Source organism: Chelon labrosus, assembly GCF_963514085.1.
Source record: "Chelon labrosus genome assembly, chromosome: 17".
Classification (NCBI taxonomy): Eukaryota; Metazoa; Chordata; class Actinopteri; order Mugiliformes; family Mugilidae; genus Chelon; species Chelon labrosus.
In genome coordinates, this window is record NC_140350.1 from 14,604,475 (window position 1) to 14,674,511 (window position 70,037).

At 40.9% G+C, this 70,037-nt stretch overlaps 8 protein-coding genes across 10 annotated transcripts in view; 6 read left to right on the forward strand and 2 right to left on the reverse strand.

Annotated features, from left to right (window-relative positions):
* Window positions 1-3,520: 3,520 nt before the first annotated feature.
* On the forward strand, window positions 3,521-7,760 carry LOC311502741 (UDP-glucuronosyltransferase 2C1-like). The gene is made up of 3 exons (XM_084565099.1): window positions 3,521-4,324; window positions 4,814-5,527; window positions 5,780-7,760. Exons 1-3 carry the CDS (start codon window positions 3,974-3,976, stop codon window positions 6,362-6,364), a joined length of 1,650 nt encoding a protein of 549 aa, XP_084421225.1. The 5' UTR covers window positions 3,521-3,973; the 3' UTR covers window positions 6,365-7,760.
* A 350-nt stretch (window positions 7,761-8,110) lies between these two features.
* On the forward strand, window positions 8,111-11,507 carry LOC311502742 (UDP-glucuronosyltransferase 2C1-like). Its single transcript, XM_084565100.1, has 3 exons — window positions 8,111-9,164; window positions 9,275-9,988; window positions 10,510-11,507. Exons 1-3 carry the CDS (start codon window positions 8,814-8,816, stop codon window positions 11,092-11,094), a joined length of 1,650 nt encoding a protein of 549 aa, XP_084421226.1. The 5' UTR covers window positions 8,111-8,813; the 3' UTR covers window positions 11,095-11,507.
* Window positions 11,508-13,013: 1,506 nt separating this feature from the next.
* Window positions 13,014-16,023, forward strand: LOC311502745 (UDP-glucuronosyltransferase 2C1-like). The gene is made up of 3 exons (XM_084565103.1): window positions 13,014-13,419; window positions 13,851-14,564; window positions 14,707-16,023. Exons 1-3 carry the CDS (start codon window positions 13,069-13,071, stop codon window positions 15,289-15,291), a joined length of 1,650 nt encoding a protein of 549 aa, XP_084421229.1. The 5' UTR covers window positions 13,014-13,068; the 3' UTR covers window positions 15,292-16,023.
* Window positions 16,024-16,912: 889 nt separating this feature from the next.
* On the forward strand, window positions 16,913-19,945 carry LOC311502743 (UDP-glucuronosyltransferase 2C1-like). The gene is made up of 4 exons (XM_084565101.1): window positions 16,913-17,070; window positions 17,229-17,527; window positions 18,004-18,717; window positions 18,861-19,945. Exons 1-4 carry the CDS (start codon window positions 17,067-17,069, stop codon window positions 19,443-19,445), a joined length of 1,602 nt encoding a protein of 533 aa, XP_084421227.1. The 5' UTR covers window positions 16,913-17,066; the 3' UTR covers window positions 19,446-19,945.
* Window positions 19,946-21,226: 1,281 nt separating this feature from the next.
* On the forward strand, window positions 21,227-23,881 carry LOC311502173 (UDP-glucuronosyltransferase 2C1-like; the record flags this gene model as incomplete). The annotated part of the gene is made up of 4 exons (XM_084564300.1): window positions 21,227-21,230; window positions 21,398-21,696; window positions 22,133-22,846; window positions 23,013-23,881. The coding sequence occupies 4 exons, from the start codon at window positions 21,227-21,229 to the stop codon at window positions 23,595-23,597; spliced, it is 1,602 nt and encodes a 533-aa protein (XP_084420426.1). The 3' UTR covers window positions 23,598-23,881.
* Window positions 23,882-25,289: 1,408 nt separating this feature from the next.
* LOC311502744 (UDP-glucuronosyltransferase 2C1-like) lies at window positions 25,290-28,585 on the forward strand. Its single transcript, XM_084565102.1, has 4 exons — window positions 25,290-25,377; window positions 25,536-25,834; window positions 26,315-27,028; window positions 27,165-28,585. The coding sequence occupies exons 1-4, from the start codon at window positions 25,374-25,376 to the stop codon at window positions 27,741-27,743; spliced, it is 1,596 nt and encodes a 531-aa protein (XP_084421228.1). The 5' UTR covers window positions 25,290-25,373; the 3' UTR covers window positions 27,744-28,585.
* Window positions 28,586-37,502: 8,917 nt separating this feature from the next.
* On the reverse strand, window positions 37,503-55,435 carry postna (periostin, osteoblast specific factor a). Of its 2 annotated transcripts, XM_084564217.1 has the most exons (23): window positions 55,177-55,435; window positions 54,380-54,478; window positions 49,621-49,685; window positions 49,361-49,518; window positions 49,099-49,263; window positions 48,853-48,999; window positions 48,581-48,722; window positions 47,331-47,543; window positions 47,089-47,223; window positions 46,829-46,977; window positions 46,331-46,467; window positions 44,403-44,533; window positions 44,149-44,279; window positions 43,131-43,233; window positions 42,968-43,035; window positions 42,832-42,877; window positions 42,708-42,740; window positions 40,497-40,847; window positions 40,335-40,364; window positions 38,714-38,758; window positions 38,424-38,510; window positions 38,292-38,327; window positions 37,503-38,098 (listed from the first exon to the last, which is right to left on the reverse strand). In XM_084564217.1, the coding sequence occupies exons 1-23, from the start codon at window positions 55,293-55,295 to the stop codon at window positions 38,043-38,045; spliced, it is 2,646 nt and encodes an 881-aa protein (XP_084420343.1). In that variant the 5' UTR covers window positions 55,296-55,435; the 3' UTR covers window positions 37,503-38,042. The 2 variants fall into 2 exon arrangements, with proteins under 2 accessions (XP_084420343.1, XP_084420344.1); XM_084564218.1 differs by lacking the exon at window positions 38,714-38,758.
* A 3,306-nt stretch (window positions 55,436-58,741) lies between these two features.
* Window positions 58,742-70,037, reverse strand: part of LOC311502309 (short transient receptor potential channel 4-like) — a 20,096-nt gene continuing 8,800 nt past the window's right edge. The window contains exons 6-14 of one of the 2 annotated variants that reach the window (XM_084564480.1): window positions 65,266-65,611; window positions 64,442-64,581; window positions 64,148-64,348; window positions 63,932-64,053; window positions 63,433-63,628; window positions 63,128-63,322; window positions 61,528-61,569; window positions 61,084-61,173; window positions 58,742-60,188 (exon numbers count right to left, since the gene is read on the reverse strand). In XM_084564480.1, the coding sequence (XP_084420606.1) occupies window positions 59,481-60,188; window positions 61,084-61,173; window positions 61,528-61,569; window positions 63,128-63,322; window positions 63,433-63,628; window positions 63,932-64,053; window positions 64,148-64,348; window positions 64,442-64,581; window positions 65,266-65,611 (2,040 nt within the window). In that variant the 3' untranslated portion in view covers window positions 58,742-59,480. The remainder of the gene's footprint in view (window positions 60,189-61,083; window positions 61,174-61,527; window positions 61,570-63,127; window positions 63,323-63,432; window positions 63,629-63,931; window positions 64,054-64,147; window positions 64,349-64,441; window positions 64,582-65,265; window positions 65,612-70,037) is intronic. The other variant, XM_084564481.1, reaches the window with a different exon arrangement.

The following is a 70,037-nucleotide window of genomic DNA, read 5'->3' on the forward strand; positions in this document are numbered from 1 at the left end:
ATGTCTAAGTAACATCCACATGAATGCCAGGTCCAAAAGTTTCCCAGCAGAACATTGAATTGTTACAAGATGGTCAATGTTATTCACTTCTCAGTGGTTTTAATGTTATGCCTGATCGATGTATCTGTTGTCTGTTCTATGTTCTATGTTGAAAACATATCTAAAGTATCTTATGCAGCTTTCCCCCTCTGGGACGGTTATGTATCACATTAGTCTAATGAAACATTTAATATTAAGCCTTAACCTAGCTATTACTTACTTTACTTGTCTCTGGACAAAAATCTGTTACATCACTTCAATATTTTTTCAACACAGTTTATACAACTTGATTCAGAATGCTCATTTTAAAATGCTGCTCCAAGACATAAAGCAGAATAAACTAGAGTGAATGACTGAAGGTGACAGAGCAACCGAACGAATCGCAGGTCTGCTTTTAAACTCTGAGTGCTCGCATGGTTTCAAGATTTTCACATTTATCATACACAGGGCTGCAGAGACCCCTCAGTGATGCATGAGTCAGACATCCCTGGGTTTCCACATGGTCATTATCCTGTCCAGAATCCTGCTGAAAAATGAAAATCACTTGTGCAGACTGTAACAAAAATAACCTTCAGATCAGTCAGGGCAGCTTTTATTTATTAAGATTTAAGCTGCTACAGTCTATAAGAGAGCACAGGCCAGTGAGCATGGCTGAGTAGGTTGGTGCTTTAAGGTTATTCTCATTGTTTACATTTCGTCGTTAATCATCTCAAATGTGTTATTTCATGTGAGTTATTTGACAGATGGTGTAGTCTATCAAACCTGCTAATACATTACCATCCTTGATATTGCCGGGGAGAGAATCAACATCCAAATTACAGGAAACACCTGGAAAAATAAGGAACACGAACTATAAAAAGCTGACGAGGAGCAGTTTCCTGTAACGTCTCCTCAGTGCCTTAGGGGGTAAGTTAAACACCAGTGTACACAAAGTGATTCTGAGCTATCATTTGATTTGTAATTACAGAGGTGTCTGTGACATCTGTCCATTTAGCCTTGAACATCATGTTCGGAAGTGTCTCTGGACGCAATCATATTTACATTATTCCCGTTGCTAAATTCAATTAATTTCCATTACACATCTTTACCCTTTCTAACTCCTGCTGTAATGGAGATCTTGGAGCACTGCCTGACACAGCCAGTGTTACCTCCATCCACCAGGAAGGGATTTGTCATGGAAGGAATTCTCACCGGGTTTCATCCTCCTCCAGCTGACTTCTGAACACTTTTTATTCCTTACATGGGGTCGGCCTTTAGTTTCAGTGAGCTGTGGTCAATCTGATTTGCTATGGAGACTTGAAAAAGCCTCATGCAACTGGAATTGAAGAGCGATGGGGGATAAGCAGTTCCATATGTGCTGCAAACCTCTTTCTGTTGGACCCATTGTAAACAATTCAAAGCTTTAAAGGCGGCTTAGACCTGGTTGTTTGTGTTTGCTTTGTTTCCGATGGCGCCTTATGCATGTGGTGCAGAAGAGGAGATGTTCAGGCGCCACCTTATGTGGAGATATGCTGTTCAAATTTGTCCCCCCATCCCCAAGTCAAACCACCCCAGACTAAACCGTCGTTTGCTGCTTTGATTTTACCATGAAGAGTGTGATGGATTTTTAACCAGACTGTGAATGTTCCCTCCAAAACAATACCTTCCTGTCATAAAATTCTTAAAACTATTAGATGCTTCAGTAGCTTTCTTTGCGGTGGGGTTTTCTTGAATTTCCGTAGAAACATGAACATGAACATGGCAGTTAATAGGACCCAGCGTGAACCACTTTTCTTTTTTTTTTCTCCTGTACAGAGCTTGGATGGCCTGTTTTTCTCCAGCCTGTGTTTTGGTTTTGTGAAGCAAGAGCAGGAGTCAAGAAGAAAACGAAACGGTATTACGAAATCTGATTCACAAGTTTAGCAGGCTGTCAAAATATATCAGCACATTGTATAGACGCCCTTGATTGCCTGAATATAAGCATGATCTGTACTATTATTAATTATGACTGTGTAGTTTTAAAGTGCTTCCTTGCTGTTTTCGCTATTCTTGTTATGCAAAACGCTAACTTTCACTATGTTTTGAAGGTTTAGCAGCTTGGTTGCACTAAAAACCCAATCCTTGTAGAGACACGTACTTAAACAATCCCATAAACATTTCAAAGATGTTAATCCTGGAGAGTCAGGTGACAAAGAACTCACTGCTAAGCCTTCCCCTTTCTCATAAAAATAGGTGGCACATTTCTTGCAAGTCATCCACAACAAGAAGTAAACTAAAATACACGTGTTGATCATTATACTACAATAGTTTTGTTCCTTTCTCTTTCTTGCTTTAAGTGTAAAACTAAATAATAAAAGTAAAAATGACAAACAAATGTAAACAACATGTTAAATTATCTAAACAGTAAATCATTTTTTTGGGGGGAGGGGGGCAAAAGTGCTGATACTGAGCAAACGACTTCCGATTTTAGTTGATGGCGTGACACATAAAAACACAGAAAGTAGAAAGTAATGCTACTAAATCTGTGTTCTTGGCCTGAATACATACCGTGGCGTCTCACACAAAAGAAGCAATGGAGGCTTTTTTACAAAGTAATTGAAGCTTGAACACGGACAACTGTCGGTCGTAGTCCAACCCTAACCCTAACCCTAACCTTAACCAACGTCTAATAACTTTAGACAATGAAATTCACCAACAAGTTGTTGATTTGCAGCCACCTTCTCTCTTTTACCACAGGGCGTTTGGTGAAGTTGTTTATTGACTGCTGTTGAGAGTATTTGGATCGTTTCTCTGCTAGCGTTAGTTTCAGATGAGTGTGCATTGGAGTAGTACTTTTGTTGTATTTCAGGACTAACTTACATATTTTGCATGTCACGGTAAAATGGACTTCATCTTTAGTAAAGTATTTCCACACACTTGATGAACCGTTGCTAGTTTGCTGCAATGACCCACTGGGCTCTCACCTGTCTTCTCGTCTTCCGTGTTGTTATTTACACGTGACTAGTCGACTTCCTGCTTAAAGCGTCATGGCATAGCAGTAAAGACGACTAGTCAATTAGTCGGTACAACCCCTGCTGAGTTTTGTTCATTGTTCGCAGGTGAACTTGCAACCTTAAACCCAAAATTGGAGTTGGGAGACTCTAATTTTACGTCCATATAGTTTACCCTCACTTCATGGTTTGAAACCACTGCAGCACCTTTGCTTTAGGTATTTGCTTGACAAATGCGATGTTCACACTGTTCGCTTGCTAGCTTTTACAAACTATTTAATTAAATGCAATGTTTGCTAGCTTGCTTTTATTTAATTAGATGCAATGTTTGCTTGCTTGTCAGTAGTATATGACAGGATCTTTCATCTCTTTTGTTATCCACAGAACCTATTTACTGTTGACGCTATTTACCTGTATTGCCCGCGAAAAAACCTGTAGAAAAGTGCACAAAACGCTGTTAGCTTAAACATTTATCTTTGAGACCAATTTGTGCCTTTGTCAGATATTATTTGCACTTTGAATATGATACTAAAGTCATAGAGACTGATATCACACTGATTATAACCTTGAGTTCACTGCTTTGTACAGTATAGAGCAAGCATTGTTCTTGAGTGACAGCAAAAACACATTCATGAAACTATGCTGGAAACACTCAAAATGCTACTACCAGATCTTCAAAAGCATTACTAAATGAGGAAATAAATCTATGACGACCTGACAAGGAAGAAATAATCACTGTGTTTGTTATTTGTGGAACATTCGTAGCATCACGTGCCACATGTAACTCATTGACCACAGACTGCACTTTGAACTCTAATATGAAAGCAATTGTTTTGATGGATCATCAGTCTGGAGGCATATTGGAACACTGCTGTCTCTCTTTACCGCGGGTAAGCACATTTCTATAGTTATGCATATCTAGTAAAACATGGTTTATATTGACTTCAACTGATCTTTTAGATGATATGCTGATTGATGGCGGCTCTGACGTTACGATTTCTTTCTTTGATGTTTTAGGAATCATGCCACTGCATCGTGTGTGTGGCATGTTTGTGTTCTTCAGTTTATGTTTGATTTCCTTTACACCATGGGTCGATGGAGGAAACATTCTGGTGTTCCCTGTGGACGGCAGCCACTGGGTCAATATGAAGTACCTGCTAGAGGAGCTTCATGCCAGGGGACACAGCCTCACTGTGATCAGATACTCAGACAGCCGATACATTGAAGAAAAATCCTCTCTGTATACGTCCATAACAATGGAAATGAAAGAAAGTTTGACAACTTTTTTAAATGAGCACGTTCAGAATCATTTGAAGGTATGTGATGATTAATATATACCAATCGGGCATAGCATTATGACCCCTGACAGGAGAAGCAAATAACATTGACCATCTTGTGACGATACAATGTTCTGCTGGGAAACGTTTGGACCTGGCATTCAAATGGATGTTACTTAAACATGTACCACCCACTTAGAACATGAAAAACTAATTCACTAGATCTCAAACTGATCAAGTATCTGTAGGATGATCCACAGAGACCCCTCCCCTCAACTCATAGGACCCAAAGGCCCCCCACTAACAACATTCTGTTACCAAACACCACAGGACACCCTCAGAAGGCCCATGTCCATTCTCTGATGAGTCACAACTGTTTTGGAGGCACAAGGGAGACCTACACAATATTAGGAAGGTGGTCATAATGTTATGCCTGATTAGTGTAAGGGTTGAGCCCCATGTGGGTAATTTCATAATTTGTATGTACACAGATAATCACTTTATTTTACCCTTTTCTGTCCATTTTAGGCACAGCAAGAAGGGACCTCACTACTGTCTTTCTTCAAAGACACCAAAAGTTTTCTTACAATGATCACACAGGCTCATTCAGTGTGGATTCATGCTTTGGTTCAAATATTTGAGGATCAAAATATGGTCAAAAACTTAATAGATGCCCAATATGATCTGGTTCTCACTGATCCAGCAGTAGCATCAGGAGTCGTGTTAGCCAAATATCTCAAACTTCCCTTGGTGCTCAATGTGCGCTGGATCACCAGCGGAGAAGGACACTTTGTGTTGGCCCCCTCACCACTCTCTTATATTCCAGTGCCAGGATCCGGCTTTACGGACAAGATGAATTTCATCCAGAGGGTCAAGAATATTCTCTTCTATGGCATTATATTGTTCCAGGAGAATTTTCTGGTGGGGCCAGTCTATAACGCCATCTGTGATAAATACATTGAGGGTGGATGTGACATCATCTCGCTTCTTCAACAAGCAGACATTTGGTTGTTCAGGTCCGATTTTGTGTTTGAATTTCCTCGGCCCACGATGCCAAATGTTGTCTACATTGGAGGATTCCAGTGCAAACCAGCCCAGCCTCTGCCAGCAGACCTGGAGGAGTTTGTTCAGAGCGCTGGGGAACATGGAGTGATCATCATGACTCTGGGAACTTGGGTCCATGCTTTGCCTCAAGAGGTTGCAGATGAAATTGCCAGTGTCTTTGCCAAGATGCCACAGAAGGTAACAAATGATCTCCTTGATTCATTTCTTTATTTCATTGTTTTAAGTTGTTACATTTACTCTGTGTTGTTGTGATGTTTGGATTTTACACAGCTCAAAGCCCATACCCAATTGGGCTTAAAAGTTTTTGACCCCATATATTCAATATTCTGGCAAAGTATGACCTAAGATATCATCAGATTTTCATAGGCCATCCTTTTTAAACATTATATTTTCTGTCTGCTCTTTTCTTTTTGTATATTTTCTGATCAGGTGATATGGAGGCACAAAGGGAAGCGTCCCTCTACATTGGGCAACAACACTCTGATAGTAGACTGGATGCCTCAGAAGGATCTCCTCGGTCACCCACAGATCAAAGTCTTTGTAGCTCATGGAGGAACCAATGGAGTCCAGGAGGCTATTTACTACGGTGTCCCTGTGCTCGGCATACCCTTGTTCTTTGACCAGTATGACAATCTTCTACGTTTGCAGGAGAGAGGAGCAGGAAAGATCATCCAGCTGGCTGATGTTAATGGCCACAATTTTAAGGAAAATCTTGTGGAACTTCTCCATCAAGACAGCTACAGGCAGAACATACAAAGGCTGTCACGTTTGCACAGAGATCAGCCAGTGACACCCATGGATCAGGCCGTATTCTGGGTGGAGTATGTGATGCGTCATAAAGGGGCTGCCCACCTGCGTACAGAGGCTTATAAGATGCCCTGGTACTCATACTACTGCCTGGATGTAGTGTTGGTACTGATGACTGCAGTAACTGTGCTGCTCCTCTCTACTCTGGCTATTGTCAGGCTTCTATGCTGCAGAAGAAAAAGAAAGACGAAAAGTAAACAACACTAAACAATGAGTTGTCCAAAGGACTTTAAGAAGACAATGATTAGATGTCTTAAGGTACTGTACATGTTTCTCTTTATTAATAAAATAACAATCCGTCTTTGCCCTAACTCTATAAAATATATAGTAAACATAGCTAAAGTAACATTCCCCTTTTTCAGTTTTAAAGTGAATTAACAATTTCTTGATAAATTCACAATGTGGCTGTATGATCAAGCTCTCAGAACTATGGGTGATAGTGTCATCTAGTTTGTCATGATTCTGTGCTTTTCGTATGTCATCTGTGATGAGCCAAAACACTGTCACTGTCTCATTGCCTGGTCATTATCATCGGATGTCATCCGTTTCAAATGTATCGAACCTTGAAACTTCATATGCTGAGGACACTTTTGCCGATGACCAATTCAGATGTGATGAAACTGAATGCAGTCAACATATTTTATGAGATGTGTAACATATTCAGCTCCATTTCAGTTTTAATTGCAACAAGGTTCAGTAAACCTTGACTCAGAATTAACTTTATAGTTTTAACATTCCTGTAATACTGAATATCTGGTTATCGGAGATTTGTATATTTTGTACATCTTTTAGACTCTGAGAAAAGATTTAATTTCACTGAATGAAAAGCACATATTAGAAGCATAACGGCACAGAGCTGTAGCCCACAGTATGTACTGGATTATTTCAGCCATATTAAACTGTGATTGATTAATCAGCTCATTGACTTGATAGTATTGTATGAAAATGTCAAATTGTTTGGACGTGCCTTATGCGCTAATGAAGAGGAGAGGAACCGTGACGTAGTTATACTATAGACAGTATAAACATGGACAGTGGTATAGTATAAAGATGGAGGCAAGTAGAGCTCCCCCTGATGTCTGGCTGCAGTATAGGTCATAAGCTCAACCTCCTCCATGTTAGTGGATGGGACTTAGGCCAAACTAAAACTAAAATACGAATCAAATTTTTTTTTTCAAGGATAGTTTCTGTCATTTTACGTAGTTAATATAATGCTGATGCATGTTCAAGTGTCAACTTTTTGGATGAGTTTCGTTTTAGTTACTAATTTGACGCTACAGAAATAGGATGTGACATACGGGCAACTACGAGTTGCCAAAAACGCAAGTGAGTCGCAAGTGAGCCTCTGCATGGCTCTATTTTCAGACTGTACAGCACAGACTCTGGCGCCAAAGTCGCAAGATGGCGCCGCCCGTATCCCTGGGAAAATAGCGTCAGTTTGGCCCATGCAAGGATGCGGAGTATGCGCTGCCCATATTTATATATTTATGCACCTGATTGGTTGTAGGATTATTCAGTTATACGCAATAATATTTTATTATTCTGTATCGGTTGAAACACATCCCATAATGAAATTGAAATTACGGGTTACCAGACTCCTGTTCTGATAAGAATTAAGCCTGACTATGCCAGACAGGCATACCACCTGATCCTGCTCAAATGCGATTAATAAATACTACTCACTCAGACTACAAACAGACAAAGCGAAACTAGAAAACTTCCGCTACGCTGATATCTTTTCCCTTCCCTACAGATTCTGCTTGTTGACAGAATATCTATTTACAGACAAATCATTTTGACTGAACATAGAAACAAACAGCAGATTGTCAATGAGAGTAATCATTAGCTGACAGCTTGTAAATGGAAACATAAAATTAAATAAATAACAGAGTACAGTAGCTCTACTTCAACCAAATATGACAGTAAAATGCTGCATAGACACTGATGCAATAATACATATAACATAATAACATTAATATGTAGGCGTACAGTGAGGTTTTGGTGCCTCAGTAAGGGATCTGAATACGTCCTTTGCTGATCTTAGGAGTGACATCAGCACACACCTTCAGTTCTTAGACCTGCCGCCTACATTCAGCAAGCAGCTGAAAATGTATAAAGTTCACGACATGCTGATAGCTTATATCTCAGGAGCCACTTAGTGTTCTTTTCAGGCATTATTTGCACGAGTAACTTGATAAGAAACTTATATCACTAAGTAACCCACTCGAATACCACTGTGAAAGGAGTCTCAAGTTTGTATGGTGCGTGCATTGTTTTCGTGTGGCAATGGAAAAACACTCACAAAACTATGCACTCTAAATGCTACTTCTAATGTGTCATTAATGCTAAATGGAGAAATTAAATTACGGTGGAATGACAAGGAAGAAATAATCTCTTTGTTGTTTGCATTCACATTTGTAGTAGCAACATAGCTTCTTGTGTCATGTACCATATATAATTCATTTACCACAGACTGGACTTTGAACTCTCCAAAGTAAGAAACGGTTTGGATGCTCAGTCTGCAGGCAGACTGGAGTACTGAGAACACTGTCTTGACCACAGGTAAGTGGATATCTGTAGTTGTTCATGTTTGGTTAAGCAGCAGAAACAGTCTCTTTATAACGTGTTGAACAAAGAATTCTTATAGAAAGGTTATATGCTGAATGATGAGTTCACTGAGATTATTATTTCTCTCTTTGCTGCTTTAGGAACCATGCCACTGCATCATGTGTGTGGAATGTTTGCATTGTTCAGTTTATGTCTGATTTCCTTTACACCGTGGTGCGATGGAGGAAACATTTTGGTGTTACCTGTGGACGGCAGCCACTGGGTTAATATGAAGTACCTGCTTGAAGAACTTCATGCCAGGGGACACAGCCTCACTGTGATCAGATACTCAGACAGCCGATACATTGAAGAAAAATCCCCTCTGTACGCGTCCATAACAATTGAAATGAAAGAAAGCTTGACTCCTGTTTTTGATGAGCACTTAAAGGAGGATTTTAAGGTATGTGATGATGGCTATATGTGCTGAACCCTGCGTGGGTAATTCCATTCATTATGTATTAACATAATCACTTGATTCCAACATTTTTTCTTTTTCTTGACCACTTTTAGGCACAGCAAAAAGGGACCACACTACTGTCCTACTTCAAAAAAACCAAGGATTTTCTTTCAATTATTACTCTGGCCCATTCAATGTGGATGAATGCCTTAGTTCAAATATTTGAGGATCAAAATATGGTCAGAAGTTTAATAGATGCCCAATATGATCTGCTTCTCACTGATCCAGCAATAGCATCAGGGGTTGTGTTAGCCAAATATCTCAAACTTCCCTTGGTGCTCAATGTGCGCTGGATCACCAGCGGAGAAGGACACTTTGTGTTGGCCCCCTCACCACTCTCTTATATCCCAGTGCCAGGATCTGGCTTTACGGACAAGATGAATTTCATCCAGAGGGTCAAGAATATTCTTTTCTACGGCATTATATTGTTCCAGGAGAATTTTCTGGTGGGGCCAATCTATAACGCCATCTGTGATAAATACATTGAGGGTGGATGTGACATCATCTCGCTTCTTCAGGAAGCAGACATTTGGTTGTTCAGGTCCGATTTTGTGTTTGAATTTCCACGGCCCACGATGCCAAATGTTGTCTACATTGGAGGATTCCAGTGCAAACCAGCCCAGCCTCTGCCAGCAGACCTGGAGGAGTTTGTTCAGAGCGCTGGGGAACATGGAGTGATCATCATGACTCTGGGAACTTGGGTCAATGCTTTGCCTCAAGAGGTTACAGATGAAATTGCCAGCGTCTTTGCCAAGATGCCACAGAAGGTAACAAATGAGCTTCATGATTCATTTCTTCATTGCATTGTTTTCTTTTGTTATGCATGAATTGTATCTCTGTTGACTCTGAGTGACACTTTTGAATTTACAGTATTTATGCCAAAATAGTACTTCATTCATCATCATATTTTGACTCATCTGCTTTAACAGTGTAAAAAGAGAACAACATTAAACAAATGATTAGGACTGCAACAAACAATTATTTGTTCAGTCAATTATTCAGTCATATTTTGAATTAATTGAATTAATCCATTAATATGTTCTGTTGTTCATTAATCTATCCAGTCTTTTCTGGGTCGTTGATTAATTCTTTGGTTAATCGTCAAATAATAAACAGAGCTTGCCCTGTTATGTAATTAGTGTTACGTAACACTTGCCGTGTGTAAATGAATGGCTCCACACTACATGTTACACTGGTACAATTTTCTGCTTTATTTATAAAATGATTAATCTGATTGTTATTGGTCTACTGGTGTAGGGAATTCATATACTTTTTATTTTCTGATCAGGTGATATGGAGGCACAAAGGGGAGCGTCCCTCTACATTGGGCAACAACACTCTGATAGTAGACTGGATGCCTCAGAAGGATCTCCTCGGTCACCCACAGATCAAAGTCTTTGTAGCTCATGGAGGAACCAATGGAGTCCAGGAGGCTATTTACCACGGGGTCCCTGTGCTCGGCATACCTTTGTTCTTTGACCAGTATGACAATCTTCTACGTTTGCAGGAGAGAGGAGCTGGAAAGATCATCCAGCTGGCTGATGTTAATGGCCACAACTTTAAGGAAAGTCTTATGGAACTTCTCCATCAAGACAGCTATAGGCAGAATATACAAAGGCTGTCACGTTTGCACAGAGATCAGCCAATGACACCCATGGATCAGGCCGTATTCTGGGTAGAGTATGTGATGCGTCATAAAGGGGCTGCTCACCTGCGTACAGAGGCTTATAAGATGCCCTGGTACTCATACTACTGCCTGGATGTAGTGTTGGCACTGATGACTGCAGTAACTGTGCTGCTCCTCACTACTGTGGCTATTGTCAGGTTTCTATGCTGCAGAAGAAAAAGTAAGACAAAAAGCAAACAACAGTGAACAATGAGTTGTCCAAAGGACTTTGAGAAGACAGTGAATAGATGTATTAAGTTACTGTACATGTTTCTGTTTAAGAAATATGATTCAGACTCTCTTTGACCTAAGTATATAAACTATAACTATAGTTAAAGCAATGTAGAACCTATGAAAGACCCTTGTATCTTATCGTAGTGATAGTGTCACAATTCTCTACTTTTATGTAAACTCATTGCATCATATTGTGCACTGAAACTTAATATGTGTTCTATAAAATCAGTACAGATGTGATAAAACTAAGTACAGATAATTAACACATGTTATGAATTGTGTAACAAATCCTAACCCATTTTATTTTTGATTGAAACAATGCTCAATAAATCTTTATGCAAAATGAACTTTCTCTTTGTTTTATGTTTCTGGCAATACCGACCGTTCTGCACAAAAATGAAATCTTTCTTGTGAGACACAATATTTTACAGATTTCATCGTCTGTGGACTCGTTCAGAGACATCTCAGAAGCACAACAGCAAAAAAAAAACTGTAGCCCTCAGTTTACCCTGGATTCATTCAGCCACTATAATTAAACAGCAGCCGTGTATACAGTCATATACAGGTGTGAGGTTTTATACCTCTACTTCACAACATCTCATTCCATGTACTGTACATACTAAACATGGACAAAATAAACATTTTTTGATTATTAAATGAGAGGATTTGTCTTAAATTGCAATTAATCAAATCATGTTAGCGTCTCGGCCATCTATGAACCCATCGGCTATGATCTCATAACTACATTGCTTTAGGGACAACTGCCCATGGTGAGCTAGAGGAAAGATAATGGATAACTGGGCCATACATTGGTCAGTGTTCTCAGTTGGACCAGCAACCTTAGATAGAAGAAGCAGGTCAGAGTTGAGAGACCACGTCTACGACAGGACGATTTAGACTCAGTCAACAGTTTAAAACCACTACAGCACCTTTGTTCTTTTCAGTGTTTGCTTGACAAATGGCGTGCCGTGTTAGCTTCCTCGTGCCTTATTTCTTTTCCACACAGACTGTTCAGCTGCATGGCACCAGATCCTAATCAAATGGTCGATTGGTTAATTGGTCAATGCTACTCAGGCTACAAACAAAGAAACAACAGCTTTTGAAACCAATAATTTTCCCCTTGCCTACAGATTATCTAATTCATATGCATATACCTGTTTATAGAGATTAGATTTTTGCAAATGTTGTATGCATTTATCACAAGTTGTTAAAGTTTTACAAGCAATGAACATGGAAACAATCTGAAGAATGACTGACATACAGATTAATTACTTGCCCTGCAACAATAAAAATCAAATCAAATCAAATATACTACAGCACTTGGGTTAACTGAGTTCAATTCTTAGACCTTCCACCTACATTCAGTGGACTGCTGCATTTGGAGTTGTTGCAATCAAACCTCCAGGTCAAAGACCTGTGAAAAAGAACAGCGTGCATGACTTGTTAAATGCTTTTACGTTTTTCTGAGACACTCTTTTTTTCTTTTTCTTTCTGGCATTATTTGCGTGTTAACATGATATAGCTTAACATTACATAACCCACTCTAATAACTTTGTAAAAGAGGCCATAGGTTTGTGTGGCACAACCATGTGAAATGCTACTACTGTGTATTTAGTAATATTACTAGACAAAAGTAATACAATTATGATGACATGACACAGAAGAAATAATAGCTCTTATTATTATTGGTATTTTCAGAACATCCGGAGTAGGGACACGTGCTGCACACGGGTAACACATTTACCCGAGCCTGGAGTTTGAACTCAGATATGTAAGGAATCCTTTTGATGGACAGTCAGTCTGCAAGAATACTGGGATACTGTTGGCGCTCTTGAACATGGGTAAGTACATTGTGCATGTTTAATTAAGCGGCAGAAATTGTCTCTTTAAATTGTGTTGACCAAAAGAAAATCCATAAACATATTCATCACAGTTATTCTAGAGGTTATGCTGACTAAGGGGGTGACCAAGAATATTATTTCTCCGACGGATATTTTAGGAATCCTATCACAGCGTGGTCTGTGCGGAGTATTTGTATTTGTCAGTTTATGTCTGACTTCCTTCGCGCCCCATTGCGATGGAGGAAATATTTTGGTGTTCCCTGTGGACGGCAGCCACTGGGTTAATATGAAGTACCTGCTGGAAGAACTTCATGCCAGGGGACACAACCTCACTGTGATCAGGGCCTCCAACAGCTGGTTCATAGCAGAAAAATCTCCCCTCTACACGTCCATTACAATTCAAATGGAAAACGGTATGGATGACTTTTTTGACGTGTACCTAGAGGAGCATATGAGGGTAAGTTAATATGGCAAAACGGTGGGTATAAAAAGTCTAAACACCGTGCTAAATCAGAAGGTTGTGTGATGTGAAAAAAAAAATAAACAAAGACAAATGCTATCACAACTTTTGTAGATTTTTCTTTTAATTTGTAACCTGTGCAATGGCAGTGGAAACTGAATTGTGTTAGGTTAAGTGTTCACACCCCAGAAGTTAAATTAAGTTTTTTTTTAATTGGTATTATTTTTAGATAAATGTACAAATCTACTGATATGATTTATTTTTTGTTGCACTGTTTTTAGTCAAAAAAACCTTCCTATTTAACACAGTTTTTTAGATTTTTTATGGCCACAATACATGTTGAAACCCCTGTGGGCAGATTTAATAGTTTGTGTAAGAAGATAATGACTTTATTCCTTATTTCCTCACTTTTTTCCATCCACGTTTAGGTGCTGAGAGAAGGAGCTTCACTACATTCGTACTTCAAACTCACCAAACATTTTCTTACAATGATCACAGAGGCTCATTCAGTGTGGAGTGATTGCTTGGTTCAAATATTTGAGGATCAAAATATGGTCAAAAGCTTAATAGATGCCCAATATGATCTGGTTCTCACTGATCCAGCAATAGCACCAGGAGTCGTGTTAGCCAAATATCTCAAACTTCCCTTGGTGCTCAATGTGCGCTGGATCACCAGCGGAGAAGGACACTTTGTGTTGGCCCCCTCACCACTCTCTTATATCCCAGTGCCAGGATCTGGCTTTACGGACAAGATGGATTTCATCCAGAGGGTCAAGAATATTCTTTTCTACAGCGTTATATTGTTCCAGGAGAACTTTATGGTGGGGCCAATCTATAATGCCATCTGTGATAAATACATTGAGGGTGGATGTGACATCATCTCGCTTCTTCGGGAAGCAGACATTTGGTTGTTCAGGTCCGATTTTGTGTTTGAATTTCCACGGCCCACGATGCCAAATGTTGTCTACATTGGAGGATTCCAGTGCAAACCAGCCCAGCCTCTGCCAGCAGACCTGGAGGAGTTTGTTCAGAGCGCTGGGGAACATGGAGTGATCATCATGACTCTGGGAACTTTGGTTAACGCTTTGCCCAAAGAGGTTGCAGATGACATTGCCAGCGTCTTTGCCACGATGCCACAGAAGGTAACAAATTATCTGATTAATTTCTTTATTGCATTGTCTTAGATTGTTATATATTTACTCTGTGTTGTTTTGTGTACGAGCTTCTGTGTTTTCTGTCTGCTGATGTAGTCTGCTCTTTTCTTTTTGTATATTTTCTGATCAGGTGATATGGAGGTACAAAGGGGAGCGTCCCTCTACATTGGGCAACAACACTCTGATAGTAGACTGGATGCCTCAGAAGGATCTCCTCGGTCACCCACAGACCAAAGTCTTTGTAGCTCATGGAGGAACCAATGGAGTCCAGGAGGCTATTTACCACGGGGTCCCTGTGCTCGGCATACCCTTGTTCTTTGACCAGTATGACAATCTTCTACGTTTGCAGGAGAGAGGAGCTGGAAAGATCATCCAGCTGGCTGATGTTAATGGCCACAGTTTCAAGGAAGGTCTTATGGAACTTCTCCATCAAGACAGCTACAGGCAGAACATACAAAGGCTGTCACGTTTGCACAGAGATCAGCCAATGACTCCCATGGATCAGGCCGTATTCTGGGTGGAGTATGTGATGCGTCATAAAGGGGCTGCCCACCTGCGTACAGAGGCTTATAAGATGCCCTGGTACTCATACTACTGCCTGGATGTAGTGTTGGTACTGATGACTGCAGTAACTGTGCTGCTCCTCTCTACTCTGGCTATTGTCAGGTTTCTATGCTGCAGAAGAAAAAGAAAGACGAAAAGTAAACAACACTGAACAATGAGTTGTCCAAAGGACTTTGAGAAGACAATGGATAGATGTATTAAGTTACTGTAGATGTTTCTGTTTAATAAATATGATTCAGACTCTTTTTGCCCTAACTATATAAACTATAACTATAGTTAAAGCAATATAGAACTTATGAAATACCCTCATATCTTATCGTGGTGATAGTGTCACAGTTCTGTACTTTTATGTAAACTCATTGCCTGGTAATGTTGCCCACTTCCAATCATCAGTATTGTGCACTGAAACTTAATATGCCTTCTCTAAAATCAGTACAGATGTGATAAAACTAAGTACAGATAATTAACACATGTTATGAATTGTGTAACAAATCCTAACCCATTTTATTTTGATTGAAACAATGCTCAATAAATCTTTATACAAAATGAACTTTCTCTTTGTTTTATGATTCTGGCAGTACTGACTGTTCTGCACAAAAATTAAATCACAATATTTTACAGATTTCATTGTCTGTGGACTCGTTCTGACACCACCTCTACTTCCACAACATCTCATTCCATGTACTGTACATACTAAACACAGACAAAATGAACATTTTTTGATTCTTAAATGAGAGGATTTGTTTTAAATTGCAATTAACCAAATCATGTTAGCGTCTCGGCCATCTATGAACCCATCGGCTATGATCTCATAACTACATTCCTTTAGGGACAACTGCCCATGGTGAGCTTGAGGAAAGATAATTGATATCTGGGGAAAGGGTACTACTCCATGCATCGGTCAGTGTTCTCAGTTGGACCAGCAACCTTAGATAGAAGAAGTAAGTCAGAGTTGAGAGACCACGTCTACTATGACAGGACAATTCAGTCTTAGTCAACAGTTTTAAACCACTACAGCACCTTTGTTCTTTTCAGTGTTTGCTTGACAAATGGCGTGCCGTGTTAGCTTCCTCGGGCCTTATTTCTTTTCCACACACACTGTTTAGCTGCACGGCACCAGATCCTGGTGCAATGGTCAATTGGTTAATTGGTCAATGCAACCCAGGCTACAAACAGAAACACAACAGCTTTTGAAACCAATAATTTTCCCCTTGCCTACAGATTATCTAATTCATATGCATATACCTGTTTATAGAGATTAGATTTTTGCAAATGTTGTATGCATTTATCACAAGTTGTTAAAGTTTTACAAGCAGTGAGCATGGAAACAATCAAAAGATTGACTGACAGACAGATTAATTACTTACTGTAAGATTAAAAATCAAATCAAATGGAATATACTACAGCACTTGGGTCAACTGAGTTCAATTCTTAGACCTTCCACCTACATTCAGTGGACTGCTGCATTTGGAGTTGTTGTAATCAAACCTCCATGTCAAAGACCTGTAAAAAAAGAACGGCGTGCATGACTTGTTAAATGCTTTTACGTTTTTCTGAGATGCTCTTTTTCTTTTCTTTTTCTTTCTGGCATTATTTGCATGTTAACATGATATAGCTTAACATTACATAACCCACTCTAACTTTGTAAAAGAGGCCATAGGTTTGTATGGCACAACCATGTGAAATGCTACTACTGTGTATTTAGTAATATTACTAGACGAAAGTAATACAATTATGATGACATGACAAAGAAGAATAATAGCTCTTATTATTATTGGTATTTTCAGAACATTCGGAGGAGTGACACGTACTGCACACGGGTAACACATTTACCCGAGCCTGGAGTTTGAACTCAGATATCTAAGGAATCCTTTTGATGGACAGTCAGTCTGCAAGAATACTGGGATACTGTTGGCGCTCTTGAACATGGGTAAGTACATTGTGCATGTTTAATTAAGCGGCAGAAACTGTCTCTTTAAATTGTGTTGACCAAAAGAAAATCCGTGAACATATTCATCACAGTTATTCTAGATGTTATGCTGACTAAGGGGGTGACCAAAATTATTATTTCTCCGACTGATATTTTAGGAATCCTATCACAGCGTGGTCTGTGCGGAGTATTTGTATTCGTCAGTTTATGTCTGACTTCCTTCGCGCCCCATTGCGATGGAGGGAACATTCTGGTGTTCCCTGTGGACGGCAGCCACTGGATTAATATGAAGTACCTGCTGGAAGAACTTCATGCCAGGGGACACAGCCTCACTGTGATCAGGGCCTCCAACAGCTTGTTCATGGCAGAAAAATCTCCCATCTACACGTCCATTACAATTCAAATGGACAACGGTATGGATGACTTTTTTGATGTGTTCCTAGAGGAGCATATAAGGGTAAGTTAATATGGCAAAACGGTGGGTATAAAAAGTCTAAACACCATGCTAAATCAGAAGGTTGTGTGATGTGAAAAAAAAATAAAAAATCAAACAAAGACAAATGCTATCACAACTTTTGTAGATTTTTCTTTTAATTTATAACCTGTGTAATGGCAGTGAAAACTGATGTGATACATTTCAGAGAAAAGATGTAGAATAACCTAATTATATTAGGTTAAGTGTTCACACCCCAGAAGTTATATTTAGTTATTTTTTAATTGGTATTGTTTTAGATAAATGTACAAATCTACTGATATGATTTATTTTTTGTTGCACTGTTTTAAGTCACAAACACCTTCCTATTTAACATGTTTTTTTTAGATTTTTTTATGGCCACAATACATGTTGAAACCCATGTGGGCAGATTTAATAGTTTGTGTAAGAAGGTAAAGACTTTATTCTTTATTTCCTCACTTTTTTCCATCCATGTTTAGGTGCTGAGAGAAGGAGCTTCACTACGTTCGTACTTCAAACTCACCAAACATTTTCTTACAATGATCACACAGGCTCATTCAGTGTGGACTGATTCCTTGGTTCAAATATTTGAGGATCAAAATATGGTCAAAAGTTTAATAGATGCCCAATATGATCTGGTTCTCACTGATCCAGCAATAGCACCAGGAGTCGTGTTGGCCAAATATCTCAAACTTCCCTTGGTGCTCAATGTGCGCTGGATCACCAGCGGAGAAGGACACTTTGTGTTGGCCCCCTCACCACTCTCTTATATCCCAGTGCCAGGATCTGGCTTTACGGACAAGATGGATTTCATCCAGAGGGTCAAGAATATTCTTTTCTACAGTGTTATATTGTTCCAGGAGAATTTTCTGGTGGGGCCAATCTATAACGCCATCTGTGATAAATACATTGAGGGTGGATGTGACATCATCTCGCTTCTTCGGGAAGCAGACATTTGGTTGTTCAGGTCCGATTTTGTGTTTGAATTTCCACGGCCCACGATGCCAAATGTTGTCTACATTGGAGGATTCCAGTGCAAACCAGCCCAGCCTCTGCCAGCAGACCTGGAGGAGTTTGTTCAGAGCGCTGGGGAACATGGAGTGGTCATCATGACTCTGGGAACTTTGGTTAATGCTTTGCCCAAAGAGGTTGCAGATGAAATTGCCAGCGTCTTTGCCAAGATGCCACAGAAGGTAACAAATGATCTTCATAATTAATTTCTTTATTGCATTGTCTTAGATTGTTATATATTTACACTGTGTTTTGTGTACGAGCTTCTGTGTTTTCTGTCTGCTGATGTAGTCTGCTCTTTTCTTTTTGTATATTTTCTGATCAGGTGATATGGAGGCACAAAGGCGAGCGTCCCTCTACATTGGGCAACAACACTCTGATAGTAGACTGGATGCCTCAGAAGGATCTCCTCGGTCACCCACAGACCAAAGTCTTTGTAGCTCATGGAGGAACCAATGGAGTCCAGGAGGCTATTTACCACGGGGTCCCTGTGCTCGGCATACCCTTGTTCTTTGACCAGTATGACAATCTTCTACGTTTGCAGGAGAGAGGAGCTGGAAAGATCATCCAGCTGGCTGATGTTAATGGCCACAGTTTCAAGGAAGGTCTTATGGAACTTCTCCATCAAGACAGCTACAGGCAGAACATACAAAGGCTGTCACGTTTGCACAGAGATCAGCCAATGACTCCCATGGATCAGGCTGTATTCTGGGTGGAGTATGTGATGCATCATAAAGGGGCTGCTCACCTGCGGACAGAGGCTTATAAGATGCCCTGGTACTCATACTACTGCCTGGATGTAGTGTTGGTACTGATGACTGCAGTAACTGTGCTGCTCCTCTCTACTCTGGCTATTGTCAGGTTTCTATGCTGCAGAAGAAAAAGAAAGACGAAAAGCAAACAACACTGAACAATGAGTTGTCCAAAGGACTTTGAGAAGACAATGGATAGATGTATTAAGTTACTGTAGATGTTTCTGTTTAATAAATATGATTCAGACTCTTTTTGCCCTAACTATATAAACTATAACTATAGTTAAAGCAATATAGAACTTATGAAATACCCTCATATCTTATCTTGGTGATAGTGTCACAGTTCTGTACTTTTATGTAAACTCATTGCCTGGTAATGTTGCCCACTTCCAATCATCAGTATTGTGCACTGAAACTTAATATACCTTCTCTAAAATCAGTACAGATGTGATAAAACTAAGTACAGATAATTAACACATGTTATGAATTGTGTAACAAATCCTAACCCATTTTATTTTGATTGAAACAATGCTCAATAAATCTTTATACAAAATGAACTTTCTCTTTGTTTTATGATTCTGGCAGTACTGACTGTTCTGCACAAAAATTAAATCACAATATTTTACAGATTTCATTGTCTGTGGACTCGTTCTGACACCACCTCTACTTCCACAACATCTCATTCCATGTACTGTACATACTAAACACAGACAAAATGAACATTTTTTGATTCTTAAATGAGAGGATTTGTCTTAAACTGCAATTAACCAAAATCATGTTAGCGTCTCGGCCATCTATGAACCCATCGGCTATGATCTCATAACTACATTCCTTTAGGGACAACTGCCCATGGTGAGCTTGAGGAAAGATAATGGATATCTGGGGAAAAGTTACTACTCCATGCATCGGTCAGTGTTCTCAGTTGGATCAGCAACCTTAGATAGATAAAGCAAGTCAGAGTTGAGAGACCACGTCTACTACGACAGGACAATTCAGTCTTAGTCAACAGTTTTAAACCACTACAGCACCTTTGTTCTTTTCAGTGTTTGCTTGACAAATGGCGTGCCATGTTAGCTTCCTCAGGCCTTATTTCTTTTCCACACAGACTGTTCAGCTGCACGGCACCAGATCCTGGTGAAATGGTCAATTGGTTAATTGGTCAATGCAACCCAGGCTACAAACAGAAACACAACAGCTTTTTAAACCAATAATTTTCCCCTTGACTACAGATTATCTAATTCATATGCATATACCTGTTTATAGAGATTAGATTATTGCAAATGTTGTATGCATTTATCACAAGTTGTTAAAGTTTTACAAGCAGTGAGCATGGAAACAATCAAAAGATTGACTGACAGACAGATTAATCACTTACTGTAAGAATAAAAATCAAATCAAATCAAATATACTACAGCACTTGGGTTAACTGAGTTCAATTCTTAGACCTTCCACCTACATTCAGTGGACTGCTGCATTTGGAGTTGTTGTAATCAAACCTCCGGGTCAAAGACCTGTAAAAAAAAAAAAAAAAAAGCAGCGTGCATGACAATCTTAAATTCTTTTACGTTTTTCTGAGACACTCTTTTTTTCTTTCTGGCATTATTTGCATGTTAACATGATATAGCTTAACATTACATAACCCACTCTAATAACTTTGTAAACGAGGCCATAGGTTTGTATGGCACAATCATGTGAAATGCTGCTACTGTGTATTTAGTAATATGACTAGACAAAAGCAATACAATTATGATGACATGACAAAGAAGAAATAATAGCTCTTATTATTATTGGTATTTTCAGAACATTCTGAGTAGTGACACGTGCTGCACACGGGTAACACATTCACCCGAGCCTGGAGTTTGAACTCAGATATGTAAGGAATCCTTTTGATGGACAGTCAGTCTGCAAGAATACTGGGATACTGTTGGCGCTCTTGAACATGGGTAAGTACATTTATGTGGTTGTGCATGTTCAATTAAGCGGCAGAAATTGTCTCTTTAAATTGTGTTGACCAAAAGAAAATCCATAAACATATTCATCACAGTTATTCTAGATGTTATGCTGACTAAGTGGGTGACCAAGAATATTATTTCTCCGACTGATATTTTAGGAATCCTATCACAGCGTGGTCTGTGTGGAGTATTTGTATTCGTCAGTTTATGTCTGACTTCCTTCACGCCCCATTGCGATGGAGGGAACATTCTGGTGTTCCCTGTGGACGGCAGCCACTGGATTAATATGAAGTACCTGCTGGAAGAACTTCATGCCAGGGGACACAGCCTCACTGTGATCAGGGCCTCCAACAGCTGGTTCATAACAGAAAAATCTCCCATCTACACGTCCATTACAATTCAAATGGGAAACGATATGGATGACTTTTTTGATGTGTACCTAGAGGAGCATATAAGGGTAAGTTAATATGGCAAAATAGCAGGTATAAAAAGTCTAAACACCATGCTAAATCAGAAGGTTGTGTGATGTGAAAAAAAAAAAAAAATCAAACAAAGATAAATGCTATCACAACTTTTGTAGATTTTTCTTTTAATTTGTAACCTGTGTAATGGCAGTGGAAACTGAATTGTGTTAGTGTTCACACCCCAGAAGTTATATTATTTTTTTTTTATTGTTTTTTTTTTTTTTAGAGAAATGTACAAATGTACCGATATGATTTCTTTTTTGTTGCACTGTTTTTAGTCACAAAAACCTTCCTATTTAACATGTTTTTTTTTAATTTTTTTTTTATGGCCACAATACATGTTGAAACCCATGTGGTCAGATTTAATCGTTTGTGTAAGAAGGTAAAGACTTTATTCTTTATTTCCCCACTTTTTTCCATCCCATGTCGGTGCTGAGAGAAGGAGCTTCACTACGTTCGTACTTCAAACTCACCAAACATTTTCTTACAATGATCACACAGGCTCATTCAGTGTGGACTGTTTCCTTGGTTCAAATATTTGAGGATCAAAATATGCTCAAATTTTTAATAGATGCCCAATATGATCTGGTTCTCACTGATCCAGGAATAGCACCAGGAGTCGTGTTGGCCAAATATCTCAAACTTCCCTTGGTGCTCAATGTGCGCTGGATCACCAGCGGAGAAGGACACTTTGTGTTGGCCCCCTCACCACTCTCTTATATCCCAGTGCCAGGATCAGGCTTTACGGACAAGATGAATTTCATCCAGAGGGTCAAGAATATTCTTTTCTACAGCGTTATATTGTTCCAGGAGAACTTTATGGTGGGGCCAATCTATAATGCCATCTGTGATAAATACATTGAGGGTGGATGTGACATCATCTCACTTCTTCGGGAAGCAGACATTTGGTTGTTCAGGTCCGATTTTGTGTTTGAATTTCCACGGCCCACAATGCCAAATGTTGTCTACATTGGAGGATTCCAGTGCAAACCAGCCCAGCCTCTGCCAGCAGACCTGGAGGAGTTTGTTCAGAGCGCTGGGGAACATGGAGTGATCATCATGACTCTGGGAACTTTGGTTAACGCTTTGCCTCAAGAGGTTGCAGATGATATTGCCAGCGTCTTTGCCAAGATGCCACAGAAGGTAACAAATGATCTTCATAATTAATTTCTTTCTTCTTTGTAAAGTGAGGTGTTTTTAAACCCTGTGATGTAAGCAAGTCTGATCACATAGGTCATCCTTGTTAAACATTATGTTTTCTGTCTGCTGATGTAGTCTGCTCTTTTCTTTTTGTATATTTTCTGATCAGGTGATATGGAGGCACAAAGGGGAGCGTCCTTCTACATTGGGTAACAACACTCTGATAGTGGACTGGATGCCTCAGAAGGATCTCCTCGGTCACCCACAGACCAAAGTCTTTGTAGCTCATGGAGGAACCAACGGAGTCCAGGAGGCTATTTACCACGGGGTCCCTGTGCTCGGCATACCCTTGTTCTTTGACCAGTATGACAATCTTCTACGTTTGCAGGAGAGAGGAGCTGGAAAGATCATCCAGCTGGCTGATGTTAATGGCCACAGTTTCAAGGAAGGTCTTATGGAACTTCTCCATCAAGACAGCTACAGGCAGAACATACAAAGGCTGTCACGTTTGCACAGAGATCAGCCAATGACACCCATGGATCAGGCTGTATTCTGGGTGGAGTATGTGATGCGTCATAAAGGGGCTGCTCACCTGCGGACAGAGGCTTATAAGATGCCCTGGTACTCATACTACTGCCTGGATGTAGTGTTGGTACTGATGACTGCAGTAACTGTGCTGCTCCTCTCTACTCTGGCTATTGTCAGGTTTCTATGCTGCAGAAGAAAAAGAAAGACGAAAAGCAAACAACACTGAACAATGAGTTGTCCAAAGGACTTTGAGAAGACAATGGATAGATGTATTAAGTTACTGTATATGTTTCTGTTTAATAAATATGATTCAGACTCTTTTTGCCCTAACTATATAAACTATAACTATAGTTAAAGCAATATAGAACTTATGAAATACCCTCATATCTTATCTTGGTGATAGTGTCACAGTTCTGTACTTTTATGTAAACTCATTGCCTGGTAATGTTGCCCACTTCCAATAATCAGTATTGTGCACTGAAACTTAATATGCCTTCTCTAAAATCAGTACAGATGTGATAAAACTAAGTACAGATAATTAACACATGTTATGAATTGTGTAACAAATCCTAACCCATTTTATTTTGATTGAAACAATGCTCAATAAATCTTTATACAAAATGAACTTTCTCTTTGTTTTATGATTCTGGCAGTACTGACTGTTCTGCACAAAAATTAAATCACAATATTTTACAGATTTCATTGTCTGTGGACTCGTTCTGACACCACCTCTACTTCCACAACATGTCATTCCATGCACTGTACATACTAAACACAGACAAAATGAACAATTTTTGATTCTTAAATGAGAGGATTTGTCTTAAATTGCAATTAACCAAATCATGTTAGCGTCTCGGCCATCTATGAACCCATCGGCTATGATCTCATAACTACATTCCTTTAGGGACAACTGCCCATGGTGAGCTTGAGGAAAGATAATTGATATCTGGGGAAAGGGTACTACTCCATGCATCGGTCAGTGTTCTCAGTTGGACCAGCAACCTTAGATAGAAGAAGCAAGTCAGAGTTGAGAGACCACGTCTACTACGACAGGACAATTCAGTCTTAGTCAACAGTTTTAAACCACTACAGCACCTTTGTTCTTTTCAGTGTTTGCTTGACAAATGGCGTGCCGTGTTAGCTTCCTCAGGCCTTATTTCTTTTCCACACAGACTGTTCAGCTGCACGGCACCAGATCCTGGTGAAATGGTCAATTGGTTAATTGGTCAATGCTACTCAGGCTACAAACAGAAACCCAATAGCTTTTGAAACCAATAATTTCCCCCTTGCCTACAGATTATCTAATTCATATGCATATACCTGTTTATAGAGATTAGATTATTGCAAATGTTGTATGCATTTATCACAAGTTGTTAAAGTTTTACAAGCAGTGAGCATGGAAACAATCAAAAGATTGACTGACAGACAGATTAATTACTTACTGTAAGAATAAAAATCAAATCAAATGGAATATACTACAGCACTTGGGTCAACTGAGTTCAATTCTTAGACCTTCCACCTACATTCAGTGGACTGCTGCATTTGGAGTTGTTGTAATCAAACCTCCATGTCAAAGACCTGTAAAAAAAGAACGGCGTGCATGACTTGTTAAATGCTTTTACGTTTTTCTGAGACACTCTTTTTCTTTTCTTTTTCTTTCTGGCATTATTTGCGTGTTAACGTGATATAGCTTAACATTACATAACCCACTCTAACTTTGTAAAAGAGGCCATAGGTTTGTATGGCACAACCATGTGAAATGCTACTACTGTGTATTTAGTAATATTACTAGACGAAAGTAATACAATTATGATGACATGACAAAGAAGAAATAATAGCTCTTATTATTATTGGTATTTTCAGAACATTCGGAGCAGTGACACGTACTGCACACGGGTAACACATTTACCCGAGCCTGGAGTTTGAACTCAGATATCTAAGGAATCCTTTTGATGGACAGTCAGTCTGCAAGAATACTGGGATACTGTTGGCGCTCTTGAACATGGGTAAGTACATTGTGCATGTTTAATTAAGCGGCAGAAACTGTCTCTTTAAATTGTGTTGACCAAAAGAAAATCCATAAACATATTCATCACAGTTATTCTAGATGTTATGCTGACTAAGGGGGTGACCAAAATTATTATTTCTCCGACTGATATTTTAGGAATCCTATCACAGCGTGGTCTGTGCGGAGTATTTGTATTCGTCAGTTTATGTCTGACTTCCTTCGCGCCCCATTGCGATGGAGGGAACATTCTGGTGTTCCCTGTGGACGGCAGCCACTGGATTAATATGAAGTACCTTCTGGAAGAACTTCATGCCAGGGGACACAGCCTCACTGTGATCAGGGCCTCCAACAGCTTGTTCATGGCAGAAAAATCTCCCATCTACACGTCCATTACAATTCAAATGGACAACGGTATGGATGACTTTTTTGATGTGTTCCTAGAGGAGCATATAAGGGTAAGTTAATATGGCAAAACGGTGGGTATAAAAAGTCTAAACACCATGCTAAATCAGAAGGTTGTGTGATTTAAAAAAAAAAATAAAAAATCAAACAAAGACAAATGCTATCACAACTTTTGTAGATTTTTCTTTTAATTTATAACCTGTGTAATGGCAGTGAAAACTGATGTGATACATTTCAGAGAAAAGATGTAGAATAACCTAATTATATTAGGTTAAGTGTTCACACACCAGAAGTTATATTTAGTTATTTTTTAATTGGTATTGTTTTAGATAAATGTACAAATCTACTGATATGATTTATTTTTTGTTGCACTGTTTTAAGTCACAAAAACCTTCCTATTTAACATGTTTTTTTTTTTTGTTTTTTTTATGGCCACAATACATGTTGAAACCTATGTGGGCAGATTTAATAGTTTGTGTAAGAAGGTAAAGACTTTATTCTTTATTTCCCCACTTTTTTCCATCCATGTTTAGGTGCTGAGAGAAGGAGCTTCACTACGTTCGTACTTCAAACTCACCAAACATTTTCTTACAATGATCACACAGGCTCATTCAGTGTGGACTGATTCCTTGGTTCAAATATTTGAGGATCAAAATATGGTCAAAAGTTTAATAGATGCCCAATATGATCTGGTTCTCACTGATCCAGCAATAGCACCAGGAGTCGTGTTAGCCAAATATCTCAAACTTCCCTTGGTGCTCAATGTGCGCTGGATCACCAGCGGAGAAGGACACTTTGTGTTGGCCCCCTCACCACTCTCTTATATCCCAGTGCCAGGATCTGGCTTTACGGACAAGATGGATTTCATCCAGAGGGTCAAGAATATTCTTTTCTACAGCGTTATATTGTTCCAGGAGAATTTTCTGGTGGGGCCAATCTATAACGCCATCTGTGATAAATACATTGAGGGTGGATGTGACATCATCTCGCTTCTTCGGGAAGCAGACATTTGGTTGTTCAGGTCCGATTTTGTGTTTGAATTTCCACGGCCCACGATGCCAAATGTTGTCTACATTGGAGGATTCCAGTGCAAACCAGCCCAGCCTCTGCCAGCAGACCTGGAGGAGTTTGTTCAGAGCGCTGGGGAACATGGAGTGATCATCATGACTCTGGGAACTTTGGTTAATGCTTTGCCCAAAGAGGTTGCAGATGAAATTGCCAGCGTCTTTGCCAAGATGCCACAGAAGGTAACAAATGATCTTCATAATTAATTTCTTTATTACATTGTCTTAGATTGTTATATATTTACTCTGTGTACGAGCTTCTGTGTTTTCTGTCTGCTGACGTAGTCAATTCTTTTCTTTTTGTATATTTACTGATCAGGTGATATGGAGGCACAAAGGCGAGCGTCCCTCTACATTGGGTAACAACACTCTGATAGTAGACTGGATGCCTCAGAAGGATCTCCTCGGTCACCCACAGACCAAAGTCTTTGTAGCTCATGGAGGAACCAATGGAGTCCAGGAGGCTATTTACCACGGGGTCCCTGTGCTCGGCATACCCTTGTTCTTTGACCAGTATGACAATCTTCTACGTTTGCAGGAGAGAGGAGCTGGAAAGATCATCCAGCTGGCTGATGTTAATGGCCACAGTTTCAAGGAAGGTCTTATGGAACTTCTCCATCAAGACAGCTACAGGCAGAACATACAAAGGCTGTCACGTTTGCACAGAGATCAGCCAATGACTCCCATGGATCAGGCCGTATTCTGGGTGGAGTATGTGATGCGTCATAAAGGGGCTGCTCACCTGCGTACAGAGGCTTATAAGATGCCCTGGTACTCATACTACTGCCTGGATGTAGTGTTGGTATTGATGACTGCAGTAACTGTGTTGCTCCTCTCTACTCTGGCTATTGTCAGGTTTCTATGCTGCAGAAGAAAAAGAAAGACAAAAAGCAAATAACAGTGACTGTTTGTCTCAAATTTGTCTTAAAATATGCTACACTGAGTCGTCAAAATCACTACATAGACAAAAAATATATATCTCAGGGTATGGTTTTGTATCTTTTGGTATCTTTTGATTATTTACAATCTGTATTTGTCCTACAAAATATAAAATGAAAATGTATTTTACACACACAGTAGCTAAAGTACTATAGGCCTAAATAAATATAGGGGGGTTACCTAATCCTAACCCTAATAAGAATTTTGCCACAAAATATCCCCAAATGACTGGTGTCAACTACTTATCATTATTCTGTAATTTTATGTCAGCAGTCATAAGGCAAACCACTGCTTAATCAGCTGATGTAACCGAATCCAGTATATCAGACCTTAAGCAACTTATTGTGTTGAGGATGCTATTGACTTCCAGACATGTCAATATATTTTATGAATTGTGTAACATATTCATTTTGATTGAAAATTGATCAATAAATGTTTAAGCAAAAGGAACTTCTTCTTTTTATTATTCCTGAGAAACTAAGTATTTTTCGCCATCAGCCTCTCTACGCCCACAGTTTGAAATTATTATTCTAGACACATAGGACAAAAAAAGACTCTCTCCGCTAACGTTTGGTAGTTATGAGTCTGTGTTTCTGGTCGACAAGAGGGGGAAATACTGGCCTACGCAGCAGAACATTGTTATCAGACAGTAAATTTAAAGTTAAGACATGTATGGGGTTTTAGGAGAGACTGAAAAACCTCAGTGAAACTAAGCTCTGATAACAACAATAATGTATTGTATAACAAAAGAAAATGAATTCTTGGAAGTACCCGTGTTATATTACAGAATGAGAAACAGCGAGATATGTGAGAAACAAAGTTAGTTAATCACAAATCATCAACAGCAGGATGCCACAGGCGGCTTTTAAGGAAGAGTACTCATTTAAATTCGTATTTATGTATTAAATTACATAATCTTTTAAAATTAAATCAGTGCCAGTAAGAACACAAATCTCTCAAGGGACTGTGAAAAAAAACAAAGTTTTAGAAAAAAACTAAACCTTTTCCCTTTCCTGGACAGTTAAAAACGTTTGCCTTGAAACAATCAGAAGCTGGAGAAGGACGCTCTCTCCGATGGAGCAGAAGCTCATATGAGTTTAATATGAAGATGAGTGAGGCTGTCTTGGTAAGTCCAACTACAAGCTAAATTACATTTCACTTATCTTTTGATGATGTGCTTCTTTGAAACTTCTGAGCGCTGAAAGAAAAGCAAAGCTGTGATCATATTCCAAGGGATGAAGTCAGTGAGGTGATATTTATGAGGCCTGGATCCACATCACTGATTTAACATTCACAAGGAATACAGCCAAAGAAGCAAAAGAGGGAAGAATCGTCTGTGTGTGTATACGTGCCTTATGTCTGTGTGTGTACGCAAGTGGAGGAATGTCTGTAAAGACGCCTGTGATTTTAATATTCTCTACTTTTGATGTCTGATAAGTGAAAAACTGTTCTTTGTAACATAGTACCTTTGAATACCCTTGTAAATAACAGCATCAGTCAATTTTGACGAATGGCTCCTTTTGCATCCTTGCCCCACACCTTTAGGTTGGGTTTATGCCTCTGCAGGACGAGACACCGTAACCTATGTAGCACGTAGCCAACGCTTGTTTGTGCGTTCGGTCTGACTCGCTCTGTAACGTCTGTAACGAACTATATGAAGAAGCCAGTTTACTGTTCTCTATAATGACATCATGGTAGATAAAGGATGTTTCTGTCTTTGTCACATATAGTATCAAGAGGGGGGGGACCCAAATGCAAGCCACTAAGGGGAAGCAGGAGCGGGCAACAAAATGACTTTAATAAAAACTCAAAAAACAAAACTTAAAGTGCTGCAAGGAAGCGAGGATATCCAAACACAAGGGGAGGACCAATACCAAGACAAAAACTCAGGAACGTGAAGAAACAGTAGGACACACAGAGGGAACATCACAGATGACTTAACAGGGAACAAAGGGAAAAGCAGGGCTATATATACACATGAGCAGAGGGGCTAAGGAGGCACAGGTGAAACTAATGAGGGTGGAGCACACAAGGTGAAACCAATCCAACAATCAAAGGGGGGAAAAACACAGGAAGTAAAACAAGACAAGAAACACAGAAGTAGAACTTTACAAAATAAAAACAGGAAACACAAAGAAAACCAAACAGGGTCACCGAAAATATTCAAGATTTAAAACCATGACGGTCTGGACTCGACTTGTGTTCTCGTGGACTTGTGAAGCGTCATCACTCGCTGGCCAAGTACTGTTCCAGTTGAAAGTACGCATCTGGACAAATGCAGTCCAAATTCCCTGATGCGTTCTTGCCCTCGCCAATTTAGGAATCAGGAGGCAACAAACCGTACTGCTTCAAGTGAGAGTGACTGAGCAAGAGGACTGACAAAATAATTGTTTTGGAATCACTTTTTGTTGGCAAGGGATTTGTAAATTAAAATGCTGTAAGAAATGAACAGCCTTTTGCTGTTGGACCAGAAAGTAATAGCCTTACCGTTGGATTGCAAAGTTATTGACTGTGTAGTTTCTGACCATAACCAAGGCCGTTAGCTGCAACATTCAGTTAAAAAATGTGAGTGACTGATTCTGGGCAGCATTAAACCTGAGATTTTTTTGGTATAAAACACAACAAAATTTAAACATTGAAGACAGATGAACACTGACGAACCAAAAATTTGAAATCAAAAGTTGAAGAGCGAAACAACAGTCCAAAGGATGGAACAAGTCAATAAAATTCCAAGAAGGCCAAAGCGTTTGTAAATGAACCAAACAGTGATAAAGGTGGGAAGAAACGCTCAAAGACTAAACAAAATTCAAACTAGCAACGCAACACATATGACAGTCATACAGGCGGGAAAAAAAAGAAAGCAAAATTAACAGAAAAAGATGAAGTAAGGGACGCTTTCAAAGCAAAAATGGGTGGCAAACATAAGGAAGCACATGATTAAATAAAAGTATATCGTGCCAACAACATTTTTACAGCCACCTGAAGTGAATCTGAAATGCTCACGCTTCAAACAGCGCTGTGAATAAAGTGTAATTGTGGCAAAAAAATAAAAAAATAAAGTGGAAGAACGGATGCAACGGTTTTAGTGTAAATCACATTTTAATGACGCGGCGATACAAGCCAAACCAATATAAACATGTCTGTTTGATTAAAGCAAATACACATTTGAACTGGTCCAGCAGCATACTCGTTTTAACAGTGCTGCTTTTTCTCCGCACAGTAGGAATTCAGCACAAAAACATCCCAGTATTTCCTTTTTAAGTCACACACAGCACTCCTAATCTTGAATACACATACAGCAGCTCTATTGTCTTGGAACTGTGTGTCTTGGCAGGCAAGCCGCATTGTCTTTGTCCTCACATGATGAATGCGCTCCCAAGGTCGAGTCAACGTTCAACGCTGCAGCCCCGCTCAGACCCTGTAATTCTGAGCTGCAGTTCTTCCACGTTATTTTGCCTCAAGGGATACTTAACCGATCCAGACATAGGGTCAGACACTTTAACATCTGTTGCAGGAACAGCCTGCATGCGTACATAAAACAGGTGTCGTGCGTGTCTCTGTACTGTCACTGGTATCAGCAGCTGCGACTGACAGCGCCCAAACTTTCCTCCCTTTGTATCCTCATATCGCTCCTTCGATCTGCTTTCAGCTCAGACTCTTTTCCTGTCTCAGCCCTGCTACTGATTCTATGGAAAATCCTTCCTGTGATCATGTCTGGAACTGGATGATCTCACTCTGCATGGTGTGTGTTACAGGGTGGTCAAGGTTGAGTTTCGATAATAGAGAAAGCAGCTGTCTTTAAATACTCGAGTTTGCAAACATTACAAAGAAATACTTTTTTTTATAAATGAAAAAACAAAAATTATACTCCAATACCGGCAACAAACGAATATTTGATCCATTAAGGCCACAGCGTGAATTCTGGGCTGCGCCAAGCCACAGATTTCACCAACAAATTGGTTTTTTGGATGAGCTGTAGGCATTTTAAAATAATTTTGACAAGCAAGAAAAAAAAATTACAAAGTAGCTGATCATAAACAAAGTGTGGACATGTAAAACCACAACCACAATGTAGCAGCGGTAGTTAATTGTGAGCGCGTTTGTGTTTGCCTCTGAAAGAAATCCGAATTTGAATATGTTGCGTGTTCATACATCTTTTTACTTCAAGCAACAAGCGCGTATGTGCACGTTTCTTGACGGGTGCCCGACTCGTCACTCAGCACTCACACATACTCAAATTTAACATTTGCAAGGCGTGACATCATTCCTCTCCACAGGCACACAGATCATATTAATTTTAATCTCTTTGGAGTAACTACTGGCTAGGAGCACAGGAGAGCTGCACAGCATGTTGGATGTTTTGCACTTGTTACTGTCTGTTAAGTCTTGGAAATAATACCGCAGAAATGTGAGAGATTTTCCCAAAGAGACCATATCATTTGTTCACCGAAATCTGTTCGAGCATATGGATGGAAGCAAAGTGGCACCTGTGGAAGCAATGCTTTTGTAAAATGCTCCTCTTCCCATGAGGCGGGTGTTACTGAGTGAGATTGATTCACCATTCACTACGAACAGGCCTTCTTATCTATTATCCATTGATCCAGACCTTTCACTCTTGGCTCAGTAACAGTTCTCTTGCATTGGCAGCTGCGTCTTACCTTGTATTCTGAAAGAAAAGGAGAAGAAAACCTGGTGACTAACTGTTGTATTCGCTCAGAATAACATGTATCAAGAAGGAGGAGCGTCAGGAGAAAACTAGAAGCGCTGGAGATAAGAAGATTTAAGCTGCAGAACAGGCTTACCTCTGATCTGCCAATTAACTGCATTGCTGCTGTCATACTGGTAATAATCTGCAGCTGCAGTCCCGGCCTGTCAGAACACATCAAGAGCAGTTTACATGGAGCTGAAGAGACATATACCGATCAGGCATAACATTATGACCACCTTCCAAATATTCTGTTCCTCACACAGAACACACAGAAAGAAGTTACACTTGGGTTCCTTGTGGGACACATTCCGCCATTCGAAGTACTGGATTTCCTCTAAGTCCCAGCTTTGCAGACTCTGTCCCAAAAGCAACCCACCTGTACACCTGTCAGGTACTTTGCTGCAGTCAAGTTACTTGATGCACTACACATGAAAAGCCTACCAGCAACAGGAACCATCATGTAAAACAAGAGCCATGCAGAATGCAAGGCAAAGATGTCAAGTGATGTTAATGATTGTATCTTTAGCAACATGTAAGCTTAACAGTTACTGTGATCCTGTTTTATCTGTTGCTGCTCTTACGGCTTTATGGAGCAAGGAACCCTCTTCTTTTATATCCAACTGGTGAACAAATACAATAACACCACATTAATGTAATTAACTGCTAATCTGACATGTTGCTCCTGACCCAAATTGGATCACCGTGGGTGTGATTTCAATTTTCAGTCAACTCTTCAAATCCCATCTGCAACATTGAGTAAAACTTTCTCTACTTCTGTCAAATTATTGTCACCTGTGATGCCACGAATTTTAAATAAAAACAGATGAAGCTGGTCCCAGTGTCCACAACAGGGGACATCAACAAAAAGTATACCGCTCTGTGGTTGAAATGTTATTCATATGTTTAAAACTTGCTTGAAGGTTAGCTAAAACCTTTTTCTAACTAAAACATTTAAAATATCCAGGTTCCTCCTATTCGTCCAAGTCGGTGACGTTTAGGCTACGATCATCTAGCCTTTGTGGGAAGCGGTGTGCTCCTTTCCTTCCAAGAAATGCTCTGTTGCAAGGTGGATTTTTTATTAATTAGTGCAAATTACTCAGCTAACGTTTTCTCCTGCTTCACTTCAGCTCCCGTTTTTGCAAAAGACAGAAAAGAAAGGGTTCACCTGCAACGGTTATTATTCCATATCTATAGTTTAACTGAATCCCATGAAACACTAAATCCAAACACAAAGAGGTCTGAGGTGGCACATTTGGAGTGATTTTGAAAAGCTTCTGTGTCAAAGCACTTGGATCGTGAGGTGAATCCTTGATGGCTCTTCGCTCTCGACTCTGCAGAGACTACCCTCAGGCTCCATAGATTTTAGATTGGTAGTTAAGGTCAGCTGGTTTGAATTTAGAGTTGGAGGACCAACAACAGAGCTGTCTGGCACTGAGATGGGCGGGTAAGAGTCTACTGAGCCGCTGGGACAAAGCCTGGCAGGAGATTTAATCCAGTTTCAGCACAGGAACACTCGCCTAACGTGTGTTTGTTGGGGAGGCAGTAGGAGTAAAGGTACATATGTCACGAGGCCGCTCGGATTAATAAAAATGTACGCGATTAGCATCTGTAATAATCAATTATTTTACTGAGGGCTGTGTTACATTACTTTTATGTTTAGTTATAATACTCTGTCATTGCATATTTCTGTAGAGTATTGTGCAAGATGACAGGATCAAAATCATATGCTTGATTCTGGACTGAATATTTCTTAGTGTTCTTTCAGCACTTTTATTTTCTCAACTGGCAAAAGTGAGAAAGCAGAGCTGTGGTGCCGTGCCAGCACCTTTGAACAGGCAGTGATTTCAACATTTAAGCTCACGGAGCAGAAAATAAAATGAGCAAGTCAGAGTTCACGTACACACAGTTTTAGAAATGCTAACTACTCATACTGTATCTCTATTATTTGAGTATTTATCTTCATATTTCACGTGTGAATAGTCAAAGAGGAAGAGTCTCCAATGCCAGCTGCAGCCGAGACACTAAAGCTAGTTCAGTCTGACACCTGGTCAAGCGGGGAGGCTCAGAGCGGACGGCAACCAGGTGTCTCTCTGGACGTATGACACAAGATAATGACAGGTTGTTTTTTTGTCAACATTAATACTTAACGAATACTATTTATCTATTTTTTTTTTTGTCTGTCAGTGGCACATGGGTTTGCCTTTCAAACTAAATGCAAATTAATCTACATGAATATATTTGTTATTTCAATGTAGTGTTCTGAAATTAAACAACAAATGTGTTAAAGGCTGCTCATTTCAAATTTTTTTTAAGATGTACACCTTTTATGACTCCTCTCCATTTTTATTTTCTGTGTCCACGTTCGGGCTGCAGAACTCACAAAGCGTAGCAGAAATTCTGCCGTGTATAGCTGCCAGGACATCTGGAGAAGCTCTCCGCTGAATATATACGGTTACCGATGATGTGCACATTGGATTGATTGAAACCAGCGACGTTTCGGCTCAGTCGGTGCTTTGTTTAATGTCACAACTTACAGGGCTCTAAAAGTAAACGTGTCACCAAGTGCTAGTGAAACACGACGAATGGTGAAATCAGCTATAAAAACTCCATTTGACAAAGTAGAGAATATCGGTTTCATTTTTTAATGTTTTCGTCGTATGATCCTGATCTTTGGCGACATTGCAAAGCCGAACGCAGGCAACGAAATGCAAAGTGCATACATGCATCAGTCCTGCAGTTTTAAAGCCAACAGTTGGAGACCAAGATTCAGCAGGTCGGTGATTATTGAGAGTAAAAACATTACCATATTATTCTGTGTATTCTTAATACAGTCTGAATTGAGCCCCACTTTAAACATGGCTATTATTCAAATAGTAAACCTGCTACGACTGACATGTTATAAGTTGTAGTTAATACGCATTGTGTTGATTGATTTATCACAAGATGCTGGGGTTGATTTAAATAATGACTGAAAAGTATTTCTGGTTATTTCTTCACAGTGGTGCCTTCCAAACTGTTTGAATGTGTGTTCCTCATTAACAACACAAAGTGTTACTGTCAAATATAATTATCCACAGCATTTCTGTCCGCAGGTGCACTTTCATCATATGTTGCATGTGTATGCGTGTGCAACTGAAAAAATATATAAATAACTCTCCACGCGAACAGTTCTTTTAAGTCACCATTCACTGTCACAGCCGCTTTTCATCACCTCCGTGTTGGGACTCTGGGATGTTAAGCCGGCAGTCTTTAGCTCCTTTGTTTGCGAGCTGCTGCAGATCATTTGAGAGATATTGCAAAAGAGCTGCGGTCCGCATACAGTAGAGGACTGTTTCATCATGTTTAGCTCACTGCCTCATTTTAGTTCGCTCCTTGGGAAGGAAAATATGAGTCCGACAGATGCACACTTGTGTAATATGACATAGCCATGTGCATGTACATGTGCTAAACAGACGTTGCGTGATTGTTATGCAAGTCTCAGATCTAATGCGGTTTGGTGTACAGTGTTCAAGGATCAGAATAATATGATATGCTTGTCGATCTCAGATCAATATCACTAGTCAGATAACCGTCATAAAATGAACGTGGCAGTAGAGCTATGCTGTAAATGTATCGTCACATCCTAGAAGCTGTCAATGTTCAGTTGAGTGAATATGTGTTGATTAAACAGTAACAACTATATAATATATTGTCAGGGCCATTTGGCATTGGGTGCTACGCATACATTTCTGTTTCCTTATTTCTTTCCCCCCATTTATTTATGTCTTGTCACTCTCCTCGTCCCCAATACTTTCTTGGGAGAAAATAACAACTGTGATTTCTTCTTTTTCTTTTTCTGAGACAGTGAAGAATGGCATGTGAAAATAACCCATGATCTAAGTGCGCGGCCTCTGTCTAGGACTTTTTCACCTGCACATCATGCTAACGGAAATACGACAAGAAAGCGGAGAGTTGCATGTTAATACCTTGGATAATGTTCAGGGAGGATGTGTGAAAGAGAGATATCAAATGTAAAAGCTAAGAAAATCTCTCACTTAGGCAGCCATAAATAACTGGACGTCAGAGCAAAGCATGGCCTCAAATATCGTTGCAGGAAATTTTCAAAAACCCGATGTGTACAGCATTCTGTTTTAACTTGGGCTATGTTCTTTATTGAGATTTAAAATTCTCGTGCATGCAAAACTCTGAAGTTATAGACATGAGGCTGACGCTGGGAGTTTGAAGCTTATCTGCTTTTGACTTAATGCAGATCAGATGATCTAGTCTCTTTGTGTTAGACACTGATGCAGTTCAATATAGTTATATATTCATAAATCATGGTTGTCATTACACTTTTTCAACTCTGACATCCAATAGATAGATGGAGAGATCATAGTTCAGTAGTCCAGGCTGTGCCTCATCCTTATTTCTGCTGTTTCCCTCTGGAACCCTGCTTCCAAGTGTCATTTGTTTGTTTTCTGTTTGAGTTCCTGAACATCCGTCTGGGCTTGGATCAGCTGACTCATCAACCAGAACACCCGAGGCTCGTCTACTAATCAAACTCCCGCAGCATAGCACGTATATACTTCAGCTTTCCATGTTGTCCTTTGCCAGATTGTTCCGTCACCCATGTGGTACGAACGCTCCAGCCAGCTCTCATAGAGTTCTTTTAGTATTTCCTTGTGTTGTCCACACATGGATTAACTTTTTTTTTTTTCTTCCTCTGAGCTCCAGGACTCCAGGCTCCTCTGCCAGCTCCAAACTTATTTAGCTTAACCAGCGAGCCATGCTCCATTTTGCCCCAATCGCCAGCACTCATCTAGAGCCTGCAGGCTCACATTATATTCAATAAAACTGTTAATCCGTCACCAATCTGCTCCTGCGTTCTGCTTTTAGGTCTTCAAGCAAAGAAAGCCAACCAAACGCGTTTTCTTTAAAGACATATTTTTGAGGCATGAATATGTATGACTGTGAGGGCCAGTTGTGTGTTGACATGCAAGTGTCAAGCTCACATTCAAAAGCATGAAGCAGTCAAGAAGAAAAAATGCATTGTGTTTTTTATTTACCAAGTCAAAATTTACAAAGGTACAACACAGCATTCAATGGTAGTAAAATACTGTTTCTCGTATTCAATAAAACGCATCCATTGTACAGGATGCGAGCACCAAAAGCATACAAAAACCTTCCCTAGAAATCTGTTTACAAAGGGACATGGTTAAAAAGAAACAAAAAAAACAAAGGTAAACCAAAAAAAACAAACAAAAAAAATCTCTGTGGTAGAATATATTTCACCCCCATTCACCCCATGGTAAAGCTTCTTATTTCCCTTGCAAACTTACATCACTTACAAAAAGGGTATTCTAACGTCATTGCATAGCTATTACACATCATGTCTATCACATACAGTATGGTCCAGATGGAATAGTAAACATGGACAAAGAAAACGTGAGATTGATTTGATCTCTGCCTATTGGTCCACAGTTTCTTTTAAAAGTCCAACACTCGTCCAGGAGCGCCGGAGATGCATTCAGTCTCTGCGGTGAGCCCGAGGGTGCTTTCTCTCTGCTGGATTCACTCCCTTGGCTTGTGGTGACGCCTGGCCAGTCTTGCTCTCCTCCTCATTCCAGCTGCAAACAATAAGGCAGAGGGGACTGAATTTATTAAGAAATTAGAGCAGAATAATAGGTGGAAGATAATGAAAAGGAAAAATTGCGAAAGGAAAATCCAACTATGGGGCATTTGTGTGTTAGAAAGAGGTTTTCTGCAAACTCTTTTCAGTCACATCCAATCATCTGTGTTGAATGCGTTGTCTGCTCTTACCTGGAGCTTTCCTGGCGGCAGCGAATCTACCTCCCTCTGAGAAATGAATAGGAAATGAGACAGTCAGTGCATGTGGACACTTGGATATGCAAATACACATCTCACAAAATCTCTGCGGCTATGAGTATTCACCTTTGATAATTTTGGTAATTCTCTCTGATTCCTCATTGATCAGATTCGGGTCTCCATGGAGGGTGGTGATCTTGGAGAGGTCTGGGCCTGGACATTGAAAACAAGGCAATTATTTCCAAAACGCAGACAATGTTTCACTCACTCATGTGTGGAGTCACGTAAAAAAAGCACCATATCCTCTTTGCCACCTTGAAGCAGTCTGTTATTTTGCAGATTATTCAACACAATTTGATCAGGAATATATGAAATAAACCTGTTTGGTATAAAACGTTCATGTAAGGACACCCTACCCGCAATGATCTGAGGCTCGATCACCATGGTGTTCCTTCCTCCACCTTCACACGGGCAGCGGGAGAAGGACGTTGAAAGTCATTTAACGACTTAGCAACTGTACTGACTGACAGACGGACAGACTGACAGGTACACGTACCCAGTAAAAAACACCTCCTCCGCCACCGCCAACACAAAGGCAAGCACAAATGTGCAGAAATTTTGTAACACACACACACACACACACACACACATATCTGCACACGAATTCCCAGAGTGCAAAGTACCGGTGTACAGGATGGCTCATCTCACACCAGAAAAACAGAAATTCAGCGTCTTACCCCCACCGATATAAGCAGGTGAAAGCCGTTAAAAGCTCGTCTGAACCCACAAAAGCAAATGGTCTGAGTTGGCCTCCCAAAAATTACACTTCATAATTTGCACACTGCACACACACACACACACACGTAAATTAGACAGAGTGTGAGTAATTATGACATTCTTGCCATAGAGACAATGACAAGAAATCAGATGAATAAGTAGTGAGACGACCAGACATCCACATCATGGGGCACCACAGGTACAAACCCTTGGATTTTTCTTTATGTGGCTGTGTTTGCCCAACCAGGCGACCGACTACAAATAAAAAACCTTTTCTCTCTGTAGCATCCTTAATGGGCTTCTGTGCAACCCATACCTGGCTGCCTCTCCCAGATTATCTGCGACTGTATTCCACAGTATTTGCAACACATCTGCTCCAGCAATTAAACATTTATTAGTCCTCTTTATTCCATCCCTGGCCTGCTAAACGAACCTGGTTGTGATTGAAATAGGTCACATATAATGCGTCGGTTAAGACACACAATAAGTTCACTTGTGAGGTGGTTTAAAACGTTGGCAGTTCCGCTCTTGTACCATGGAAGCCTTAAGCTTTTACACAAATATTTGAATGGACAGATCCAATTACAAACAAGCTACCAAAAGTCTGTTTGGATAAATCTGACTTTACTTTTCTTCACTGATTGTAGCAATTAGTGGGTGGGTAATGAAGCTATAAAGACATGTTTATGTGTTCCACAATACCACCAACAGACAGAGAGATAAAAAAAACACTAAAGCTTATGTGTTCTTTCTTGTTTGTTGTAAACTTGACTTGAGAAACTTTTGTTTGTTTTCCCCTGAGTCAAGTTCAGAATATTGTGGATGGTTTCAAGCTGCTGAGAAAACTAAAGAGACGGACTTGGGTAGAAGCGGAAACTATGTCTGGCACTTTGCCAGCGTCGGCAGCATAGGACATGAACCATCTGGATAGCTGGTTTGATTCTGGACCACCAGTGGAAAGCAAAACATCAAGCTTTAAAGATAAAGACGTAGCTGGAAGCTGGAACAGTTGCAGCCAAAATAACCAAGTCACTGCTGGTGCTGAAACACGGATGGCTAAGCTTACAGATATCTGTACTCTGTAAATGGTGCACGCCATGGAAATTATGATGCATGTCTGTTAAATTAACTGATGATCGTCAAGAAAATGTGAAATTAAATTCACATCGTTGGTCAGTAGGGCCATGCATTTGTTATCAGTTAAAACGTGAAAGTTCCTCAGTCTAGACTATCATGCTCTTCACAATCAGGCAAACTCACCCGTGATCCTTTTTCCATCTGCGCCAACCCCTGTAAAGGTAAAGGAACCAAGTCATCAAATCTATGCCGAAGCCTCCAAGAGATCCACACTTTACTCTATGTTATTGTTTGCCCTCAAAATATGAGCGATTTAAGCGTTTCCTAGTAACACAGAGAACGTACCGTCAATGACTCTGGTAACTTTGGTAATGCCAGGCTGTCCCTGAATGACCCTGGTTACTTTGGTGGAGGAAGAGTCTCCCTCGATGACCCTGGTTACTTTGGTGGAGGAAGGGTCTCCCTCGATGACCCTGGTTACTTTGGTGATGGAAGGGTCTCCCTCGATGACCCTGGTTACTTTGGTGATGGAAGGGTCTGCCTCGATGAACCTGGTTACTTTGGTGACGGAAGGGTCTGCCTCGATGAACCTGGTTAATTTGGTGGCAGAAGGATCTGTCTCGATGAACCTGGTTACTTTGGTGATGGAAGGCTCCTCCTCAATGTGCTTGGTTACCTTGGTGACCACAGTCTCTCCTGTAACAACCAACTCAGTTGTCAGTTCGGTCTGTATGACTCTTGTTACCTTGACAGATGGCTCTGCTGGAGGCACATTAATCAAAGCAGATTAGAACATGCAGAGGCTGGATATTAGATTGCACCACTGGCTGTTTTTACGCCCTGAGGTCAAGTAAGCTGGTCTCTACGGCCGGATTTCCTTTTCTAATTTAGTCATTCATTTCAAGGCATTGCTTTGGAAACAACGCTGACACATGTTGGTGTTGATAGGTCTCAACAACAGGTTTAGATAGAAAATGCAAATATCAGTCAGTAAACTCCCATCTAAGGATTGATAAATCTGTAAAATCTTAGAAATCCCATTTTGGATCAGTTTCAAGAGAAACCTCAGCCAAGAACATTCTTTCACTTCTTTTATGGTTCCTGCTTCTGAGTTGAGTTATGAAGAGATAAAAGCTGGCAAATGTGGAGTTCTTCTAATCTTTGGCCTGAAGTCCCTCGATACGTGACCTTCTTCAGTAATCGGAGCCAGAATTATGTCTGTCTTTCAAACCAGGTCATTAAGAGATTTTAGTAATTTATGCTTAAAACTGTGACTGCATGATAAATTATCCTAGTGATGCTAGTAATAAAAAAAGACTTAACTTGAATTTATGAGACAGTGTGTATATCAATATGAAGAATAGTTAGCTTGGTTTAATAAGATGAGCCATTCTCAGGGGTTGACACATCAATCACATCCTAAGATGCTGCATTGCAACTGTAGCACCTCAGCCTCATGAAAAACTGCTTGATAAATGGCCCATTATAAATCTGCAGCTACCCTCCTGGGAAGGCTTCTCTTTAAAACGCACTCCTGTCTCACTGTCTCTGTCTTCTAGGAGTGTCGGTGTCAGGGGGTCTGTCTCAGCTGGTAGGTTGCACCTGGAAAGGGAGTGGCCCAAAATTTTAAAAGGCCTGCGATCCTCAGAGTTCTCTCCTTTGTGTTGTTTTCCTTTACTTCTTCCATCTACACTTTCTTCACACACACACACACTTATGCCTAACATTCCTGTGTTTAATTACTAGTTGTTACGCTCAGTTAAATAAATACCTTTTCACCTTTCATTAGTTGTTGACTCTAATTTGTTGCAGGTTTGTAACACTCAATTACCTCTTTAAAAAAAAGGCATAGACAGAGCCTGTTGAGAAGTCGTAAACCTTTTGTTTCCTGAACCTTTAAAACAAAGCAATGCCTACTTGTAAGCTCTGTCAGCAGTAGCGCATACAAAGAACCATTTGTCTTTTTCACATTCTTTTGTTTGATGGAACAGAGGGCATAGAGGATGAATGCTGTTACACCAAAACAGCAGAAAATCTAAATCAAAGCTTTACAAAGTGTAACATTTGCATTTCCAATCACCTCTTCCATAAAACTGAAAATACTAAACATTAACCCCCCCGGAGCCCCAGCTCTATAATCCTTATAATATACCAAATTACCTTTGAAGACTTCATTTTTCTCCTATGTTACCCAATACGTTAAGGTGCACTCACATTTGTGTGGATCTGCACTGGACTCAACCCAGCTGAATGAGCAACAGACAAGGATTCTCTATGGTCCCTGAACCTGTTAGGATTTGACAGCCTAATTACCTCATTCCTAAAGTCACTGATTAAATATCTCAAGAGGTCCAAGTGGATTTAAGCGGTACTAAGAGAGAGGAAAAGAAAGGAGACCTGGGAAGAAGCCTTAGTGGAATAATGATACGCATGCAACATGCATGTGTTTGCAGGATGGATTTCACTTCAGAAGCAGATGCTCATTTTTAAACAAAGAACATCAGTTAGCTTCAAACACAGTTATCTTCCAATCATGGGGTTAGTTATAGGGCTTACCTTCAATATAATGAGTAGTTGTGATGGTTCTCCCTGTGAGGTAAAAAGAATAAATAGTTTTAACTTGTTGCAGAAGCAACAATATTTGCATATCATAGACAATATTGGCAGCAAGGACACTTACTGATGAAGGTGAGTGGGATCTCAATGTAAGAAAATCCAGACACAAACTAAAGAAGAAAAAACATTATCAAATGGAAAGCGTACACCTTACAAAACAGATCTGCACACATTCACGGATATGTTTTTCCTCAATCTACCTTTATCTGGATGTATTTAATCAGCTTCTGCAAGAGGACCAGGAGGTCCTGGCGGCCCACAGGAAGATCTGCACATAGCATGCATTACATATGATATGTATCAAGTCAACACAAAGCACCCCGACACATTGCATAGATGCGTGTTAATGTATGTTGCTCTCACCTGCAGGATAGAGAACATTCTTCACTACATGGACAACACCGTTAGTTGCCATCAGGTCACTGTCTGGCACATCCACAGAGTTGACATGGATTGAGTTGTTTACCTGGGAAAACCACAAAAACATACATTTTACACTGGTATTAAGCAACTACTTCCTTCCTTTTCTAAAATGGCTTGGCAGTTGACAGTTTCTGACTTTTAAGACTTAACAGGAATGCCACTGTGTATTTGGTTGTTACTGAGATCTGGGAATTCAATTTATTATTAATTTCCTGCTAGGTTTCTTTTCTGCTTCCTCTTTCCTCCTCTAACCCACCAAATCGAGCCACGTCAGTTTCAGCCTCTGCGCAGTTCTTTAAAAACCTAAGCACAGATTTTTATGAATCACTGTCTCCTCTCTTTTTTCTGACTGAAGACTGAGTGGCCTCAGACAAGCTTTCCAGTGTGCATAAAGGTTGTTCACTAGGCCTGATACGAGACCTTGACCGATAACCCGATAGCGAGATAGCAGAGAGGGGGAGGGCAAAATTGAGGTAATGGGTGAAATGATAATAAAACCGAAGAATGCAAGAGAAAAGCAGGAAACAGAAAGAAACGTAAGACGGACAGAGTGGGCACTGGCAGACAGGAAGCCAGGTTTTATTAATTCTGGCTTTTCTCCAGAGACCTCTTCAGCTTTGAAGTGTATTATCACAGACTCTTTGACGTTATTGTATAATTCAGAAGTATGTAAGTTATGTGTGGTCATTTAAAATCTGATAACATAAAACAATCATCATCAACCCTTGGTTATTGTCTCCTTTGCCTTGTCTTTAATTTACATTTTCCTATATTTTTCTCATATGATTTGTGGTTGTACATTGAAACACAGCAAACTTGACGTGCTGACTTTAAGTTGCTGGTGCGAGTTTTGGTGAAGCTGTAGGCATTTCTCATGATGGGTTTCTCCTGGTTGGATTGTTCAGTGTCTACCCTAAAGACTCTAAAGACATAAATGCACACTCAAATGATGACATACTGATATAACTTGCAGGTTGTTGCCTTGGAGGGTTTTGAGCAGATTGGTAACTCCGCCTTCCAGTCCTCCATTGATGAAGACACCATTACTGAAGTGGTACAGGAGAATGGTTCTCAAAGCATTTAGATCACCTGTCAGTGACAACACAAACATGATTTTAGGAGAGCTAGGATTCTTCATGCTTTCTTTGACTCATCTGTGCAACAAATATGGTAATATGCTAGTTTAGGGGATCTTTTCAGTGGAGTACGCACTTTTGAGCAGCGCATGGTCCTCTTTAGTGAGGCTCTTAAACGCCTCGTCAGTCGGTGCGAAGATGGTGTAGGAGCCCTCTTGCTTCAGCAGCTCATCAAGACCTGCTGTCTCCATCAATGACAGGAAAATCCTAAATTTATTCAAATGAAATGAAAACAAAATAGGAAAATCATCAATTCGCTGAATCAACACAAAAAACTGTCGGAGTGAAATGAGGCCGAACCATAAAAGCAGACTGGCTACACTTTTGGGTTCATAGAAAGAGGTGGACTATATTTTATGATCCACAAAAGCAATTTACTCCACAACTTGGGATTGTGGTCACTGGCATCACATGAGGCGTTCTCTGACGCTACCACTTTGCAATGCAAGAGAAGGAACCAGTCTTATTTTATACTGCACAAAAGTATTTTTATATTTTTTGTTTAATTACCATGAGGGTTTGTGTTTCAGGTTGCACAAACCCCAACCAGCCAATAACTTTTCCACCAGGAAATGGCACAAGGAGTTTTCTTAAGGAGACCAGATTTCATGTCACATTTGGATCAAAAACTAGTCAGGTGGCATTCACTTTAGTCAAGAGGATAATAGTTCTGGCACTGAAGTTCAGGCTGGGATTGCTGTGCACATGTGTGGTCCCACTGGGTTGCACATCTGTTTCCTCAGTTATTCATCATCTGTCACTACAGCCTATATGGTCAAGTGAAAAATTAAGATGTCCAAATACTCAGTCCAATTTGAAACAATTCCGAAATAAATGTGATATATTCACACATTTCACGCTTTGTTAAGTATATGACGGTGGCCAAGAGAGCTCAGTGCAACTTAGGAAAACATGCAAACCAGTAAATACAGCAACGCAGTGCAAGTAGTGCGAATGACAACAGGAGTGATGAACCTGGCAGGGATGCGGTTGTTCTTCAAAGCTTTATTCTGTCCCTTTTCCATCACTTTTTGGAGTCCATTGGAAACACTTGCAGTGGGCTTTTAAAAAAAAATCTGCAATACATCATTCCACTGTTAGGAAAATTTGATGTACATTTTAAACAACTGCCAGCTTTGTCCAGGACAGACCACCCTAGCTAACTCAAAAACAAGTCTCAGAGAACCCTAAAACAAGCCCCGGGAAAAAGCATTTTGGAGTAATGTTTTCTGGATTAACAAATCAAAGAGAGATTTGTTTGGCCTCAGTGAAAGCAGACATGTTTAGTGCAAACCAAGAGCAGCTTTTTTGGAGAGAATAACCTCATACCAACAGTGAAGCAGGGTAATGAAAATGTTATGGTTTCTAGTGTATAAAATTTTGCATGAAGATAAGTGCATGAAGGTCATGTACTGTAAAACCATCTGTCCGAAATCTGAAGTTGAACTGGGAGTGGGTCTTTCTCATAGACTGTATAAATATGGACAATGTGCCCCCTTGCTTGCATTGGCCAAACTGATGCTATTTTCCCGGTGATATGGGCGGCGCCATCTTGCGACTTTGGAGCGAGAGTCTGCACAGTACGGTCTGAGAGTGGAGCCACGATCTCGATGACCCGCCTGCAATTCCACCAGACAACTTGTAGTCTTGACCATGTCACATCCTGTTTCTATAGCGTCAAATAACTAACTAAAATGAAACTTCTCCGAAAAATTGACACCTGAATAAGCACCAGTATTATGTTAACTACCTAAAATGACTGAAACCATCCTTGAAAAAGTTTATTTGACGTGTATTTCCGTGTTTTAATTTGGTCCCAAGTCCTACCCACTAACATGGGGGAGGAGGAGCTTATGACCTATACTGCAGCCAGTCACCAGAGGGCGCACTACTGGCTTTGCCAGCTGTCTATCTTTATACTGTCTATGGTCTTTCCATGGGATAACACTACTTCTCTTGTTTGATGAAGTGTCCCAGTTGTAGTTTGTGCAATGTAGTACTTACTTGAACCGTCCATCAGCAACCAGGACCTCGTACATTGTTTTCTCGGCCGGTTTGATCAAGGTCCTAATAAGGTGAAGGGCTCCGTTGCTACCCTCCTTACTGCCGCGCACCATACATGCGTTTTCGATGCACACAGCCTATAACAAGAGGAGCATTGAGAGAGTAAAGTTACAGGTCAAAACCCTATTTTGCAAATCTGGTAACTATTTACTTGAGGGGACTTTCACACTGTAAGTATTAATTGCAGTCAGTAAAACTGATAATGGCAATGTTTCTGTGAAGAAATGAAGTCCAACTGGTTGTAAGATCTAAACCAAGAGAGCAGAAACACTTCCTCTGCCAAGAGTTGGACTAATTACCCGTTTAACGACAGCAACATGCTAGCACTTGATACAGGGCCTATAATAGGTTTCAGATTTCCAATGGAAGCTGGTACGGTCCATTGTCTTGCTAACTGTTTGACTCTGACACAACAATACACACACACATAGTTCTTACAGTGCGGTAAATGAAGACTCTGAGCAGTTTTCCTGCCAGTGTTTCCAGCTGCTGTCCGTTGTAGAGCTCACTCAGTGTGACTTTTAGCTTCAAGATGTGGTTTTCCAGAATGAGTTTCAGCATGCTCTGGTCGATTGACATCACCTCCGCTGACAAACACGCAGAAACATTTGAGATTTTAAATGATATGTGTACGCCGGATTGATTGTGTCAGTGAAAAGCATGAAATGAATATTGCTGATCTAATTGTTTAAACTCACTAGTGAAGGCAGGGTTGACAGGAGCAAGGAGTGTGTACTCTGTCTTTGCACCCAGGGCAGCAGCTAAGTCCAGTTCAGACAGCATGTCGTTGAAGGTGCTCTGGCTGTCTCCCATCAGCTCCATCACTTCTTTGGCTGATAATAATAATAAAATAATAATAATAAAAAAAACCTGACACACACTTGTGATCACAGAAAAATGAAACACCTAAATAATTAAAACAAACAAAAAAAAGCTTTACCTGAGTCAGGGATGAGCACCTTGTCTATGAGATGGATGACCCCATTGGTGGTCACTATGTCCTTCTTCAGCACCATCTTGATGCCGTTTACAGTCAGAGAGTCTCCATCACAGCCGATCTCTATGGTGCTGCCCTCTGCGGTTTCATACACCGTTCCTGCCATGATGGCTTCTGCACACTGGACACTGTTCAACAGGTGGTAGTTCACCAGGGCTGAGGGGTTTGTTTGCAGGCGGCAGAAGGAGAAAAATGAAAAAGCAGATTGGAAACTTTAGACTTTGCCTGCGGCATGCAGCTATTTCTGTAACCTAGGTTATCCTTTTTAGGATTTACAGTTGTGATTATTAATTGACACGCAAGCAGACAGAATACCGCTCATATTCTGTCTGCTCTCTGACTCTTTCTAAATCAGAGAGTCCAAACAAAACAGGCAAAACTGGCATGCAAAAGCAATGCAATGACAACATGAAAAACCTTTCCTATCCCACAAAAATTCAAACGCAATCAGTGTTGTAGTACAGGCCAAATACCTCTCTGGCCAAAATATGGCAAAATTATCACGTTTGCTTTGGAAACTATTCCAGTGCGGTTGGTCAGCAGAGTCTGAATGCCAGGTGTCTGAGAATTTATCTGGGGACGTATTGGGTTCCCAGAAAAAACCACTCACTCAGAGGACTTGCTCATTCTTGTGTGCAAATAATGAGACAAGCTGTTCTATGGCTGCACTGTGTGGTTTGTGAGACATGTGTGTGCATACTCCTTGATTTGTGAAAATTTGATAATTATCTAAGTGCTGATGTTTGCTCTATAGAATTAAACACAAAGAGCGGCTGGGGCTGGTATTGCTATCATTATTATGATAGTTGGACAGAAGTCAGCTTGCACAAACTGACATTTTAAACTGATGACGGTACTGGATGAAAAATCAAGGCATCACCAAAGCAATCATTATTCAGCCTGAAGTGGACATGAATTGTCATGTCTTTGTCGTGAATTTCAGGACAAACCATCCAGCATTTGAGACAGTTCACAAAAAACATTATGCGGTAGTAGAAACGTGAAGGGACTGCTAATCTAATTAGGACATATATACTGGGAAAGATGTATATCTTATGCCAATTCATCTATCTATCTATGAAAATCTTGACATATTTCACTGAATAAGTGAAAGTTGCATCTGCTGGTGGAGCTGGGGATCACCACAGTCAACTTAACTTAACCAGATGTACAGTAGCTCATGTACAACGTACCTGCAACAACCTCCTTGTCTCCCATGATACGCTCCAGGTAGCCTGGACTCAGTTTATCAAAGGCTTCATCAGTTGGAGCGAACAAAGTAAACTGGCCAGGTTCACCCAGCTTGTCCATTATACCAGACTCTAACGCTGCAGTCTGGAAAAGAAAAGACAGGAAAGTGTTTTACGTGTCACATGTTGGCACACTGTGAGATACTAGACTGTATCAAACAGTTAATGCGGTTAGTTTGCTGCGTAAAGTGTAAAATGATACGCATTTTACTCACACTAAAAGTGGAGAGGTCATCAGTGACTTCCAGGACATCTTTAATTGTGTTACCCACGGCGCTGATTACCCGATCGATGACATGCACCACACCATTTGTGGCCACTTGGTTACCATGGACGATCCTGGCACAGTTCACTGTCACAATCTACACACAGAGGAAATGTTTCACGCAAAGATCATCCCAGACTTTTATGGACATAATTCAAGTATTGATGCAATCTTGCGCTCATTCACATAAACTGACCCCATTCGGGTAGTGGTTGATGAAGAGCCCCAGGTCATTGTACATAGACTTGACGGTCATGCCATTCTTCATGTCTTTGGTCAGAAGACGACGGTTCACCATGTGGTAGTGAAGAGCGTTGTACAGCTCGATGTTCACGTTGCTCACCAGTGCAGAACGCAAGGTCTGATACAGGAAATCCCAACAGAGTTACAGGAAATCTGATTGTGTGTCCGTGATGTTATTGGTGCACATCAAAAGTTAAGACATCCAGTTTACTCACAGGGTCCAGCTGTTCCCAGGCATCGTTGCTCGGTGCAAACATGGTGAATGAGCCTTTGCCCTCAATCTCCTCTCTCAGCTTCGATATGTCAGAGTATTGCTGTGTGGTCGAGGCCTTTGTAAGCCCCAGCGTACCATACACATGGTCGATGGGAGCCACTGTAGGGGTGAGAAGAGGAATTTTTATAAAAACGAAATGACATTTTGAGTTGATAGCTGCTACTACTAGACTCGACTGGGGCTTTGGGGTCAGCCACCTACCTGCAGGGCATCCTTTCATGCCCTCCAGCCTCATGTATCCAGGACAGCATTCATATACGACCGTACTGCCAAAAAAACAAAAAAAAAGCACAAAATCTTAGTTACGTGAGCGGTTCAGTGAATTGGTTCATTTTGAAAAAAACAATTTAACTTTATTGTTAGTTAGAGAACTGTACATTATAATGTTTCATAAGTAAGATGGCGCAAGATGCAATGTGAGCGAGTGTGACGCAAGTTGAGAAAACAAAATATAGCTGCCAGATAACGAGAACTGACAGCTGAGGGGAAGAAAAACAACCTCTGGAGCTGCGAGAGAATGACGAACACTTGGACTGAGGGCGGTGAAGACATTCGAGACGGGGGTACCAGGCTGCGCAAAGAGCGCTTCCTCACCAGATACCAAATAAGTTGGAAGGGATGGTGTAAGAAAACACCCATAAAAGCAAGGAAGTCAAATATAAAACATAAAGACAAGGTAAACACGACTCCACAAGAAAACTGGCAGAGCGCGCACACATCCAAGTAGACTAATTGCTGGCAAATGAATGCAAGAGTGACCGGGAAGACCTGCCCAAGACATTTGCCTTGAAAGAGTCAACCAATATCGTTTCAATATCTAATGCAACAGCTTCAAACACAGCAAACGGAAAAGCCTGAAAACATTTTAGAGCGACACGCTCAAAGGAAATGAGAGGTGCACACTGTATTTATATTCAGACACAGTCAAGTATTGTAAATGATTATGAAATCCTAATAACGGTGCACCCTTTGCCCCTTCTTTTGGCTTTTCGTCCAATTCTTAAGGAAGTTCTGAAGACACGCCAAACCTTCACATACAGTCGACCACTTGTGTCCATTTAAAAGATTTTGGTTTTGTGGTGGAAGGAACAGCTTATAACAATTTATGAAAGCAGAGCTCAAAGAAGTAAAAACATCCTGGCAGGAAGCTGAGAGAGGGCCTGCTAACACTAAGCGAAGCCCAATGAGCTGTACCTTTGACCTGCACTCTTCAATCAGTTTACAGGAAGTCACGGCTAACGGCTATGAATGACAGAATGAGGTGTGAGGAGGCTGATTCTGACAGCCACGAGCCAGTAATGTGGATTTAACGGAGGAATACATTTTCATATTCAATCGGGGCACCTCTCAACTTCAGACACATCCTACCAGGAGTTGAGTCAACGCTGGACGCTCAACCACAAAGCTCATGAATGAGTTTAATTGGGGTTTAACCCAAAGCACTTCATTGGTTCCAGTTGGGACTCTGTGTGTTTGCTAAGCAGATTTATTTGGAGTCGTTTCCTTGGAGCTTATTACGCATTCAGTGCATCTGAGGCAGGGCTTTAAGGATTTCTGCTCGCTGTTTTTCCATGTTTCAGTACGAACGCAGGGTTTTCTCTGTGCAATTCACTTCTTTCAGATAAATGAACAGTAGTGATATAGAACACTATGCAAAAGCAAACTACTGCCTTCATAGCTCACATTAATCACACACAAAAACAAAATCAACTCACTAACTTCCTCCCTTCGACTTCCGAAAACGGCCTGTTTGTTTTGGCAAACCTCCCTAATCCTCTTTAATCACTGTCTGTGTTCATGGAAATGTGTGCGATGATGATTTCAGTGCGAATAGCCTCGCTGCGTACAGACCAATCACTCCATGCCTTGACACTAATCTTTACAATGTAAAATACATAAATATCCACCAACGACCGGCTGTCAGGGAGGCATGAAGTCACTGCTCCCTGGCTGCGCTCTGACAGGATAATGGATCTGGGGAAAGAACAAGCCAGCACACACTGCAACCGGGCCTCTGGCAGTGTCACCGCATGAAACAGCTCAATGTGGCTTCCAGATGAGCAGATGTGCAAATACATGGGCATGGGATTACATACGCACACTGTACGTGCACGGAAACGCAAGGTGGGGTCTGGCATTAGATGAAAACGTTCCAGTTTTTCGCTGGTATGTAATAATTGCATCCTAATGCGCCTTCCAAGTTGCTGTGTGTTAACTTTTTTACACGTGGGAATGGATTTAATGAAATTACATTTGCAACTTCTCTGACACAAGCCTCTGCTCCCCGCCCGTATCCTAAACACACACAGCTTTGAAGAAAATCGCTACCACCTGAACCACCAGCGGCTCCATTTGAGAGTTTTTACGTGGTGATTGAGGCGGTAAGAAATCCCAGGCATCATCACATCAAGAGGAGGCGCTTGGTGCAGGTAGGATTTACATCGGTGCAATTTGTGCCGCGCAATCACGGTTCCTCGAGATTCACGCCAGGTATTGCCGCTTAACCATCAAAGCGTACCCTGACACCACCGTGTTCTTACTCCAGCCCGCAGCAAATGCAGGAATGTCCAAACAGCCTCGTCTAATCGCTCATCAACACCTAATCCATCTCAGACACAACCACAGCTGGATGGATTTCCTCCGCTGCCTCTCGACTATGTTCTCACTGTGACCACAGACAGATGGAGTGAAATAAAGAAGTAAGATGTTTATGGCCTCGTTGGGTCGCTTCCTGTTGTAATTTTTTATTTATTTTTTTGTTCCTTTTTATTTATTTGCTTACTGACAGAAAATGTGAGAACACGCAGTACTGCTGATGGGAAATCCTGTCCAGTGAATTACGTACTGTATGTTTTGCTCGTTGACTTGCTTTGCGAAAAGTCAAAACGGACAAATTTGGAGCAGTTTCTGGTTACCTTACCCCTTATTTGCAGTTTTTATTTGACTTTTTTTAGGGGCAGATGTTTTAACTTGTAACTTTAAGCAATCTTAATTCTTGTTATGGCAAGACACTACAGATAACTAGGGTACAAATGAACTACTCAACCAGCTAATTACTTACATAAGGACTTATTTCTGTTATATTTCTGTAATTTTATTATTAAATATGCAAATAAAGTATTTTAACACGTGCTAACACGTTTCCAGAGCAGAAATATAAACATAGGGCAAAACCAAGTTCAAAATTCTTGTTTCATTTTGCTGACATATTTGAGCGAGAGGTTTTTACAGAGGGGATTTTTGATGAAATATAAAATGCAGTTTAAATCAGGCTATGTACCAAGGCATATGTAGCAAACAACTGACAAACTACTGAGTTGGAAATTGAGGAAAAAGCTAATACTCAAAAGAAACAAAAACTAAAAACGGCCTTTTAAAATGTATACTGTAATTCATTTTCAACCGGTAACCACTATTTACAGTTTAAAATGTTAACTAATCTAAACTTACCCATGATTAGTTACATTAAGACAATTATTAGTATTATCTGTGTTCTGAAAATGTTGCAGTTACTTTTATTTTGAAATTCATTACATATATTTTAAATGCATTACACAAAGGACAGAAGACAAAAGGTATATTTATCACACTTACATATCTGTTGTCTTGTAAACCCTCATTGCCCTTAGTTTTTTTTTCTTTCTTTTTTTTCATTTTTAGAAACTTCAGGGTGGTTCCATGTAATATTATCCCAGTGTAATCTACCACTGTTCTGTGTCAGGGGGAAAATGACTCACCCCTCACTCACCACTCTTTTATTCTCTCTCTATATATCTTTCTCTCTCTCTCGCTCTCTCTCTCTCGCTCTTATCTCTTCATTTTCCGGCATACCTGCACAGCAATTAGTGTTACGGTTGATTGCACGATGGAGACAAGGTTTGTGTGTGTGTGTGTTTCTGTCTGCACATTTGTCGATGATGGAGAGTGTGTGAGGAAGAGTGTGCAGTTTTTTTTTTTTGCCATTTACACTTGAGTCACCCTGCAAGGCCGAACAGCTCCGGCCGAGCCCTACACCCCGTCTGCTGTGGTTCATCATTTTTCCGTGATCAGCTCATTGTGCACGTTTTTGTAACTTTGGCTCATTAGTATGTTACAATTTGTCTTATTTTAAACCAACATCATCATCACCAGTTCAGAAACAGCCATCGTCATGGCTGTGAGGCTCTGAACTCTCCACTTAGAAACTGCACAACTTATATACTATATTACAGCCCAATCAAAGGATAACTTCCCTCAAAATTGAGAACAACACAATCTTGCGAGCACGCGCACAAAAACCAAAAAAACTAGTGAAACAATAGCGGAAACACGCCCTGCTTTGATTCACCTGACTTCATACAGACACAAAAAGCACCTACAGGCCAGTTTCTTTCACCTGAAACGTGTTGGGAGGGGAGCATCAATCACTGCTGAGTAGCACTTACAACAAAACCAGGCCTACAATTGAGTGAACCCCAGCGGGCGACAGAGCATGCCCAGACATGGGGAAAAGGGAGGAGGGAATGAAGACAAAGGGAGAGCTAGTTTTACAGTTTATGTGAAGAGATTGTTGGAAACTGAGTGTGAAATCTAGATGCAAATGGAAAGCAAATATATGTACATACAGTATATGGTGATAGTTTAAATCATTATGCACAACACATCTTTTTTTTCAGTGAAGGTTCAGAGATGACTGTGCGATAATTACAGACGAGAGGAGGCAGAGAGAGAGAGCCTCAGGGCGGAGATAGATGGGGTCAAACAGAGCCGACCTCTGCTGATAGAGCCACACTAAAACGTAAGGGAGTCAGTCCAGGGGTGAAACCTATCTACATTCAGGAACTTCAAGTGCTGATCACTTTCTATCTGCAGGATGCATGAAAGCCTTTCACCCTGGGTGAGGCCATTTTGAGTTCAGTGCAAATTATAATAAAAAAACCCACGGTAATTTGATCCATTGAGTGTTTCGGTGATGACTTACGCCTTCTTGCCACAGATGGTGCCTTTGTACCAGTTCCTGCATGTGCTGAAGTACTTCTTCTGGGTCCCCAGGACCTGCTGCAGAGCGCACACATTGGGCCTGGAAGAGGGAGGGGGAGAGAGATGGGAGAGCAGGCGGGAGGGTGAGGAGGGAGTGACAAAGAAAGTGAAAAGCAGGAGGTGGGTGTGTGAGCGCAGGAGGGCAGGAGGGGGGATAGGTAAGTTGGGGAGGAAAAAAAAGGACAATAAGATGAGAAGGTGTGGGGGAGTGAATGCGAGAGGTGCATGCAGGTAAAGAAAAAAAGACCATTTACAAAGACCCATGTTTTCATACGAGTTCTTATGTTTTTTATTAAATGCATAGCTCAGACAGAATAAATAAAGACAGAAACTAATAATTTCATGCAAATACTGTATATCTTTCAATACTGTACTAAAATACCCAATAAAATATAAATTTGTGCGTGCAGATGACTTTAGGAGAGTGAATGAATGTCAGACAGACACAATATTGAATTTTCCATTTTGGCTTTTATCAATACTTTTATCAATGTGGCTGACCTGTTAAGGCCATTCTCATCCCAAGTGCTCTCTATATTATTGAAAATACACCTTAAAATAGAAAATTAGACATACTTGACATAAGCACATATCTGTAACTCATCATGCAATTTATGCCCCAACGTGCTCATAGTGGTACAAACAAGATCACCTGTAAAAATCATTGTTGCACTGTCCTTTACATTTTTGGCGTCCCCCTCCCTCACACCCTCTTCCCCCTACATCCCATCTCCTTACCCCTCGTTCCGGGCCCGTATGCGGCTGTGGGAGACTATCTTGTCATAGGCCGAAGAGTCCACGCTCCCCAAGGAGCAGAGTGCCACCAGCACTAAGGTCGCCACCAGCAGCTGATGCATCCTGTGTGGAGTTACCAGTCCTCTGTACTGCAAAGGGCACGAGCCGAGCAAACGCTTCTTTTGCCTTTTAAATACACACACGCACACGCGCAAAAATAAAACACACGCGCAAACACACACAAACTCAAAAGCCCACAACCCCCCCAAAAAACACACAGGAAATATGGGAGCACGCTAAAGAGAGGGAGCTTTTATACCAACAAGCCTCTCTCTCTCTCTCTCTCTCTCTCTGTCGCTCTCTCTCCAACACACCCACTCTCTCACTGTCGTTTCCATACCATTACGTCCTGCTCTCACCCTCACACACCCTTCTCCTCACTCAAACTCCTTCCTCCAGCTCTGGCTCGGCCACAAGCTTATTGTCTCCTCCTCCCTCATGTTGTTTCGTGTGAGTTTTTGCAGGGATTTCTTGACCACCGTCACATCCCAGAGCACCGAGGACACCTTTACATGGCTCTACTGTCCATGCTTGTCTTCAGCTCGTCTTGTGAATTCTCCTTAAACTGTGTTTGACAACTTGGAGAGGGGAACACACTAGAAACCTGTGTCACAATAGAAATGATGTGCATAAAGAGACAAATAAATACACATAAATGAATTCAGGTAGCAAGCACAACCCAAACATATGTCCTGGAGACATCTGGCAATAAAACATGTGAGCTAAATTGACAGAAATGCTTTTAACAGGCTACAAAGCAAAGCCCTGAACCCAACTTAAAGCCCCAAAGTGATGAATTTCGTGCAGATCACAGTTCTGCTCTTTGCTCGCCAGGAACCGGGCACCTCAAGGGATACGACTGTGTTCCCTTTTCCTTTTATGATGTGGATTCATCATTTCCAGCAGCCTTTCCTCCCCTGTACTCCCGTTTGCGCTCCTGCTGTCATGTTCACCGTTCATCCCAGCTCTTCCCTACAGCTGTTTCAGTCTCCCACATCGAAAAGCCAGATCTGATACAGCTTCAAAGGGGAACCATGAAACGGGACCCCCGGACGTGGTCGTGTACAGTCTTGACATATGGACACAAAGAGGTGTGATTCACTGGAGACATGCAGGTCAAGTCAAGTCTTGATTAAATAAAATAAGAGCCAAGTGATTCAGTTGCTCCACAACCCCAAACAGAGTGTCCCCTGGTACAGGCAGATGTTTTATTTACTGTAAAGTGAGTCATTTTGTTCTGAAAATGAAATGACAGCAGCATGAAGGAGGCGAAGTACTCCCTGAGAGGCCTTCTCCCTTTGGAGAAAACTTCCCATCTATTTAATAAATAAATAAATCTTTAAAAAAATTAGGACACACATATTCAACCCTGCACCCTACAGGGATCTAAACCGTACTAGTTGCTGATGTGTGCACTAAAACCCCCAACAAATACAAAACTGCTCACAGACACACAAACACAAACACATACAGGTACTTGCTGGAGTTGTTTCTGCTCTCTCAGCTGTCTGTGAGCAGAAGAATCCCTTTAAGAGGACATGAACCCCGTCCGCCACTGTGCTGCTGCAGCAAAGCCATCTCCAGGTTGCAGGTGGTTGTGGGGACGTGCAGACATGTTGGCAGCAGAAGCAGAAAGCGATGAGTCCATCTTATATATGACATCTCCCCCTAGTGGGAAGGACTTGTCATTACAGTCACGACAGAGGCCTCAAACTCTGGTTTTATAAATGGCATAAGCGTATGTGATGGCAGCAAACGAGCTACTGATTAACTTTTGTCAAAGACTAATGAATGTTTAATGATTAGTGCTTGCATAACATGTGCAAAAAACTGTGCATGTGTTAATATGCATGAATACAGGAAGCATGTTCATGTCACCTCATCTAATTGGACTATTGATTGTGGTGTGTTGTGTCCCTATGGGCCTTTTAAACTAATTATATTCATACTGGAATGCTGAGTTTAAAACTAATGCTTCTATTCATGAGTCTCTGCATCTGCGACAGCCCGGTTCTATCGCAAACCTTGGAGCATTTCAGGCCTTTTGATCACACACGGAGTGCAGGTTTCATCACCTGTTGAATATTTCATCTATTTTCCCTAATGCTCCGCCACTGAGAAGGAATCACAGGACGCTGACAAGCACGAACAGGAGAGGGACAAAAAAAAAAAGCAGGTGAGGAATGATTTCAAAGAAAACTAAAATGTCCACCCCGAGAGGAGGAAAACACCTGCGGCAATTGATGGAGTTGTTCTTTCATAAATCAAAAACTGATTGCTCGGTTGCCTGGAATGAATAAACAAAAATGGAAGCCACAGTAAATAAATCAGTTCCACGCAGAGAAAAGGAAACAGTTGCAAATGTAAGTAAGTTGCTGATTTGCTATGAACGCTAAAGGAGACCTACGGTATATTTGCTGAAATCTGCAGAACGTTCGCCATGTGAGAATAAAAATGTAGCCGGGGCAAGGCCTGAAAGGCCTGAAAGAGAAAAGCAATAACGCACACATGCACATAAACTCAGGCCTGCAGCACACACACACACAGACACACACTGGCTACTTCTAAACAGTAGAACAGGTTTTCTTCTATTCATAATGTCCTGTTGTTTTTTTTGCAAGATTCACAAACCACACAATGTCATATAAGAACTGTAGTTCTATTAACGACCTGGCGCTGCTGTGTTTTCAGAGGTGGAACAAGACGAGTTGCTGAAGTGGTGAAACCAACAGAAGTCCTTCCACTGTGTGGTTTGGCTCTGCTGACTGTGAACTAATGAAGGAACATTTCATATTTCAGTCGACAAACTGTGGTTGGGGCAAGTATTAAAATGATTCAGGAGCCATTTTTCAAAGGTGTTAGTGGGCTAAGACAGGAAGTAATGGAGTCTAATGGGGACTATTCACTGGCTTTATGGGGGCCAGGTCGACCCAATGATAAACAAATAATGCATTTCTAAATATAATGCCGTGCCAGTGAAAACTGTCTACTCCAGTGGGCTCAGAGTTTAGCAGAATAAACGATTCACAAAAGATTTCCAGTTACCTTTGGCCTGATAATTCTTCTTCCACAGTGTTTAATCTAGAAGCTCTGCACCATTTCACAATGCTAATTAGGTGCTTTTAATTTGATGCCTCAGGAGGGGAGTGAACCTTGTGAACCTTGTGGACATCACTCTTTTTAAATAAGAGGCGATTAAGCCAACCTAATTGCATTGTTTTAAGACAGCGTCTGGTTTATTCAGACAAACAGAAATGTCACCATATTACTATTAAACCTTCAACAGTCCCTGGACATACTTTCAGGGCTTTGCTTTTAACAAAAGAATAAAAAAAACAGGAATAGATGTTATTTTTCAGTTTATTCTTGATCTAAGATTTAACCTCGGGAGACGTCATTCATTCAGACTAACATCTAAAAGTACCAGTTATAAAACAGCAAGTCTGTTCAAAATAACGAGTTTATTTTCTGTAGGAGCGATATATAACATGAATAATATGCTGCTTTAAATAGTTCATAGTTCGGATGCGCCGCGCTTCGTGCAGGGGGATACCTGCCTCGAACCGGCGGCGTCAAATGTACAGTCAGCGTCATCTCAGTAAGAATCACAATCCGGGGTTTTTGTTGTTTTTTTGTTTTTTTTTGCATAGAAAAACATCGACAGAACTGTTGTTGCATGATCGGAGCTCGACACGTCCTTTGAGAAACTGTACGCCATTGCAAAGTGTGTAAAGTGCAGAAAGAGACGGAGTAAGGCAGAAAGTCGGGTCTAAAACAGAACACATCTATTGCTCTAGTGAGATAAGGATGGATGGGGAAAGTCGTAAAAAGACAAACGGTAAAGGAAAAGAGGTATGGGGAGACTGATCGAGGGGAAGTAGCGGCAAACGAGGATCATTTAAAGATGATAAAGGAAAGGGAGAGACAGGAGGTTAACAAAAAAGGAATTTATCAGTTTCAGGAAATAATTCTTCTTTCTTTTCCAATTATCTGCTGGGAAGAGATAAAACTAAATAACAGCATTGAAAAATAACTTTTGCTGCATTTCCTCTGCTAATATAAGGGCATTGAAACACTTACACCAAAGGCCTCCCTGAGTCTCCAAAGATCAAATCTGATCATTAATTTAGCAATAACTGGAAAATCTAGACTCTTTTCAAAACACACGCATCATTTCTCACTTGTAGCTCACACTGATTGTCAGTCTCTCTGTCCTTAGTCCAGCATTGCTTGGCCCGTAGCTCAGTTCATGAGTCGTCACAAAACGGATCTTCTCTGGCTGACGCTGACAAGCATCCACCCACTACTGAGTCAGTGCAAAGTAAATCACCGCCCCCTTCCTCCGTTTCTTTTTCTCCACCTTCGTCCAAGATGTCGCTGGTGCTCGACTCGTCCTTACTATCTGCAGTTTCTTCCTTACTTTGTACCTCCAGGAGTTCTTTCTCACCCTTACCTGTAGACGTATGCTCTTTGTCCTGCTCCTCTGCGTCTGAGCCCCCAGACTCCCCTTCTTCTTCGGACAGAGAGTACATTCCCCTGGACAACTCTCCTGTGCCGGACGTGGGCTCTTTGGTGCCCCAGTGGCGTTTCTGGAACAACCCAAAGTCAGTGATATCTTTGGGGTAGTTTCTCCTCTGGCTTGACCCCTCGCTGGAGCTCTCATCAGACACCAGAGACAAGAGTCCATTAGGTAGACCGTTGGAGGCTTCAGGAGGCCTGGGCGAAGCTTTAGAGCTGCACTGCTTCAGTATAGATGCGGTGATCTTGAATCGGTTGAGTTTGCTCTTGGACTGGCTACTGGGAGGGCAGGGAGGAACCACGAGGGAGGCATTGGGGTAAGCAAGACTGGAATCCACTGTGCTGCCGCTGGCCTTCGCAGCCTGAAGAGCGGGTTTCCCCGTCTTCATCATGCCCATCACCTCGTAACGGAAACTGGAGATATCTTGTTTCAGCTCCTGAGAGAACAAAACAAAAGTGAGGTCTCCTGGTAAATTAACTAATGTCTTTTATTTAACTGTTACTTCCAGTTGCTTGTATCTGCAGAACACTCTGCAGGCTATTGATTCAGTTTCACCTCAGTCAATACTAAGTGAGCAAAGTGTAATTTATAATACATTGATACCCCGCCTTTCTTCTCACAAAGTGCACAACAACATTATCGAGAAAGCTTTTGAGACAGTTACATATTTTAGAAGAATCAGCTCCCTTTAAAAGCCAAGAGTACAGACTGGTAATGAAGTGATGATTGCTCTCAGTTTGGTAAACATTATATATCGACATCCACATTTTCAAGAAGGCCTTATACTTTTATTATATTACTGACTAAAAACTCTAACAATTCAAGCACCTTTAACTCTTCAGTTACTATGTCAGCCACTTTGGAACGGCTGAAACAAGCTGCTAACACAACAGTGATGAAAGCAGCTATGGCCATTGCCTTTTTACACCTACAGCAGTATTCTGGGTCATCTGAGTCCACCTGATGGGTATTAGTCCAGTATTAATTCTTCTTTTATCTCATTTTCTGGTCTCCACCGACTTCCTGGGGGAAATATGTGGCTCTTTAGCTGCTAAAGAGCCACATGTTTAGCATAATGTCCTGTTGCTAACTCTTTTGTTGTTTGGTGCTGAGCCACTGAAATCATCTGGTGCAACAGACACAGATTCAGGTGGCGAAAATGAATTAAAAGAAAGTAAAGCTGTGTCAAAAAGTCTAAACTAGGAGGTGAAAGATACTAAAAATCAACGTTTCAGCTGCAGCGTCTTTTCAAGCGTAGTCACGAGATCCATTGTTAAAGGAAACCTCGATCGCTTTTAACTCCTCATTCTTTGCTCCGGGCCTGAGCCTACCTTGAAGTTCTCTTCAGTCAGGCCCTCCTCCGTCTTGGCATCTCTGATCATGGCGGCCACGTAACGTTTCACCAAGTTCCTCAAAACCTCCTGCATCAGTGAATGAAACAACAAGCTTTTAACAAAAAGATAGCGTGCAGTACCGAATGAAAGGTCCCCACAGTCAACCAGTCAGGATATAGATGACAAACGCACAAAAGAGAAACTTATTTTAAGCTACATCTCCTATGAAATTACAATTACCCCCTGCAGATGTGGACAAATAGGAAACCTTCTGCAGAGAACGATTTCCCACTGAGTGTAATTGCCAAGTCGATTTTATGAGACAGGAAAAAGCTCTCTATTGACGGACTGAAATTGGAAGCGCAGACTGGCAGCTGACGAGCAGACTATAGCATGTGTCTCATAAACGCACACACACACTGTAATCGTATTCAGCTTTACCTGATACTGGTGGTTTATCCTGACGTTCTCTGCCGCTCGCCTCTGCACAGCCGTTAAATAACACAGGAAGAGTGAGAGATGAGACAAAACATAATTAGTTTTTCACATTTGTCTGCGAGTCTCACTACATGTTGCTGCTGAATCAACAGTAAAGGCGTACGCTCCTAAATTAGATCTGAATTTGATCTGGAAAAAATAAAATAAAATATTCAGTTTTATGTCAAATATGATATGTCATATGATGGTCAGAGAAAATGTTAGTGGTTTAATATTTCCTGAAATTATTAAGTTGTTATGATAGCAGTCATTCTGCAGATCACTGACCTACGGTTTTGATCCACTACTCCTACAAAAGGATGGATTACAAAAATGTGAGCAAATCATGTTGTTATATATTCGATTCAATACAGATCACTTTATTTGTCCCCAAGGAGCTTTAAAAGGGCATAAGTAGCTAAAACAGACACAGTCACAATCAATAGACACACAAAGACATAAAAAAACAACATACACAGTATGGCATACAACAATCCCAAATAATTCATAAAGTTTTTAAGATGTTTAACTTTAAAAATATCCAAAATTTTTTAAAATGTACAGTTGTGCATATCTGCATCCGTGCCTACAACTAGGTCAGTGTTCAGTGTTCATTTAAAGGGGAATTTAATCCGTTTTAATCCGTTTTTTACAACCTGGACCTTATTTCTGGCATAAAATACGATCCTTTACTCACCCATATAACTTTGGTGTCATTTGGAGTTGTTCGGAAGATATTAAGATCCAGTGGAGCGCCACGTATATCCATATAGTGGGAGTGACTGGGGCACCGAAACGCAGCCTCTAAATAATCTGCCGTGAAACTTAATTTCACCAGTATTTTGTTATGATACGCCAGTGCTATTCCCCGTTGAGTTTGGAGTTACCTGTTATCATCATCTGGGGTCTGTAGATTGACCTACTAACTTCTGACCTGGATGATGTCATCTCTGAGTGCCGCACACACCCGCCACGGTCGGCTTGTTTACCTGTAATTTGCTACTGCTAGTTTTTTGCAACATGACTGAATATTTTTCCAATTCTGAGGTTGTGGACGACGACTTTGTTTATGATGGACGTCCTTACCGTTTTGAGCCAGAGTATACGGATGAGGAGCTCGTTGAAAGGAGGATGTGGAGGCAGAGAGAGGAACAGCTGGCCAAAGAACAACAAACCGCCGCACGTTCGCGAATAGATAACAGGTAACTCCGGACTCAACGGGGAGTAGCACTAGCGTATCATAACAAAATATTGGTAAAATGAACGGCAGATAATGCGTTATTCAGAGGCTGCGTTTCGGTGCCCCAGTCACTCCCACTATATGGATATACGCGGTGCTCTGCTGACTGACACCAAAGTTATATGGGTGAGTAAACAATTGTATTTTATGCCAGAAATAAGGTCCAGGTTGTCAAAAATGGTAATTCCCCTTTAAGAGCTGGACTGGCCTGGGGATGAAGGTCATCTTCATGAAAGTTGAAGCGAAACTGAAGTATTTTTTTGTAACTATTAACTAATCAAGAGCAAGTCATGCATACATTTAAGCATTTGGCACTCAACTTACACCAAGAGCTCCAAAGGTTTCAGGGCGTTTGAAGCTTGTCCTCTTGCACACTTGCCTCTTGATCCAACACACGAGGTACAAGAATGATTTGGGGCTGGGGACGATGTTAAACGGGGGAGGCAGCGTGGCTCCTTCTTCAAAGTAGCTCATCCACAGCTTTGTCCTGGCGAACTTCCACTCAATGTCCGCGTGATCCTGCAATCAGATCAGGTTCCATTTGAAAAAGCATGTCTTGCGTTTAGCAGTTGAACAAAAATGTTTGCTTTTATTTTTGTTAGCCGTGTGTGTATTGGATCTGTGCTCACAGCAATGTGCTGGTAGGAGTTGTTCATCATGGCTATGAGCATGTTGAGGAGCACCACCAGCGAGATGATGTTGTAGGTGCCGAACATGGTGGCACCGACAAATTCAGTGAACTGGTGGTCTGCGTCCACGTTGGTCACGTAGAGGTTGATCAGACCGAAGATAGACCAGAAGAGAGACTGGAGGGTCTCAAACAACCTGCAAGGGAAAAACGTAAAAGAAGCCATTAATGTAAATGTAACTAAAGTTCTATAAACATAATGTATCGTCACTGTGGGCGAAAAATTTACTCCATTGAAGCTGAAATAAATTCTTGCCGTGGTCTTCATGTGACTTTGCAAAAACGTCAATTTCTTTCAGAAGCAGAAAACATTTTGAGAGTTTTCACACTTTTTGCAGCCAGTAATAGCAATACACAGCCACACAGCTCTCGCTTTGACATTCACAGGATCACACCTTCACAGTGAATATTTCAGCGAGATAAAATTCATGTAAACTCACGTGGAGAAGGCGTTATTCTGCTCAACACACCGGATGCCCTTGCATTTTCCCTTCTCCTCTGAGGGCTTTGTCTCATAGTAAAAGTACAGCTGGTTCAGCCCGTTGGCAAAGGCCAGTAAAACCTGCGCAGCAAAGCGGACGCAATTAATCAAGCCACATCATCTCTGACACATTTTCAGCCTCGCTTTCTGCATGCCTGTGTGTGAAAACAATTACCAGACAGTAGATGAAGAGGAACTTCAGGATGTCAAGCAGCATTCTCCCCAGGGAGATCTGCAGTGGCCCCAGATGAGAGTTGGCCGTGAACAGTGAGATGAGGCGTAAGGAACTGAAAATGTTTGCGATGGCAAACACTGCCTCAGCTACCAGTGTTGGGTGCCACATTTCCCACTGGTTCCTGGGTTTGCTGCCACTGTACTGAATGGAGAAAATGATGGGCAAGACATCAAATGAGCACACATGGAGGTTACACTCTGTCTTTTCTATTGCCAGTCATAGACAGGTGGTTACCTTAGTGTAGGCTACAATCTTTAGGGAGATAGTGGCCAGGTATAAAGAATTCATGACAAAGTCCATCAGGTTCCACCAGTCGTGGACGTAGTCTTGGAAACCACCGTCCCACATTTGCTTAATCTCTGCCCAGATGAATCCTAGAAATACATGCAGACATGTGGACTTCTGATTGGTTGGCAGGCGTGTTTTAAAGTAGCTGTGCAGTGGTTATTTTGATAAGAAGTCCTATTCTTTTTCTTGCATGAACAACATAAGGAAGCATGAGGAAGAGAAGTAAAATTCCCAAGCATCATTTCACGAGAATCACTCAATCGCCAAACTGTTGCATGAGCCACCCTGGACAGATGGAGAGTTAGAGCACTTAAAGCTTGGATGAGGATGCAACTCCTCAATCATCAGTTAAAAGGATCAGGAGCTGTATTAGGAAAATACTGCTGGCTGTTTCACTGATTATTGAGATTAAGATTCTACAGTCGAGTGAGATCCTTTGAGCCACATCAGCCTTGTATAAACATGCTTGCGAGGGCAACATGCTGTTTTGCAGGTACTCTGTTTACCGCATTCGGCGTCTTATTCATTTGGATTCTGACATTAGCAATTTAGCACAAGAAGAACACACGCCACAGCTGATGTTGTGTAGTTTTTGCTGGCATTTGATTATAAACCAAATTATCGAACAAATACAAATTGCGACAAGTCATCCTAAGGACATACTTCATGCCAATTAATCCAAAAGATGTCAACATTTGAATAGAAACCACGGTTAATAATTAACTGACTTCAAACAAACTACATCCTCATGTGTCACCCATTGTACTCACCCAACACCCAGGGCAGGATCATCCACTCCACAGTGGTCGGCGCAGGGCCTTGCCTGTCCTGCCTGTCCTGCTCAGTGGTGACAATGTGCTGGGAGGCCAGGAGGAGCAGGAACAGAAAGGTCAGGTAGGACGCCGTGTGGCAGATGAACTTGATGAAGGGCTTGCGGATGAAGAAGCCGTAGCGACTCTTAGGAGCGATGAGGTAGCAGAGAGCAAACACGGGGTAGAGGAGGCCGATGAAGACGCAGGTGAAGAACTTCCCCGCCCAGTGTCGGCGCCTCCAGCCGGGAAACTCGTCGTACCACCTGGACGCCAAAAGCTGCTGGCAGTTCGGCTGAGCTACAAACTTAAAAGACATATGAGGGGAGAGGGTTATAACTTTTTTTTTTATCTCTTTATGATCTAAAGAGATAAAAGTGGCTCATAACATTTCATACACACATTTTATATATAATCCAATGTATTCAAGGATCCATGACTGCAGGATAAAAACCTGCTGGGAGACACCATCCAAAGCCTATTTAAAGGTTTTACACAGTTTAGAATGCCCTAGTGACAATGTGCCAGAATAAGCACCTGCAGCAAGCTCCAGTTAAAGGCCTACAAACAAAGTGTTTTACAACCTGGACCTTATTTCTGGCATGATATACGGTCGTTTACTCACCCATATAACTTTTGTGTAATTTGTATTCCTTTGGGAGATCTGCGTATATCCATATAGTGGGAGTGACTGGGGCACCGAAACGCAGCCTCTAAATAGCGCATTATCTGCCGCAAAACTCGTTCATTTCACCAATGTTTTGTTATCGTACGCTAGTGCTATTCCCCATTGAGTCCGGAGTTATTTGTTATCATCATCCGGGGTCTGCAGATTGACCTACAGACCCCGGATGATGTCTTCTGACCTGGATCATGTCGCCTCTGAGCGCCGCGCGCACCCGTGACGGTTAGCTTGTTTACCTGTAATTTGCTACTGCTATGGTTCGTCCACAACCTCAGAATCGGAAAAATATTCAGCCATGTTGTAAAAAACTGGCAGTAGCAAACTACAGGTAAACAAGCCGACCGTTGCGGGTGCGTGCAGTGCTCAGAGATGACATTGATGACAGGTCAGAAGACATCATTAGCTGTTATCATCATCCGGATGATGATTACCCGCTAACTCCGGACTCAACGGGGAATAGCACTAGCGTACTATAACAAAATATTGGTGAAATGAACGAGTTTTGCGGCAGATAATGCGTTATTTAGATGCATTTCGGTGCCCCAGTCACTCCCACTACATGGATTTACGCTGATGTAATTATCTCCTGAAGGAATACAAATTACACAAAAGTTATATGGGTGAGTAAATGACCGTATTTTATGCCAGAAATAAGGTCCAGGTTGTAAAAAAAACAGTAGTTCCCCTTTAAAGGATATGGTTATTATGAATGAAATGGAAACTGGACGCAGAAAAAAAAAACTACAGACAGGAAGGCCATTACAAAGAATTTTATGTCTTAAAAAGAGCAGTCATGTTTTTAGATGATATACGGCATTTCTCGTGGGTTTTCTCAAGAAAACGAGAAAGTGAATCCTTCCTGAGATGCCAGCAACAATTTTATGCACGACAGGAATGATGCAGACACGCGTCCATTATCTGCTGTTTGGCTTATTTCATGATTTGTGTCGCAGGTGGATAAACAATTTAGGCATCTGTAAAAGTGGGGGCCATTCTCCTCCTGGCAATTGAGTAAAGGTTCAAAAGACCAGTGAGACCAAACTACTGACGCACAAAAACTGCTGCTGTGACTAATCTCTTCATATACGGTGATACATTCCTGTGAAGGACTACATGCATATGCAAACACACTCAGGCAGGCACACACACACTTTTGTGAAATATCATGTTGAGCCTATATCAAAGTCGAAGCGTTGACCGGCGCCGGTGGGTGCCAATTCACCAACTCTGCAGCCTGGTTTCCATGGGAACCACAGATCCCTATCTGTGTCAGGGTCTGAAGTAGAATGGCTCATATTTCCATACTTCAGCTACATTTCTTTTTTTTTTTCTTCCCACAAAACTTGAGAGGAAATCCAGAGAGAGAGAGAAAGAATATAGCAGGGGAAGAATTTCACGGATGAGAGGAGAAGAGGTATAATCTTTCTTTTCCCAAATGACAGAGACAGAAAAGTTCAGATAATAAGGATCTTCGGTGACAGCGCGTGAGAAATAAAGAGTGAAGTAAAGCACGGCTGATTTTCTTTCATTTGACCACACCCATGGGTGCAGGCTCAGTCTTATAATAAAATCTGTATTAATTGCTTTGTTTAATTTGTTTTGTAATTTGGGGCACGGCCAAGTGTTTCAATTCATAAAACAGATAGCTCGCATCTTTCACTGCATGTCAGAAAATTATTAATGACAACGAGAGGTTCTTGGGCAGCTCGATGTCTTGCTTTAATCATTGTGACATTAAACACAGACAGGCATGTTAATGAGGTCAGAAATTAAACTTATTAAAGTAATAATTAGGAAAGGCATTCTGCTAATAATAGTGATTCTAAATTTGGCCGTAGGTGTGAGTGTGAGTATGAATGGTTGTCTGTCTCTCTGTGTCAGCCGCTAATGCAGCTTAAGTGTCTTAAAAGAGGGTGCATGCACGAGAAAAAAAGCTGTGACGTCGAATGTGTGCACTTTTACAAAATAAACTGAGAGCTACGCTGATAATCTGATTACATACAGCCCAAAGTCCTAGCACGGTGACTGGCCGTTTAGTTTTCAAATGAAAACATTCATTCGTTTCCAAATTAAAATTAAACTTGAGTGAGTAAACTGCGCTGGGCATACGAGGAGGAGTTACTGCTTCACCTTGTTTTAAGAAAACTGTAATTCAATGGCTGAACCCCGGAGAATGACTCGTGAAGACAGATAACTGCAGCAGTAAATTGCTGAGATAATTGTGTTATTTAGTGGAGACATTAAATTGCCTTGAAACATTAAATTGCAGTTTTTATGAGATATCACAAGGGGGCAACGTCAAACTACAGCATGCAAAATTGATAGCTTTCCATTGCCGCCTCTGACAATATGAAATATTGAAGAGACAGTCTGCTTCCGCTCATATTCTTCAATGTATTCACCAACATTTTTGCAAGTATATCAGTAAATATGTTAGAAATACAAAGTTAAAGCCCTCTGGGAGGAATATGGTATAACCTGTATTACTGTTTTGTGTGTTACAGATCACATTTATCTGGTTTGGCCTCCTGCTGCATCAAAGCGGAGACTGCTCAGCGAGCTCTGCTCTTTAGACAGGAAGCCAGTGGAGATTTCTCTGCATAGCATTAGAAACTGCCTTTGCAAAAGCTCGGAGAGTGGCAGCAGCAAAGCCGAAAACGCACACAGATGCACGGGTGAATTAAAAAAAACGTAAATAATCACACGCCACACACGTAAGAGGTGAGAGCTGTCCTTCGTTTTGTTCAGTTGAGGGTCAAACACAGGCTCCTCATGACTCACTGTGACACTCATAAGCAGCCAGCGGTACAAAAATATATATATATATAATCACACATTCAGAGTGTCATGCCAATTATAAGAGCTCAAGTGTTTGTCTGCAAAATCGCTGAGAGAGATGAGAAGGGATCACACCACAGACTGAATGCTCTGAAACTGCTCTCCGCAAAAACAAACAAGCCTTTCCAGCACAAGTAAGTGTCCACTTAACCCTCAACGCCTCATGGGGGACAAAACACTGTCTGGCTTACAGGCACGAAGCAGTCCCTATAAATACCTGTGTATATATACTATGAGTGTATGTACACGTGTAATTGCACCATACAAATGTAATCGTGCTTCTTCAGGAGACTGAAGTTTCACAGCCAGTACTTTATTGATCTGAAATTTCTCATTTGAGCTGCAATTATATCGGCTGCAGTCTTTTCTCAAAAATGAATGAGAGATTGATTTTTTTTTTTTTAAATCCCACAAAGTGACATGGTTCAGTTTTTGCAAGACTACAAAGAAAAAAGGTGCTATCTAAAAAAACGTTACATGCTCCCACAATAAATTAAGCCCATTCTGTCTAAAACAAAACAAGTGAAAAAAATCTCTAGCCTGGAAAATCACCTTAGCTTGGCCAGGCAGTCTCCAAAATGGCATGGCATGGTCCACATGTCCATGTTTAAGTAACAAATCCTTTTAGGTAAATGACTTGAGGAGTTTGCACCTCTAGGAAATGCTTTTTTTTAGCCAAAATCTCTGTCAAATGTAATAGGAACTGGAGAGATAAAAGGTCACCCACTGCATGGAAGCAGAGACAACACACACAAAAAATGACTCTGTGAAACACCATGTCTGACACAAGTAGGGATGCCTGTATGGAGCCGGTTTGGCTTTGGGTCTGAGTTGCGTGGAGGTGCTTGGATCCATTTCTAATTGTTATTCTAGTTTACTTTTTTTATGGGGTAATGCTTCTAATTAGTTTTAGGACTGTTCAGTTGCACGCAGAGGTATTTTTTTCCCCTCTGCATGGATCGAAACAAGTCCCATAATCCCAATGGCATCTTAGAACATCTCAAATTCTTGACCAGGCTAGCACTTTTCTACAGACAACAGGGTAAGAAGGAAGAAAAGGAATAAATCAATAAGTCAGTGTGGTACTGTGTATCTCTATTGCTAATTTAAATTTTTACATGTCAATATGTGTCTACCACGATGGGACAGTAGACACATATGACTCTTAACAAGTCTAGGTAGCTGGGACATTTATCATTTGAAAAGGGCA

Coding starts and splice junctions, on each gene's coding strand:
- LOC311502743 (XM_084565101.1), top strand. Junction 17,528..18,003: donor TCCTAGAGGAGCATATAAGG/GTAAGTTAATAT, acceptor ATCCATGTTTAG/GTGCTGAGAGAAGGAGCTTC. Junction 18,718..18,860: donor TTGCCAAGATGCCACAGAAG/GTAACAAATGAT, acceptor TTTTCTGATCAG/GTGATATGGAGGCACAAAGG.
- LOC311502742 (XM_084565100.1), top strand. CDS start 8,814: ATGCTGAATGATGAGTTCACTGAGATTATTATTTCTCTCTTTGCTGCT. Junction 9,165..9,274: donor ACTTAAAGGAGGATTTTAAG/GTATGTGATGAT, acceptor GACCACTTTTAG/GCACAGCAAAAAGGGACCAC. Junction 9,989..10,509: donor TTGCCAAGATGCCACAGAAG/GTAACAAATGAG, acceptor TTTTCTGATCAG/GTGATATGGAGGCACAAAGG.
- LOC311502745 (XM_084565103.1), top strand. CDS start 13,069: ATGCTGACTAAGGGGGTGACCAAGAATATTATTTCTCCGACGGATATT. Junction 13,420..13,850: donor ACCTAGAGGAGCATATGAGG/GTAAGTTAATAT, acceptor ATCCACGTTTAG/GTGCTGAGAGAAGGAGCTTC. Junction 14,565..14,706: donor TTGCCACGATGCCACAGAAG/GTAACAAATTAT, acceptor TTTTCTGATCAG/GTGATATGGAGGTACAAAGG.
- LOC311502744 (XM_084565102.1), top strand. Junction 25,835..26,314: donor TCCTAGAGGAGCATATAAGG/GTAAGTTAATAT, acceptor ATCCATGTTTAG/GTGCTGAGAGAAGGAGCTTC. Junction 27,029..27,164: donor TTGCCAAGATGCCACAGAAG/GTAACAAATGAT, acceptor TTTACTGATCAG/GTGATATGGAGGCACAAAGG.
- LOC311502741 (XM_084565099.1), top strand. CDS start 3,974: ATGCTGATTGATGGCGGCTCTGACGTTACGATTTCTTTCTTTGATGTT. Junction 4,325..4,813: donor ACGTTCAGAATCATTTGAAG/GTATGTGATGAT, acceptor TGTCCATTTTAG/GCACAGCAAGAAGGGACCTC. Junction 5,528..5,779: donor TTGCCAAGATGCCACAGAAG/GTAACAAATGAT, acceptor TTTTCTGATCAG/GTGATATGGAGGCACAAAGG.
- postna (XM_084564217.1), bottom strand. CDS start 55,295: ATGCATCAGCTGCTGGTGGCGACCTTAGTGCTGGTGGCACTCTGCTCC. Junction 47,224..47,330: donor GGTGCTCATCCCTGACTCAG/GTAAAGCTTTTT, acceptor TATTATTATCAG/CCAAAGAAGTGATGGAGCTG. Junction 38,328..38,423: donor AATTACCAAAATTATCAAAG/GTGAATACTCAT, acceptor TTCATTTCTCAG/AGGGAGGTAGATTCGCTGCC.